Source organism: Rhinoderma darwinii, assembly GCF_050947455.1.
Source record: "Rhinoderma darwinii isolate aRhiDar2 chromosome 2 unlocalized genomic scaffold, aRhiDar2.hap1 SUPER_2_unloc_57, whole genome shotgun sequence".
NCBI lineage: Eukaryota > Metazoa > Chordata > Amphibia > Anura > Rhinodermatidae > Rhinoderma > Rhinoderma darwinii.
In genome coordinates this window covers 258,015-330,103 of record NW_027461726.1, presented here as the reverse complement: position 1 = coordinate 330,103, position 72,089 = coordinate 258,015, and the positions used below count along the sequence as shown (strand labels likewise).

The 72,089-nt window shown below is 46.6% G+C and overlaps 1 protein-coding gene across 1 annotated transcript; it reads right to left on the bottom strand.

The window, feature by feature from the left end:
* Positions 1-35,362: 35,362 nt before the first annotated feature.
* Positions 35,363-49,493, bottom strand: LOC142681473 (oocyte zinc finger protein XlCOF29-like). Its single transcript, XM_075847293.1, has 3 exons — positions 49,279-49,493; positions 36,047-36,201; positions 35,363-35,581 (listed from the first exon to the last, which is right to left on the bottom strand). The coding sequence occupies exons 1-3, from the start codon at positions 49,286-49,288 to the stop codon at positions 35,363-35,365; spliced, it is 384 nt and encodes a 127-aa protein (XP_075703408.1). The 5' UTR covers positions 49,289-49,493.
* Positions 49,494-72,089: the final 22,596 nt, after the last annotated feature.

Sequence of the window (72,089 nt, the reverse complement as noted above, 5' to 3'; positions counted from 1 at the left end):
GATGTCTTTGGCTCCTCACTTTTCCAACATTTCCACACCTATAAACAAAGATAATATTATCATGGTGCCACACACTGTGCCCCTAAATATAATAGCACCAAACACTGCGCCCCTGAATAAAATAGTACAAACACTGAGCCCCTAAATATTATAGCACCATAGACTGCGCCCCTGAATATAATTGTGTCAAACACTGTAGATAGCACCACACACAGCCCCCTGTAAATAGCGCTACACAGTCCTCCCCCTCTGTAAATAGAGTCACGTAGCCCTACCCCTCTTGTATATAGTGCTACACAGCAATCCCCCTTAGATATAGTGATACACAGCACTCCCTTCTATATAGTGCTATACAACAATCCCCCCTTGTATATTGTGCTACACAGCGTCTTCCCCCTTGGACCTGCAGCTCTTATAATTGCTCAGTATAATGTCCCCCATAGCTGCCCCCATGTATAAAAGACTCCTGTCCACAGACTCAATTAATCAGTCTAACCCTTACCTCTACAACATGGGCAAGACCAAAGAGCTTTCTAAGGATGTCAGGGACAAGATCATAGACCTGCACAAGGCTGGAATTGGCTACAAAACCATAAGTAAGACGCTGGGTGAGAAGGAGACAACTGTTGGTGCAATAGTAAGAAAATGGAAGACATACAAAATGACTGTCAATCGACATCGATCTGGGGCTCCATGCAAAATCTCACCTCGTGGGGTATCCTTGATCCTGAGGAAGGTGAGAGCTCAGCCGAAAACTACACGGGGGGAACTTGTTAATGTTCTCAAGGCAGCTGGGACCACATTCACCAAGAAAACCATTGGTAACACATTACCCCGTAATGGATTAAAATCCTGCAGTGCCCGCTTGGTCCCCCTGCTCAAGAAGGCACATGTACAGGCCCGTCTGAAGTTTGCAAATGAACATGTGGATGATTCTGAGAGTGATTGGGAGAAGGTGCTTTGGTCAGATGAGACTAAAATTGAGCTCTTTGGCATTAACTCAACTCGCCGTGTTTGGAGGAAGAGAAATGCTGCCTATGACCCAAAGAACACCATCCCCACTGTCAAGCATGGAGGTGGAAACATTATGTTTCGGGGGTGTTTCTCTGCTAAGGGCACAGGACTACTTCACCACATCAATGGGAGAATGGATGGAGCCATGTACCGTCAAATCCTGAGTGACAACCTCCTTCCCTCCACCAGGACATTAAAAATGACTCGTGGCTGGGTCTTCCAGCACGACATTGCCCTGAAACATACAGCCAAGGCAACAAAGGAGTGGCTCAAAAAGAAGCACATTAAGGTCATGGAGTGGTGGCCTTGCCAGTCTCCAGACCTTAATCCCATCGAAAACTTATGGAGGGAGCTGAAGATCCGAGTTGCCAAGCGTCAGCCTCAAAATTTTAATGATTTACAGATGATCTGCAAAGAGGAGTGGGCCAAAATTCCATCTAACATGTGTGCAAACCTCATCATCAACTACAAATAACGTCTGACTGCTGTGCTTGCCAACAAGGGTTTTGCCACCAAGTATTAAGTCTTGTTTGCCAAAGGGATCAAATACTTATTTCTCTGTGCACAATGCAAATAAATATATATAATTTTGACTATGTGATTTTCTGTTTTTTTTTTAATATAATCTATCTCTCACTTGTAAAATTAACCTATCCTAAAAATTCTAGACTGTTCACTGTTTTACAGTGGGCAAACTTACAAAATCAGCAAGGGATCAAATACTTATTTCCTTCACTGTAGATAATGCAAGATCCACCATTTATAATAGACTGATCCTTCGTGTTTTGTGGAGATCATTTCTCAGCAATCATCTCATTATCATCACAGGCAGGATTAAGGTCTTATTACACGGCCCTGACAAGGACCGTGTAGACGACTGCCGATCAATGAGACAGCTTGTTGATTGGCGCTCATTTGCTCCTGTCACAAGGAGCTATATATGGGACCGACAACTCGTTACTCCGATCACTCGTCCCCATACATTAATATCATGTCGGTAGCACGGCTCAGGGAGATGTGCTACCGACAACGATAATATTTTGGTTTTCAAAAACGATACGATCATCTGCTGATCGCTCCCCTGTTTACACAGGGCAATTATCGGCAACGAGCGTTCTATGAATGACTGTTTGCCTGATAATTGGCCCATGTAAAAGGGCCTTTACACTGACTGGTATCACCTATATATAGATAACACAGGATACACCATTGACAATAGGTGATGGACACCGCTCCCCTCCTTCTGCTCAATGGCGGATTATAATATGAGCGGTTCGGGCGGCCGCCCGGGACCCGAGGCTCCCAGGGGGCCCATCGCCGCCTGAACCTCACACAATCTTAAAAAACTATGCAGCGCTGCTAGCTTCTGCGCTGTCCCGCTTCCAACTGAATCTGTGTCCGCAGGACGCAGATTCAGTTGGGTTGAATGCTGGAGCCTCGCTCCAGCATTCACTCTGCCGTGAGCGGCTCGGTGCAGGCAGGCGTGATGTAGTGACGTCATCGCGCCTGTCTGCACGGAGTCACTCACGTGACAGTGCAGAGGAGGAGAAGCATCCCCCACCGCCGTGGGAACCGGGATAGGTAAGTAATTATGTTATTTTTATTTATTAGGTACGTACAAATGGAGGCATTATAATGTGTCACAGCTATGGGGCATTATACTGTGTAGCAGTTATGGGGACATTATACTGTGTCACAGCTATGGGGCATTATACTGTATAGCAGCTATGGAGGCATTATACTGTGTAGCAGCTATGGGGGCATTATACTGTGTAGCAGCTATGGAGGCATTATACTGTGTCGCAGCTATGGGGGCATTATACTGTGTAGCAGCTATGGAGGCATTATACTGTGTCACAGCTATGGGGGCATTATACTGTGTCACAGCTATGGAGGCATTATACTGTGTAGCAGCTATGGAGGCATTATACTGTATAGCAGCTATGGAGGCATTATACTGTGTCACAGCTATGGGGGCATTATACTGTGTCACAGCTATGGAGGCATTATACTGTGTAGCAGCTATGGAGGCATTATACTGTGTAGCAGCTATGGGGGCATTATGCTGTGTCGCAGCTATGGAGGCATTATACTGTGTCACAGCTATGGAGGCATTATACTGTATAGCAGCTATGGGTGCATTATACTGTGTCGCAGCTATGGAGGCATTATACTGTGTAGCAGCTATGGGGGCATTATACTGTGTAGCAGCTATGGAGGCATTATACTATGTAGCAGCTATGGGGGCATTACTGTGTCACAGCTATGGGTGCATTATACTGTGTCGCAGCTATGGAGGCATTATACTGTGTAGCAGCTATGGAGGCATTATACTGTGTAGCAGCTATGGAGGCATTATACTGTGTAGCAGCTATGGAGGCATTATACTGTGTAGCAGCTATGGAGGCATTATACTATGTAGCAGCTATGGGGGCATTATACTGTGTCACAGCTATGGGTGCATTATACTGTGTAGCAGCTATGGAGGCATTATACTGTATAGCAGCTATGGAGACATTATACTGTGTAGCAGCTATGGGGGCATTATAATGTGTCACAGCTATGGAGGCATTATACTGTATAGCAGCTATGGGGGCATTATACTGTGTCACAGCTATGGAGACATTATACTGTGTAGCAGCTATGGAGGCATTATACTGTGTCACAGCTATGGAGGCATTATACTGTGTAGCAGCTATGGGGGCATTATACTGTGTCACAGCTATGGAGGCAATATACTGTGTAGCAGCTATGGAGGCAATATACTGTGTAGCAGCTATGGGGGCTTTATACTGTGTAGCAGCTATGGAGGCATTATACTGTGTAGCAGCTATGGAGGCATTATACTGTGTAGCAGCTATGGAGGCATTATACTGTGTAGCAGCTATGGAGGCATTATACTGTGTAGCAGCTATGGAGGCATTATACTATGTAGCAGCTATGGGGGCATTATACTGTGTCACAGCTATGGGTGCATTATACTGTGTAGCAGCTATGGAGGCATTATACTGTATAGCAGCTATGGAGACATTATACTGTGTAGCAGCTATGGGGGCATTATAATGTGTCACAGCTATGGAGGCATTATACTGTATAGCAGCTATGGGGGCATTATACTGTGTCACAGCTATGGAGACATTATACTGTGTAGCAGCTATGGAGGCATTATACTGTGTCACAGCTATGGAGGCATTATACTGTGTAGCAGCTATGGGGGCATTATACTGTGTCACAGCTATGGAGGCAATATACTGTGTAGCAGCTATGGAGGCAATATACTGTGTAGCAGCTATGGGGGCTTTATACTGTGTAGCAGCTATGGAGGCATTATACTGTGTAGCAGCTATGGAGGCATTATACTGTGTAGCAGCTATGGAGGCATTATACTGTGTAGCAGCTATGGAGGCATTATACTGTGTCGCAGCTATGGAGACATTATACTGTGTCGCAGCTATGGAGGCATTATACTGTGTAGCAGCTATGGAGGCATTATACTGTGTAGCAGCTATGGGGGCATTTTACTGTGTATCAGCTATGGGGGCATTATACTGTGTCACAGCTATGGGGGCATTATACTGTGTCGCAGCTATGGAGGCATTATACTGTGTAGCAGCTATGGAGGCATTATACTGTGTAGCAGCTATGGGGGCATTATACTGTGTCACAGCTATGGGGGCATTATACTGTGTAGCAGCTATGGAGGCATTATACTGTGTAGCAGCTATGGGGGCATTATACTGTGTAGCAGCTATGGGGGAATTATACTGTGTCACAGCTATGGAGGCATTATACTGTGTCGCAGCTATGGAGGAATTATACTGTGTCGCAGCTATGGGGGCATTATACTGTGTCACAGCTATGGAGGCATTATACTGTGTAGCAGCTATGGAGGCATTATACTGTGTAGCAGCTATGGAGGCATTATACTGTGTCACAGCTATGGAGACATTATACTGTGTCGCAGCTATGGGGGCATTATACTGTGTAGCAGCTATGGGGGCATTATACTGTGTCACAGCTATGGAGGCATTATACTGTGTAGCAGCTATGGGGGCATTATACTGTGTCGCAGCTATGGGGGCATTATACTGTGTAGCAGCTATGGGGGAATTATACTGTGTCACAGCTATGGAGGCATTATACTGTGTCGCAGCTATGGAGGAATTATACTGTGTCGCAGCTATGGGGGCATTATACTGTGTCACAGCTATGGAGGCATTATACTGTGTAGCAGCTATGGAGGCATTATACTGTGTAGCAGCTATGGAGGCATTATACTGTGTCACAGCTATGGAGACATTATACTGTGTCGCAGCTATGGGGGCATTATACTGTGTAGCAGCTATGGGGGCATTATACTGTGTCACAGCTATGGAGGCATTATACTGTGTAGCAGCTATGGGGGCATTATACTGTGTCGCAGCTATGGGGGCATTATACTGTGTAGCAGCTATGGGGGCATTATACTGTGTAGCAGCTATGGGGCATTATACTGTGTAGCAGCTATGGAGGCATTATACTGTGTAGCAGCTATGGAGGCATTATACTGTGTAGCAGCTATGGGGGCATTATACTGTGTAGCAGCTATGGGGGCATTATACTGTGTAGCAGCTATGGAGGCATTATACTGTGTAGCAGCTATGGAGGCATTATACTGTGTAGCAGCTATGGAGGCATTATACTGTGTAGCAGCTATGGAGGCATTATACTGTGTCACAGCTATGGGGGCATTATACTGTGTCACAGCTATGGAGGCATTATACTGTGTCACAGCTATGGGGGCATTATACTGTGTCACAGCTATGGAGGCATTATACTGTGTAGCAGCTATGGGGGCATTATACTGTGTCACAGCTATGGGGACATTATACTGTGTCACAGCTATGGGGACATTATTCTGTGTAGGGTCAGCTAAGGGGAAAATTATACTGTGTAGAGGCAGCTGTGAAGGGCATTATACTGTGGGGGCAGCTATGGTTGGCAATATACTGTGGGGGCAGCTATGGGGGACATTATACTGAGCAATTATAAGAGCTGCAGGTCCAAGGGGGAAGACGCTGTGTAGCACAATATACAAGGGGGGATTGTTGTATAGCACTATATAGAAGGGAGTGCTGTGTATCACTATATCTAAGGGGGATTGCTGTGTAGCACTATATACAAGAGGGGTAGGGCTACGTGACTCTATTTACAGAGGGGGAGGACTGTGTAGCGCTATTTACAGGGGGCTGTGTGTGGTGCTATCTACAGTGTTTGACACAATTATATTCAGGGGCGCAGTCTATGGTGCTATAATATTTAGGGGCTCAGTGTTTGTACTATTTTATTCAGGGGCGCAGTGTTTGGTGCTATTATATTTAGGGGCACAGTGTGTGGCACCATGATAATATTATCTTTGTTTATAGGTGTGGAAATGTTGGAAAAGTGAGGAGCCAAAGACATCTGAGTGGCAAATTCAGCAGAAATGGGTCATGGCCGGGAAAAGTCGTCATGAAGTCTGGACCGGATGGAGAAGAAAAGAGGAAAAAAACTACGTCGTCACCTGTGAGTCACTAGATAATCTGTCATCTCTACTGACATGTTTATTATGGGAAATCCTTGTATTTCACAAAGTCTTTGTGCAGTTCAGGACTGATAGACAAATAAGTGTTACTATTCCCCTTGTCAGGAGAATGTGTCCATACACGGTGCGATACTGTCAGCAATGGTTGGAGACTGTCAGTATGTGGGGACACAGTTTTTTGACAAGGGGAGTAGTAACACCCATTTGTTAATGTCTGGAAAAAAAGGAAGTGTTAACAATAGTTACAGGGCGGTCGGTGGAGAATGGGGGCCCAAGTTTGGATAACATCCCAGGGCCTATTGTCTACTTAATCCGCCACTGGTTCTGCTTCCGATTTTTCAGCTGAAAACATTGTGTGTGAACATACCCTTAGAACGATGAAAGTGAAGTGAATGACTTTTCAGTTGATCGGTTCCCACGCCGTGTATTTCAGACGTTTTTTTTGCACATTTTACGTGCCAAAAACCTCATAAAAAAAACGCTTAATTACACTTGATTTTGCGTGTTTGGGGGGATTTCTGTTTGTGTGTGTGTGTGTGTGTGCGTGTGTGTGCGTGTGTGTGTGTGTGTGTGTGTGTGTGTGTGTGTGTGTGGGGGGAGGTGCTCGCCGCTGATTCTTCAAAACAGCTGATAAGCGGCTATGAAGTATCAGCGGTGCCCGTGCACACTCCGCTCTGCTACACACACACACACACACACAATCACAATGAGGGCAGGGCTTGTCCTGAGTGCACTGTCTCTTGTTATGGACAGAGTTATAGTCACATGAACCCCATCTGTTGAACCGGTAACCTAGGTTCGATCACATGACAGAGGGGGATCATCAAAAACCCTGTGCACCCTCAGCCCGTCCATCCAGCCCTTTGCTGGTTATATCTGCTGGGAAAGCTGGGTGACCACCATTACTCCCTCCTACTGGAGTGTGTTTGGGGATGTGACTAATGAACCTCTCACACTCCAGTAGGAGAGGTAATGGTGGTCACCCAGCTTTCCCAGACCCCTGAACGGTAAATCTCTCTTGTTTTGCTGAGACTGTTTGGGAATGTGACTAATGAACCTCTCAGTCTCAGCACTACAAGGGGGATTTATCGTTAAAGAGTCTGTGAAAGCTGGGAGACCAACATTACCCCTCCTACTGGAGTGTGAGAGGTTCATTAGTCACATCCCCAAACACACTCCAGTAGGAGGGGTAATGGTGGTCACCCAGCTTTCCAAGACCCCTGAACGGTAAATCTCTCTAGTTGTGCTGAGACTGTTTGGGAATGTGACTAATGAACCTCTCAGTCTCAGCACAACAAGAGAGATTTATTGTTCAGGGGTCTGGGAAAGCTGGGTACCACACTAACAGTGGGCATATGTATATATGTATGTGTGTGTATGTATTTGTATTTATGTATGTGTGTGTATGTGTATATATGTATATGTGTGTATGGATGTGTATATATGTATGTGTATATATGTATGTGTGTGTATGTATGTGTATATATGTATGTGTGTGTATGTATGTGTATATATGTATGTATGTGTATATATGTATGTGTGTGTATGTGTATATATGTATGTGTGTGTATGTGTATATATGTATATGTGTGTATGGATGTGTATATATGTATATGTATGTGTGTGTATGTATGTGTGTGTATGTGTGTATATGTATGTGTGTATATGTATATGTATGTGTGTGTATGTATGTGTATGTATGTGTGTGTGTATGTATATATGTGTATATATTTATATATATATAACGCACACACACACACACACACAGAAATAACATGGATAAATATATTTTAAAAAATTACAAAATTGTTTATTTTTCAATTTTTGGGGTGATTTTTCTGCTCATAATAAAAATGTAAAACATGGAATTAATTAAACTAATCTAGAAAATGAAAGCCTCATAAGTCTTGTAAAAATCAAAGTTAAAATAGTTGTGATATTCAAAGCGGTTGCAAAGTTATTATCGTCTAAAGAAGTGCAAATCAGAAATGGAAAATGTGACCTGGACGCAGGGGCATCAATGACCCTTGGTCATGAAAGGGTTAATTATGTACAGAAAATACAATTGACAAAATCTACAATCAATATATATATATATAAAGTATTTTTCGGACTATAAGGCGCAGTTTTTAGCAAGAATAAATCTTGCTAACAAGTCCCTGCGTGTTCTAGTCGGCAGTGCCGGGCCCCCTGACCGCTCCTTACTTAACCCCTTCCCGACCCGTGATGTGCCAGCACATCATCAGGCGGGGAGGGGATGATGTATGGAGCGGGCTCACGCGCTGAGCCTGCCCCATACACTGCAGGTGTCAGCTTCTGACACGCTGCACTACCGGATAGGAACAGAGATGGCGCTGTTTAACTAGTTAAATACTGCGGTCAATAGCGACCGCGGCATTTATATTGGTTTTCCTACGAAGGACATTTATGACATATCCACAGGTGTAATATCTCTAGAACGGGGCCCCATAAGCCCCATTCCATCTTACCCGGCTCCGCGGTCTTCCGGCCACTTCACTTCCTGGTTACATGTTCGAGGTACGCAAACAGCGTAACTCTCTGAGCTACGCAGTTTCCGCAACTCCCATAGAACTGAATAGTAGTTACGGCTACAGAGTAGCACGCTACGCTGCTTCTATAACTGACATTCACTACTATGGGAGTTCCGGAAACAGCGTAGCTCAGCGAGTTACGCTGTTTCCGTAACTCATCCATGTATTGCAGTGTATTGTACCAGCGATCTAATGATCACTGGTTCAAGTCCCCTAGGGGAACTAATAAAATGTGTGTAAAAAAAAAAACATTTCCCATTTTTCCCCAAGAACAATTTAAAATAATAACAAAATTGGTATCGCTGCATCGGTAAAAGTCCGGAACTATTACAACATAGCATTATTTGACTCACACAGTGAACGGTGTAAAAATGTTTTATTTAAAACCCCCGACTGTCTGTATTCTTCTACCATATTACGTTATAAATGGCCGCTCTGTTGTAACGGTTCACTGGGATACGCTTCTTGTGATGTCATCTAGAATGTGGGCAGATTCTATTTCTCTGAGCGTGACGTCCTCTAGAGAATCTGAGCGTGATGTCATGTGAAGGGCGGGGCCTGTGATCTGCATGTGTTCCGTTTGCACATAATGGCCCTCAGGTTGTGACATCATCAAGTTTATAAATTGGGGTCACACATTGACCGCGGTGTCAGTTTCTCTTGCTGGCTCTCATCATGGACGTGTCTCATATGAAGAAGAGGAGGATGGTGATGTTTCCAATGATGAGTGTTGTAGAGAAGATGGAGGTTGGCGGACGCCAATTTCCGGAGGACGTGGAGATGGAGGAGGAGGATGAGAAGATGGAGGTTGGCGGACGCCAATTTCCAGAGGACGTGGAGATGGAGGAGAAGGATGAGAAGATGGAGGCTGGCGGACGCCAGTTTCCAGAGGACGTGGAGATGGAGGATGGGAAGATGGAGGTTGGCGGACGCCAATTTCCAGCTCCTGATGTGGAGATGGACGACCTTTCGGGGGCTACGGTTAACATCAGGGCCTCCAACCCCCGAAAGAGAAAGTGGCCATTTTAGTAACATCTGCCACTTGGGGCCCATTTACCATCAGGGCCCCCAACCCCCGGGAGAGATAGCGGCCATCTTATTTCCATCTGCCGCTCGGGGCCCATTTACCATCTTTAGGTGAGGTAAGTGCCGTCCACTGATGATCTTCTCACCTCACGACTCTTCTACAGCCGCCTGGACACTGAATTTCTGATTTGTTTTGCAGTTGTCACCCCAATATTGTGGTCTTTACCACCTAAACCATCTGAAATTCCCATGAAGACTTCTCCAGTGATGAGCAGACGTGAGATCCGGTAAGTCTGACGTCTTCCGCTCGTCTTCATCTTCTCCTTGTGGTAAAGGTTTTGTGAATTTTTTTGATTATTTGTATTTTTTCCTTTTCTAGGATCCGACTTTGAAAAATATGAAAAAAGTTTTCGGTTTCTTCTGATCCAGGATCGAGCTGTGTAAGGGTGGACTAGCGGCCATATCCACGGGTGAAGAAGGACCCTCCAAAATCTGATGCTAAGCCCAGTGCATGACCGGATTCAGAGAACGCCTTGTAGAGAACTTCTATGTGCAGTCACAGCTCCCTCAGGTGCTGCACTATGTATAATACAGTGTCTGACGTGTTACTGTAATGTAGAACTAAGGAGGAACCCCACCTTAAAGAGTAACAGAAAGGAGAAGACCTTTTCTCTCCTCAGTAGATGTTGACTCGCTCATTGCTGTTACGCTATCTAATCATAGTGGACAGCCTCAAAGCGATGCAAAAGACCTGCAGGAAATTTCTCAAAATCAGCAGGTTTTCTGCATCGCTGTGAAGCGGTCCGCTCTGATTGGACAGTGTCACAGCAAAAAGTGAGGCAACTATGTAACTATGTAACTATGTTATTTACGCAGAGGTTCAAGCTGCAGAGGCGACAAGGCTTCTTTACAGTGAGAACTGTGAATTTATGGAATAGCCTACCGCAGGAGCTGGTCACAGCAGGGACAGTAGATGGCTTTAAAAAAGGGTTAGATAATTTCCTAAAACAAAAAAATATTAGCTCCTATGTGTAGAAATTTTTCCTTCCCTTTTCCCTTCCCTTGGTTGAACTTGATGGACATGTGTCTTTTTTCAGCCGTACTAACTATGTAACTCTGTAACTATGTTATTTACGCTTCATAGTAAACGGCGTAAATTTATAACGTGAAAATTAATGCTGGAATAGCTGCTTATTTTCAATTTTCTCCTAAAATAAAGTTAATAAAAGTTAATCAATATATTATAAGCATCTAAAAATGGTGCAATTACAAAATACAACTCGTCCCGCAAAAAACAAGCCCTTATACGGCGATGTCCACGGAATAAAAAAAAAGTTACGACTCTTGGAATGCGACCGTGAAAAAACAAAAAATAATCCTTGGTGATTAACGTGCAAAATGGCCCGGTCATTAAGGGGTTAAGCAGGACCTGCTGTGTTATTTTTTTGTTGTTTTTTTAACCACATTCCTCCCCTTATACTTGGCGTCCTCCAGATTCCAACGCTGTCTTTTTCTTTTTTGCCCCCCTCCATGTTGTTCCACTACAGCCCTTACTCCGTTTTGCACCTAACATATGCGTGTTGTAATTAAAGGTACAAAGAGGAGACACCATCTCTCCTCAGTAGGCGTTGCCTCACTTTTTGCTGTGACACTGTCCAATCAGAGCGGACCGCTTCACAGCGATGCAGAAAACCTGCTGATTTTGAGAAATTTCCTGCAGGTCTTTTGCATCGCTTTGAGGCTGTCCACTATGATTAGATAGCGTAACAGCAATGAGCGAGTCAACATCTACTGAGGAGAGAAAAGGTCTTCTCCTTTCTGTTACTCTTTAAGGTGGGGTTCCTCCTTAGTTCTACATTACAGTAACACGTCAGACACTGTATTATACATAGTGCAGCACCTGAGGGAGCTGTGACTGCACATAGAAGTTCTCTACAAGGCGTTCTCTGAATCCGGTCATGCACTAGAGTTATATATTCTGCAGATTATTACAACACTGACCTCTCAACAGATCTGCAGAACATTGCTCTGTCCTCTACTGACAGATACAGAGTGATATATTCTGCAGATTATTACACCACTGACCTGTCTACAGATCTGCAGAACATTGCTCTGTCCTCTACTGACAGATACATAGTGATATATTCTGCAGATTATTACACCACTGACCTATCTAGAGATCTGCAGAACATTGCTCTGTCCTCTACTGACAGATATATAGTGATATATTCTGCAGATTATTACACCACTGACCTGTCTACAGATCTGCAGAACATTGCTCTGTCCTCTACTGACAGATACAGAGTGATATATTCTGCAGATTATTACACCACTGACCTCTCTACAGATCTGCAGAACATTGCTCTGTCCTCTCCACCTCCTGAGAGATACATAGTGATATATTCTGCAGATTATTACACCACTGACCTCACTACAGATCTGTAGAACATTGCTCTGTCCTCTACTGACAGATACAGAGTGATATATTCTGCAGAGTATTACACCACTGACCTCTCTACAGATCTGCAGAACATTGCTCTGTCCTCTACTGACAGATACATAGTGATATATTCTGCAGATTATTACACCACTGACCTCTCTACAGATCTGCAGAACATTGCTCCTGTATCACATGACAGATATATGGTGATATATTCTGCAGATTATTACACCACTGACCTCTACAGATCTGCAGAACATTGCTCTGTCCTCTACTGACAGATACAGAGTGATATATTCTGCAGATTATTACACCACTGACCTCTCTACAGATCTGCAGAACATTGCTCCTGTATCACATGACAGATATATGGTGATATATTCTGCAGATTATTACACCACTGACCTCTCTACAGATCTGCAGAACATTGCTCTGTCCTCTACTGACAGATACAGAGTGATATATTCTGCAGATTATTACACCACTGACCTCTCTACAGATCTGCAGAACATTGCCCTGTCCTCTCCACCTCCAGACAGATACAGAGTGATATATTCTGCAGATTATTACACCACTGACCTCTCTACAGATCTGCAGAACATTGCTCTGTCCTCTACTGACAGATACAGAGTGATATATTCTGCAGATTATTACACCACTGACCTCTCTACAGATCTGCAGAACATTGCTCTGTCCTATACTGACAGATACAGAGTGATATATTCTGCAGAGTATTACACCACTGACCTCTCTAGATATCTGCAGAACATTGCTCTGTCCTCTCCACCTCCTGACAGATACATAGTGATATATTCTGCAGATTATTACACCACTGACCTCTCTACAGATCTGCAGAACATTGTTCTGTCCTCTACTGACAGATACATAGTGATATATTCTGCAGATTATTACACCACTGACCTCTCTACAGATCTGCAGAACATTGCTCTGTCCTCTACTGACAGATACAGAGTGATATATTCTGCAGATTATTACACCACTGACCTCTCTACAGATCTGCAGAACATTGCTCCTGTATCACATGACAGATACAGAGTGATATATTCTGCAGATTATTACACCACTGACCTCTCTAGATATCTGCAGAACATTGCTCCTCTACTGACAGATACAGAGTGATATATTCTGCAGATTATTACACCACTGACCTCTCTAGATATCTGCAGAACATTGCTCCTCTTCCTTCTGACAGATACACAGTGATATATTCTGCAGATTATTACACCACTGACCTCTCTACAGATCTGCAGAACATTGCTCTGTCCTCTCCACCTCCTGACAGATACAGAGTGATATATTCTGCAGATTATTACACCACTGACCTCTCTACAGATCTGCAGAACATTGCTCTGTCCTCTCCACCACCTGACAGATACAGAGTGATATATTCTGCAGAGTATTACACCACTGACCTCTCTACAGATCTGCAGAACATTGCTCTGTCCTCTACTGACATATACAGAGTGATATATTCTGCAGATTATTACACCACTGACCTCTCTAGATATCTGCAGAACATTGCTCTGTCCTCTACTGACAGATACAGAGTGATATATTCTGCAGATTTTTACACCACTGACCTCTCTACAGATCTGCAGAACATTGCTCTGTCCTCTCCACCTCCTGACAGATACATAGTGATATATTCTGCAGATTATTACACCACTGACCTCTCTACAGATCTGCAGAACATTGCTCTGTCCTCTCCACCTCCTGACAGATACATAGTGATATATTCTGCAGATTATTACAACACTGACCTCTCTACAGATCTGCAGAACATTGCTCTGTCCTCTACTGACATACATAGTGATATATTCTGCAGATTATTACACCACTGACCTCTCTACAAATCTGCAGAACATTGCTCTGTCCTCTACTGACAGATACAGAGTGATATATTCTGCAGATTATTACACCACTGACCTCTCTACAGATCTGCAGAACATTGCTCTGTCCTCTACTGACAGATACATAGTGATATATTCTGCAGAGTATTACACCACTGACCTCTCTAGAGATCTGCAGAACATTGCTCTGTCCTCTACTGACAGATACATAGTGATATATTCTGCAGATTATTACACCACTGACCTGTCTACAGATCTGCAGAACATTGCTCCTGTATCACATGACAGATATATGGTGATATATTCTGCCGATTATTACACCACTGACCTGTCTACAGATCTGCAGAACATTGCTCCTGTGTCACATGACAGATATATGGTGATATATTCTGCAGATTATTACACCACTGACCTCTACAGATCTGCAGAACATTGCTCCTCTACCTCCTGACAGATACATAGTGATATATTCTGCAGATTATTACACCACTGACCTCTCCAGATCTGCAGAACATTGCTCTGTCCTCTACTGACAGATACATAGTGATATATCCTGCAGATTATTACACCACTGACCTCTCTACAGATCTGCAGAACATTGCTCTGTCCTCTACTGACAGATACAGAGTGATATATTCTGCAGATTATTACACCACTGACCTCTCTACAGATCTGCAGAACATTGCTCTGTCCTCTACTGACAGATACAGTGATATATTCTGCAGATTATTACACCACTGACCTCTCTACAGATCTGCAGAACATTGCTCTGTCCTCTACTGACAGATACATAGTGATATATTCTGCAGATTATTACACCACTGACCTCTCTACAGATCTGCAGAACATTGCTCTGTCCTCTACTGACAGATACATAGTGATATATTCTGCAGATTATTACACCACTGACCTCTCTACAGATCTGCAGAACATTGCTCTGTCCTCTACTGACAGATATATGGTGATATATTCTGCAGATTATTACACCACTGACCTCTATACAGATCTGCAGAACATTGTTCTGTCCTCTACTGACAGATATATGGTGATATATTCTGCAGATTATTACACCACTGACCTCTCTACAGATCTGCAGAACATTGCTCTGTCCTGTACTGACAGATACAGAGTGATATATTCTGCAGATTATTACACCACTGACCTCTCTAGAAATCTGCAGAACATTGCTCTGTCCTGTACTGACAGATACAGAGTGATATATTCTGCAGATTATTACACCACTGACCTCTCTACAGATCTGCAGAACATTGCTCTGTCCTCTACTGACAGATACAGAGTGATATATTCTGCAGATTATTACACCACTGACCTCTCTACAGATCTGCAGAACATTGCTCTGTCCTCTACTGACAGATACATAGTGATATATCCTGCAGATTATTACACCACTGTCCTCTCTACAGATCTGCAGAACATTGCTCTGTCCTCTCCACCTCCTGACAGATACATAGTGATATATTCTGCAGATTATTACACCACTGACCTCTCTACAGATCTGCAGAACATTGCTCTGTCCCCTACTGACAGATACATAGTGATATATTCTGCAGATTATTACACCACTGACCTGTCTACAGATCTGCAGAACATTGCTCTGTCCTCTCCACCTCCTGACAGATAGAGTGATATATTCTGCAGAGTATTACACCACTGACCTCTCTACAGATCTGCAGAACATTGCTCCTCTACTGACAGATACAGAGTGATATATTCTGCAGATTATTACACCACTGACCTCTCTACAGATCTGCAGAACATTGCTCCTGTATCACATGACAGATACATAGTGATATATTCTGCAGATTATTACACCACTGACCTCTCTACAGATCTGCAGAACATTGCTCTGTCCTCTCCACCTCCTGACAGATACATAGTGATATATCCTGCAGATTATTACACCACTGACCTCTCTAGATATCTGCAGAACATTGCTCTGTCCTATCCACCTCCTGACAGATACAGAGTGATATATTCTGCAGAGTATTACACCTATAACCTTCGGACCCCCATAGAACACAGGTTCCCTGGATACATTCCCCAATCTAGAAATGAAAACACTAAAAATGGTAAAAATAAATATGTTTATTATAGAATCTGGTAGAATTTCTGTGCGGTTTTCTGTGGCTCCGGCCCTTTAACATGCGATGATCGGTGAGATAAAGAGGTGACCATGTAAGACAGCTGTCTATAATGCAGGCACCAAGTTGATTTGGAGCGGGTAACTTGTCTGGAGGAGGCTGAACTCTTAATGGTTGGTAGGGGATCAAATACTTATTTCTCTGTGCACAATGCAAATAAATATATATAATTTTGACAATGTGATTTTCTTTTTTTTTTATATAATCTATCTCTCACTGGTAAAATTAACCTAGCCTAAAAATTCTAGACTGTTCATGACTTTGACAGTGGGCAAACTTACAAAATCAGCAAGGGATCAAATACATATTTCCTTCACTATATATATATATATATATATATATATATATATATAGTGTATGTGTATATATAAATATATAGTGTGTGTGTGTGTGTGTGTGTGTGTGTGTGTATATATATATATATATATATTTATATATTACCTGTCAGTGTAATCCTACCTGTGATGATAATGAGATGTATGCTGAGAAGTGATCTCTACAGAACAGGAAGGGTCAGTCTATTATGGATGGTGGATCCTGTGTTATCTAAATATAGATGTTACCTGTCAGTGTAATCTTGCCTGTGGTGATAATGAGATGTATGCTGAGTAGTGATCTCTACAGAACAGGGAGGATCAGTCTATTATGGATGGTGGATCCTGTGATATCTATATATAGATGTAACCTGTCAGTGTAAGGGTATGTTCACAAGATTAACAAAATAAGTCTGAAAATACGGAGCTGTTTATGAGAAAACAACTCCAAAAACGTCCCAAGAAGTGTCCTGTACTTCTTTTGACGAGCCGTCATTTTACGCGCCGTATTTTGACAGCGACGCGTAAAATGACAGCTCGTCTGCACAGAACATCGTAAGACCCATTGCAGGCAATGGGCAGATGTTTACCGAAGTATTGTAACCGTCTTTTCAGGCGTAATTCGAGGCATAAAATGCCTCAATTACGTCTGAAAAGAGGTCATGTGCACATACCCTCATCCTGCCTGTGACGATAATGAGATGAGTGCTGAGAAATGTTCTCTACAGAACAGGGAGGATCAGTCTATTATGAATGGTGGATTCTGTATTATCTATATATAGATGTTACCTGTCAGTGTAATCCTGCCTGTGATGATAATGAGATGACTGCTGAGAAATGATCTCTACAGAACAGGAAGGATCAGTCCATTATGAATGGTGGATTCTGTATTATCTATATATAGATGTTACCTGTCAGTGTAATCCTGCCTGTGATGATAATGAGATGAGTGCTGAGAAATGATCTCTACAGAACAGGAAGGGTCAGTCTATTATGAATGGTGGATTCTTTGTTATCTACATATATAGATGTTACCTGTCAGTGTAATCCTGCCTGTGATGATAATGAGAGGTGTGATGAGAAGTGATCTATACAGAACAGAAAGGGTCAGTCCATTATGAATGGTGGATTCTGTATTATCTATATATAGATGTTACCTGTCAGTGTAATCCTGCCTGTGATGATAATGAGATGACTGCTGAGAAATGATCTCTACAGAACAGGAAGGATCAGTCCATTATGAATGGTGGATTCTGTATTATCTATATATAGATGTTACCTGTCAGTGTAATCCTGCCTGTGATGATAATGAGATGAGTGCTGAGAAATGATCTCTACAGAACAGGAAGGGTCAGTCTATTATGAATGGTGGATTCTTTGTTATCTACATATATAGATGTTACCTGTCAGTGTAATCCTGCCTGTGATGATAATGAGAGGTGTGATGAGAAGTGATCTATACAGAACAGAAAGGGTCAGTCCATTATGAATGGTGGATTCTGTATTATCTATATATAGATGTTACCTGTCAGTGTAATCCTGCCTGTGATGATAATGAGATGACTGCTGAGAAATGATCTCTACAGAACAGGAAGGGTCAGTCTATTATGAATGGTGGATTCTTTGTTATCTACATATATAGGTGTTACCTGTCAGTGTAATCCTGCCTGTGATGATAATGAGATGACTGTTGAGAACTGTAAGGAGCAGTCTACTATGAGACTCATTGGCCAGAGGGAAAACTGCAAGATTAGATAAAGACATAAAAAAAATAATATAAAAAAAACCCACCAAAAAATCATAAAAAATATGTTTAACAGAAACTTGATTTAAACAATAGATCATTTTCTGATGACACATTCTCTTTAAGTGGTTGAACTGAGCTTTCCTAGATCTCGGCCTAGAGTGCAGCTGTTAATCGCAGCCGCTGCCCCCCAAAATCTGATGCTAAGCCTAGTGCATGACCGGATTCAGAGAACGCCTTGTAGAGAACTTCTATGTGCAGTCACAGCTCCCTCAGGTGCTGCACTATGTATAATACAGTGTCTGACGTGTTACTGTAATGTAGAACTAAGGAGGAACCCCACCTTAAAGAGTAACAGAAAGGAGAAGACCTTTTCTCTCCTCAGTAGATGTTGACTCGCTCATTGCTGTTACGCTATCTAATCATAGTGGACAGCCTCAAAGCGATGCAAAAGACCTGCAGGAAATTTCTCAAAATCAGCAGGTTTTCTGCATCGCTGTGAAGCGGTCCGCTCTGATTGGACAGTGTCACAGCAAAAAGTGAGGCAACGCCTACTGAGGAGAGATGGTGTCTCCTCTTTGTACCTTTAATTACAACACGCATATGTTAGGTGCAAAACGGAGTAAGGGCTGTAGTGGAACAACATGGAGGGGGGCAAAAAAGAAAAAGACAGCGTTGGAATCTGGAGGACGCCAAGTATAAGGGGAGGAATGTGGTTAAAAAAACAACAAAAAATAACACAGCAGGTCCTGCTTAACCCCTTAATGACCGGGCCATTTTGCACGTTAATCACCAAGGATTATTTTTTGTTTTTTCACGGTCGCATTCCAAGAGTCGTAACTTTTTTTTTATTCCGTGGACATCGCCGTATAAGGGCTTGTTTTTTGCGGGACGAGTTGTATTTTGTAATTGCACCATTTTTAGATGCTTATAATATATTGATTAACTTTTATTAACTTTATTTTAGGAGAAAATTGAAAATAAGCAGCTATTCCAGCATTAATTTTCACGTTATAAATTTACGCCGTTTACTATGAAGCGTAAATAACATAGTTACATAGTTACATAGTTAGTACGGCTGAAAAAAGACACATGTCCATCAAGTTCAACCAAGGGAAGGGAAAAGGGAAGGAAAAATTTCTACACATAGGAGCTAATATTTTTTTGTTTTAGGAAATTATCTAACCCTTTTTTAAAGCCATCTACTGTCCCTGCTGTGACCAGCTCCTGCGGTAGGCTATTCCATAAATTCACAGTTCTCACTGTAAAGAAGCCTTGTCGCCTCTGCAGCTTGAACCTTTTTTTCTCCAGACGGAGGGAGTGCCCCCTTGTTTTTTGAGGGGGTTTTACAAGGAACAGGATTTCACCATATTTTTTGTATGTGCCATTAATATATTTATATAAGTTAATCATGTCCCCCCTTAGTCTTATTTTTTCAAGGCTAAATAGGTTTAATTCTTTCAATCTTTCCTCATAACTTAAATTCTCCATGCCCCTTATTAGCTTCGTTGCTCTTCTTTGTATTTTTTCCAACTCCAGGGCATCCTTTCTATGAACTGGAGCCCAGAACTGAACTGCATATTCTAGATGAGGCCTCACTAATGCTTTGTCACCTTTATTCTATGGGTCGGCACGATTCTCCATGCCCCTTATTAGCTTCGTTGCTCTTCTTTGTATTTTTTCCAACTCCAGGGCATCCTTTCTATGAACTGGAGCCCAGAACTGAACTGCATATTCTAGATGAGGCCTCACTAATGCTTTGTCACCTTTATTCTATGGGTCGGCACGATAACGGGGATACCAAATATGTAAAGGTTTTATATGTTTTCCTGCATTTGCACAATAAAAACCCTTTTAGAAAAAAATTACTTGTTTTTGCATCGCCGCATTCCAAGAGACGTAATGTTTTTATTTTTCCGTCGATGTGGCCGTATGTGGGCTTGATTTTTGCGGGCCAATGCGTAGTTTTCATTAGTACTATTTTGGGGTACATAGAACTTATAGATTAATTTTTATTTTATTTTTTATGGGGGGAATGGGAGAAAAGAGAGAATTTTGCCGTTGTTTTTTTCAGTTTTTTTGGACGCCGTTCATCCGGCGGTTTAATTAATGTGTTCATTTTATTGGTCAAGTTGTTACGATCGCGGGGATACCATATATGTGTATGTGTGATTTGTTTTGACACTTTTACTGAATAAAACCACTTTTTGGGAAAAAAAGTAGTTTTATTTGATTTTGACTGTAATTATTTTTTTTTTTCAACAAACTTTATTTAACTGATTGACATATTTTTTTTAAGTCCCACCAGGGGACGTCACTATGCGATGTGCCGATCGCATATATAATGCTTTGGTATACTTAGTATACCGAAGCATTATTGCCTGTCAGTGTAAAACTGACAGGCAACCTGTTAGGTCATGCCTCCGGCGTCTTTGTTAGACCCCCGGCTGTCATGGAAACCCGACGGCGACCCGCGATTTGTTTGCGGGGGCGCCGATCGGGTGACAGAGGGAGCTCCCCCCTCTGTCAAACACATTAGATGCCGCTGTCACTATTGACAGCGGCATTTAATGGGTTAAACTGCCGGAATCGGAGCGCGCTTCGATTCCGGCAGTTGCAGCAGGAGCCAGGCTGTGTATAACAGCCGTGCTCCTGCCGCTGATCGCGTGGGTACACTGGCAGTACCCGCGCCATCACAGGACGGATATATCCGTCCTCCTGCGCGAACTAGCAGCTGCTGAGGACGGATATATCCGTCCTTCGGCGTTAAGGAGTTAATAAACCACGGAGTTCACTTTCTAAATTCATTATTACTGACCTCTAGTAACACCTCCTGGAATTTCCTCCTCCACTTCACTCTTACACGGTTGATCGCCCCTCACCCGCTCTTCTTCTTCATCCTCCACTTTAACCCCTTCCCCCTGCTGGCATTCTGGGCCCTAATGTCCAAGCCATTTTTTAGTTTTTTCCATTGTCACATTCGAAGAGCTGTAACTTTTTTATTTTTGCGTCGGCATAGCTGTATAAGGTCTTGTTTTTTGCGGGACGACTTGCAGTTTTTATTGGTACCATTTGAGAGTAGATGCGACTTTTTGATCACTTTTTATCAAATTTTTTTTAAGTCAGGATTAACAGAAAACAGCAATTTTTCCATTGTTTTTTATTTTATTTTTTACGGCGTTCACAGTGCGGGTTAAATAATGTAACAGCTTTATAGTCCGGATTCAGAGAACGCCTTGTAGAGAACTTCTATGTGCAGTCACAGCTCCCTCAGGTGCTGCACTATGTATAATACAGTGTCTGACGTGTTACTGTAATGTAGAACTAAGGAGGAACCCCACCTTAAAGAGTAACAGAAAGGAGAAGACCTTTTCTCTCCTCAGTAGATGTTGACCCGCTCATTGCTGTTACGCTATCTAATCATAGTGGACAGCCTCAAAGCGATGCAAAAGACCTGCAGGAAATTTCTCAAAATCAGCAGGTTTTCTGCATCGCTGTGAAGCGGTCCGCTCTGATTGGACAGTGTCACAGCAAAAAGTGAGGCAACGCCTACTGAGGAGAGATGGTGTCTCCTCTTTGTACCTTTAATTACAACACGCATATGTTAGGTGCAAAACGGAGTAAGGGCTGTAGTGGAACAACATGGAGGGGGGCAAAAAAGAAAAAGACAGCGTTGGAATCTGGAGGACGCCAAGTATAAGGGGAGGAATGTGGTTAAAAAAACAACAAAAAATAACACAGCAGGTCCTGCTTAACCCCTTAATGACCGGGCCATTTTGCACGTTAATCACCAAGGATTATTTTTTGTTTTTTCACGGTCGCATTCCAAGAGTCGTAACTTTTTTTTTATTCCGTGGACATCGCCGTATAAGGGCTTGTTTTTTGCGGGACGAGTTGTATTTTGTAATTGCACCATTTTTAGATGCTTATAATATATTGATTAACTTTTATTAACTTTATTTTAGGAGAAAATTGAAAATAAGCAGCTATTCCAGCATTAATTTTCACGTTATAAATTTACGCCGTTTACTATGAAGCGTAAATAACATGTCACCTTTATTCTATGGGTCGGCACGATAACGGGGATACCAAATATGTAAAGGTTTTATATGTTTTCCTGCATTTGCACAATAAAAACCCTATTAGAAAAAAATTACTTGTTTTTGCATCGCCGCATTCCAAGAGACGTAATGTTTTTATTTTTCCGTCGATGTGGCCGTATGTGGGCTTGATTTTTGCGGGCCAATGCGTAGTTTTCATTAGTACTATTTTGGGGTACATAGAACTTATAGATTAATTTTTATTTTATTTTTTATGGGGGGAATGGGAGAAAAGAGAGAATTTTGCCGTTGTTTTTTTCAGTTTTTTTGGACGCCGTTCATCCGGCGGTTTAATTAATGTGTTCATTTTATTGGTCAAGTTGTTACGATCGCGGGGATACCATATATGTGTATGTGTGATTTGTTTTGACACTTTTACTGAATAAAACCACTTTTTGGGAAAAAAAGTAGTTTTATTTGATTTTGACTGTAATTATTTTTTTTTTTCAACAAACTTTATTTAACTGATTGACATATTTTTTTTAAGTCCCACCAGGGGACGTCACTATGCGATGTGCCGATCGCATATATAATGCTTTGGTATACTTAGTATACCGAAGCATTATTGCCTGTCAGTGTAAAACTGACAGGCAACCTGTTTGGTCATGCCTCCGGCGTCTTTGTTAGACCCCCGGCTGTCATGGAAACCCGACGGCGACCCGCGATTTGTTTGCGGGGGCGCCGATCGGGTGACAGAGGGAGCTCCCCCCTCTGTCAAACACATTAGATGCCGCTGTCACTATTGACAGCGGCATTTAATGGGTTAAACTGCCGGAATCGGAGCGCGCTTCGATTCCGGCAGTTGCAGCAGGAGCCAGGCTGTGTATAACAGCCGTGCTCCTGCCGCTGATCGCGTGGGTACACTGGCAGTACCCGCGCCATCACAGGACGGATATATCCGTCCTCCTGCGCGAACTAGCAGCTGCTGAGGACGGATCACTTTTTATCAAATTTTTTTTAAGTCAGGATTAACAGAAAACAGCAATTTTTCCATTGTTTTTTATTTTATTTTTTACGGCGTTCACAGTGCGGGTTAAATAATGTAACAGCTTTATAGTCGGGGTCGTTACGGACGCGGCGATACCAAATATGTGTAACTTTTTTGCTTTATTGTAGTTTTTTTTAATAGTAAAGCATTTTGTAAGGGGAAAAGCTGGGTTTTTCATTTTTTTTTTTTCACTTTTTTTTTTTATTAACTTTATTAAACTTTTTTTACTTTTTTACTAGTCCCACTAGGGGACTTCCCTATCCTCCGATCGCTATTATAATACACTGCAATACTTTTGTATTGCAGTGTATTACTGCCTGTCCGTTTAAAACGGACAGGCATCTGCTAGGTCATGCCTGCGGCATGATCTAGCAGGCATTCGCTGCAGGCAGACCTGGGGGTCTTTATTAGACCCCCGGCTGCCATAGAAGACACAGACACTCGGCGATTTTATCGCCGGGTGTCAGTGAGATGAGAGGGAGCTCCCTCCCTCTCTCCAAAACCATTCAGATGCGGTGCTCGCTATTGTGCACCGCATCTGAAGGGTTAAACAGGTGAGATCGATACTAATATCGATCTCACCCGGCAGAGCAGGGACGCCCCCAGCCCTCAGCTGCTTCTGGCAGCTGAGAGCAGGGAGATTTCACGGCTCCCTGCTCTGTTTACTTTATTCTACAGCAGCGACGTAGTTTGGCGGCGCTCTAGAATAAAGCCCACTAATGACCGCAGTAAAAAGACGTATCGGCGGTCATTAAGGGGTTAATATCAGTCAGATCTTCCCTCTGATTTCACATATGTAACAATTCAGTACAATACAGCAGAGTGCGCAGAATCTAACACATCAACATAAGAAACCACCAAAATCTATGACCACATCTATGACCGCTGGACCAAAAAGTTCCACACCCCCTATATAGATCTGGTATAGGGCTCAGCTTCATCTACCTGATGATTCTCTGGGACATTGTGATTTTCCTCTGGACAGTCCTGGGAATACAGAGGACTGGGACATCTCTCTGGTGGATTTCTCCTACTGGATCCATCTGTAGGAAACACACAGTGACAGAATACATGACTACTGTATATCTGTCTATATATTACCACACACACTGCTCCCTGTAGATATTACCACACACACTGCTCCCTGTAGATATTACCACACACACTGCTCCCTGTAGAGATTACCACACACACTGCCCCCTGTAGATATTACCACACACACTGCTCCCTGTAGATATTACTACACACTGCTCCCTGTAGATATTACCACACACACTGCTCCCTGTAGATATTACCACACACTGCTCCCTGTAGATATTACCACACACACTGCTCCCTGTAGATATTACCACACACACACTGCTCCCTGTAGATATTACCACACACACTGCTCCCTGTAGATATTACCACACACTGCTCCCTGTAGATATTACCACACACAGCCCACTATAGATATTACCACACACACTGCTCCCTGTAGATATTACCACACACTGCTCCCTGTAGATATTACCACACACAGCCCACTATAGATATTACCACACACACACACTGCTCCCTGTAGATATTACCACACACACTGCTCCCTGTACATATTACCACACACTGCTCCCTGCATATATTACCACACACACTGCTCCCTGTAGATATTACCACACACACTGCTCCCCGTAGATATAAACACACACACTGCTCCCTGCATATATTACCACACACACTGCTCCCTGTAGATATTACCACACACACTGCTCCCTGTATATATTACCACACACACTGCTCCCTGTAGATATTACCACACACACTGCTCCCTGTAGATATTACCACACACACTGCTCCCTGTAGATATTACCACACACGCTGCTCCCTGTAGATATTACCACACACACGCTGCTCCCTGTAGATATTACCACACACACTGCTCCCTGTAGATATTACCACACACGCTGCTCCCTGTAGATAGTACCACACACACACTGCTCCCTGTAGATATTACCACACACACTGCCCCCTGTAGATATTACCAGACACTGCTCCCTGTAGATATTACCACACACACTGCTCCCTGTAGCTATTACCATACACGCTGCTCCCTGTAGATATTACCACACACTGCTCCCTGTAGATATTACTACACACACTGCTCCCTGTAGATATTACCACACACACTGCTCCCTGTAGATATTACCACACACTGCTCCCTGTATATATTACCACACACTGCTCCCTGTAGATATTACCACACACACTGCTCCCTGTATATATTACCACACACACTGCTCCCTGTAGATTTTACCACACACACTGCTCCCTGTAGATATTACCACACACACTGCTCCCTGTAGATATTACCACACACACTGCTCCCTGTAGATATTACCACACACACACTGCTCCCTGTATATATTACCACACACACTGCTCCCTGTAGATATTACCACACACACTGCTCCCTGTAGATATTACCACACACTGCTCCCTGTATATATTACCACACACTGCTCCCTGTAGATATTACCACACACACTGCTCCCTGTATATATTACCACACACACTGCTCCCTGTAGATTTTACCACACACACTGCTCCCTGTAGATATTACCACACACTGCTCCCTGTATATATTACCACACACGCTGCTCCCTGTAGATATTACTACACACACACACACACTGCTCCCTGTAGATATTACCACACACACTGCTCCCTGTAGGGAATGCCACACACTGCTCCCTGTAGATATCTCCACACACAGCCCACTATAGATAGGGCCACACACAGCGCCCCCTGTAGATATTACCACACACACACTGCTCCCTGTAGATATTACCACACACTGCTCCCTGTAGATATTACCACACACACTGCTCCCTGTAGATATTACCACACACACTGCTCCCTGTAGATATTACCACACACACTGCTCCCTGTAGATATTACCACACACACTGCTCCATGTATATATTACCACAGACACTGCTCCCTGTAGATATTACCACACACACTGCTCCCTGTAGATATTACCACACACTGCTCCCTGTAGATATTACCACACACTGCTCCCTGTAGATATTACCACACACTGCTCCCTGTAGATATTACCACACACACCGCTCCCTGTAGATATTATCACACACACTGCTCCCTGTAGATAATACCACACACTGCTCCCTGTAGATATTACCACACACACTGCTCCCTGTACATATTACCACACACTGCTCCCTGTAGATATTACCACACACTGCCCCCTGTGTATAATACCACACACTGCTCCCTGTAGATATTACCACACACACTGCTCCCTGTAGATATTACCACACACACTGCTCCCTGTAGATATTACCACACACACTGCTCCCTGTAGATATTACCACACACTGCTCCCTGTAGATATTACCACACACACTGCTCCCTGTAGATATTACCACACACACTGCTCCCTGTAGATATTACCACACACACTGCTCCCTGTAGATATTACCACACACTGCTCCCTGTAGATATTACCACACACACTGCTCCCTGTAGATATTACCACACACACTGCTCCCTGTAGATATTACCACACACACTGCTCCCTGTAGATATTACCACACACTGCTCCCTGTAGATATTACCACACACACTGCTCCCTGTAGATATTACCACACACACTGCTCCCTGTAGATATTACCACACACACTGCTCCCTGTAGATAGGGCCACACACACTGCTCCCTGTAGATAGGGCCACACACACTGCTCCCTGTAGATATTACCACACACACTGCTCCCTGTAGATATTACCACACACACTGCTCCCTGTAGATATTACCACACACACTGCTCCCTGTAGATATTACCACACACTGCTCCCTGTAGATATTACCACACACACTGCTCCCTGTAGATATTACCACACACACTGCTCCCTGTAGATATTACCACACACACTGCTCCCTGTAGATATTACCACACACTGCTCCCTGTAGATATTACCACACACACTGCTCCCTGTAGATATTACCACACACACTGCTCCCTGTAGATATTACCACACACACTGCTCCCTGTAGATATTACCACACACACTGCTCCCTGTAGATATTACCACACACACTGCTCCCTGTAGATATTACCACACACACTGCTCCCTGTAGATATTACCACACACACTGCTCCCTGTAGATAGGGCCACACACACTGCTCCCTGTAGATATTACCACACACACTGCTCCCTGTAGCTATTACCATACACGCTGCTCCCTGTAGATATTACCACACACTGCTCCCTGTAGATATTACTACACACACTGCTCCCTGTAGATATTACCACACACACTGCTCCCTGTAGATATTACCACACACTGCTCCCTGTATATATTACCACACACTGCTCCCTGTAGATATTACCACACACACTGCTCCCTGTATATATTACCACACACACTGCTCCCTGTAGATTTTACCACACACACTGCTCCCTGTAGATATTACCACACACTGCTCCCTGTATATATTACCACACACGCTGCTCCCTGTAGATATTACTACACACACACACACACACTGCTCCCTGTAGATATTACCACACACACTGCTCCCTGTAGGGAATGCCACACACTGCTCCCTGTAGATATCTCCACACACAGCCCACTATAGATAGGGCCACACACAGCGCCCCCTGTAGATATTACCACACACACACACTGCTCCCTGTAGATATTACCACACACTGCTCCCTGTAGATATTACTACAGACTGCTCCCTGTAGATTTTACCACACACACTGCTCCCTGTAGATATTACCACACACACTGCTCCCTGTAGATATTACCACACACACTGCTCCCTGTAGATATTACCACACACACACTGCTCCCTGTATATATTACCACACACACTGCTCCCTGTAGATATTACCACACACACTGCTCCCTGTAGATATTACCACACACTGCTCCCTGTATATATTACCACACACTGCTCCCTGTAGATATTACCACACACACTGCTCCCTGTATATATTACCACACACACTGCTCCCTGTAGATTTTACCACACACACTGCTCCCTGTAGATATTACCACACACTGCTCCCTGTATATATTACCACACACGCTGCTCCCTGTAGATATTACTACACACACACACACACACTGCTCCCTGTAGATATTACCACACACACTGCTCCCTGTAGGGAATGCCACACACTGCTCCCTGTAGATATCTCCACACACAGCCCACTATAGATAGGGCCACACACAGCGCCCCCTGTAGATATTACCACACACACACTGCTCCCTGTAGATATTACCACACACTGCTCCCTGTAGATATTACCACACACACTGCTCCCTGTAGATATTACCACACACACTGCTCCCTGTAGATATTACCACACACACTGCTCCCTGTAGATATTACCACACACACTGCTCCATGTATATATTACCACAGACACTGCTCCCTGTAGATATTACCACACACACTGCTCCCTGTAGATATTACCACACACTGCTCCCTGTAGATATTACCACACACTGCTCCCTGTAGATATTACCACACACTGCTCCCTGTAGATATTACCACACACACCGCTCCCTGTAGATATTATCACACACACTGCTCCCTGTAGATAATACCACACACTGCTCCCTGTAGATATTACCACACACACTGCTCCCTGTACATATTACCACACACTGCTCCCTGTAGATATTACCACACACTGCCCCCTGTGTATAATACCACACACTGCTCCCTGTAGATATTACCACACACACTGCTCCCTGTAGATATTACCACACACACTGCTCCCTGTAGATATTACCACACACACTGCTCCCTGTAGATATTACCACACACTGCTCCCTGTAGATATTACCACACACACTGCTCCCTGTAGATATTACCACACACACTGCTCCCTGTAGATATTACCACACACACTGCTCCCTGTAGATATTACCACACACTGCTCCCTGTAGATATTACCACACACACTGCTCCCTGTAGATATTACCACACACACTGCTCCCTGTAGATATTACCACACACACTGCTCCCTGTAGATATTACCACACACTGCTCCCTGTAGATATTACCACACACACTGCTCCCTGTAGATATTACCACACACACTGCTCCCTGTAGATATTACCACACACACTGCTCCCTGTAGATAGGGCCACACACACTGCTCCCTGTAGATAGGGCCACACACACTGCTCCCTGTAGATATTACCACACACACTGCTCCCTGTAGATATTACCACACACACTGCTCCCTGTAGATATTACCACACACACTGCTCCCTGTAGATATTACCACACACTGCTCCCTGTAGATATTACCACACACACTGCTCCCTGTAGATATTACCACACACACTGCTCCCTGTAGATATTACCACACACACTGCTCCCTGTAGATATTACCACACACTGCTCCCTGTAGATATTACCACACACACTGCTCCCTGTAGATATTACCACACACACTGCTCCCTGTAGATATTACCACACACACTGCTCCCTGTAGATATTACCACACACACTGCTCCCTGTAGATATTACCACACACACTGCTCCCTGTAGATATTACCACACACACTGCTCCCTGTAGATATTACCACACACACTGCTCCCTGTAGATAGGGCCACACACACTGCTCCCTGTAGATATTACCACACACTGCTCCCTGTAGATATTACCACACACTGCTCCCTGTAGATATTACCACACACACTGCTCCCTGTAGATATTACCACACACTGCTCCCTGTAGATATTACCACACACACTGCTCCCTGTAGATATTACCACACACACTGCTCCCTGTAGATATTACCACACACACTGCTCCCTGTAGATATTACCACACACACTGCTCCCTGTATATATTACAACACGCTGCTCCCTGTAGATATTACTACACACACACACACACACTGCTCCCTGTAGATATTACTACACACTGCTCCCTGTAGATATTACCACACACTGCTCCCTGTAGATAGTACTACACACCCTGTAGATATTACCACACACTGCTCCATGTAGATATTACCATACACGCTGCTCCCTGTAGATATTACCACACACACTGCTCCCTGTAGATATTACCACACACACTGCTCCCTGTAGATATTACCACACACACTGCTCCCTGTAGATATTACCACACACTGCTCCCTGTAGATATTAACACACACACTGCTCCCTGTAGATATTACCACACACACTGCTCCCTGTAGATATTACCACACACACTGCTCCCTGTAGATAATACTACACACACTGCTCCCTGTAGATATTACCACACACTGCTCCCTGTAGATAGGGCCACACACACTGCTCCCTGTAGATATTACCACACACTGCTCCCTGTAGATATTACCACACACTGCTCCCTGTAGATATTACCACACACACTGCTCCCTGTAGATATTACCACACACTGCTCCCTGTAGATATTACCACACACACTGCTCCCTGTAGATATTACCACACACACTGCTCCCTGTAGATATTACCACACACACTGCTCCCTGTAGATATTACCACACACACTGCTCCCTGTATATATTACAACACGCTGCTCCCTGTAGATATTACTACACACACACACACACTGCTCCCTGTAGATATTACTACACACTGCTCCCTGTAGATATTACCACACACTGCTCCCTGTAGATAGTACTACACACCCTGTAGATATTACCACACACTGCTCCATGTAGATATTACCATACACGCTGCTCCCTGTAGATATTACCACACACACTGCTCCCTGTAGATATTACCACACACACTGCTCCCTGTAGATATTACCACACACACTGCTCCCTGTAGATATTACCACACACTGCTCCCTGTAGATATTAACACACACACTGCTCCCTGTAGATATTACCACACACACTGCTCCCTGTAGATATTACCACACACACTGCTCCCTGTAGATAATACTACACACACTGCTCCCTGTAGATATTACCACACACTGCTCCCTGTAGATAGTACTACACACCCTGTAGATATTACCACACACTGCTCCATGTAGATATTACCATACACGCTGCTCCCTGTAGATATTACCACACACACTGCTCCCTGTAGATATTACCACACACACTGCTCCCTGTAGATATTACCACACACACTGCTCCCTGTAGATATTACCACACACTGCTCCCTGTAGATATTACCACACACACTGCTCCCTGTAGATAATACCACACACACTGCTCCCTGTAGATATTACCACACACACTGCTCCCTGTAGATATTACCACACACACTGCTCCCTGTAGATATTACCACACACACTGCTCCCTGTAGATATTACCACACACTTCTCCCTGTAGATATTACCACACACTGCCCCCTGTGTATAATACCACTCACTGCTCCCTGTAGATATTACCACACACACTGCTCCCTGTAGATATTACCACACACACTGCTCCCTGTAGATATTACCACACACACTGCTCCCTGTAGATAGGGCCACACACACTGCTCCCTGTAGATATTACCACACACACTGCTCCCTGTAGATATTACTACACACTGCTCCCTGTATATATTACCACACACACTGCTCCCTGTAGATATTACCACACACACTGCTCCCTGTAGATATTACCACACACACTGCTCCCTGTAGATATTACCACACACACACTGCTCCCTGTATATATTACCACACACACTGCTCCCTGTAGATATTACCACACACACTGCTCCCTGTAGATATTACCACACACTGCTCCCTGTAGATATTACCACACACTGCTCCCTGTATATATTACCACACACTGCTCCCTGTAGATATTACCACACACACTGCTCCCTGTATATATTACCACACACACTGCTCCCTGTAGATATTACCACACACACTGCTCCCTGTAGATATTACCACACACTGCTCCCTGTGTATGTTACCACACACGCTGCTCCCTGTAGATATTACTACACACACACACACACTGCTCCCTGTAGATATTACCACACACACTGCTCCCTGTAGGGAATGCCACACACTGCTCCCTGTAGATATCTCCACACACAGCCCACTATAGATAGGGCCACACACAGCGCCCCCTGTAGATATTACCACACACACACTGCTCCCTGTAGATATTACCACACACTGCTCCCTGTAGATATTACCACACACACTGCTCCCTGTAGATATTACCACACACACTGCTCCCTGTAGATATTACCACACACACTGCTCCATGTATATATTACCACAGACACTGCTCCCTGTAGATATTACCACACACACTGCTCCCTGTAGATATTACCACACACTGCTCCCTGTAGATATTACCACACACTGCTCCCTGTAGATATTACCACACACAGTGCTCCCTGTAGATATTACCACACACAGTGCTCCCTGTAGATATTACCACACAGTGCTCCCTGTAGATATTACCACACACTGCTCCCTGTAGATATTACCACACACACTGTAGATATTACCACACACTGCTCCCTGTAAGTATTACCACACACTGCTCCCTGTAGATATTACCACACACACACACACTGCTCCCTGTAGATATTACCACACACACACTGAGATATTACCACACACTGCTCCCTGTAGATATTACCACACACTGCTCCATGTAGATATTATCACACACACTGCTCCCTGTAGATATTACCACACACTGCTCCCTGTAGGGAGTGCCACACACTGCCCCCCTGTAGATAGGGCCACACACTGCCCCCCTGTAGATAGGGCCACACACTGCCCCCCTGTAGATAGGGCCACACACAGCCCCCCTGTAGATAGGGCCACACACAGCCCCCCTGTAGATAGGGCCACACACAGCCCCCCTGTAGATAGGGCCACACACAGCCCCCCTGTAGATAGGGCCACACACAGCCCACCTGTACATAGCGCCACACACATCCCCCTGTAGATAGCGCCACACTCAGTGCCCCTTGTAGATGGCGCTCAACACTGCCCCTGTAGATAGCACCACAAACAGCCCAACTGTAGATAGCGCCACACACAGCCCCCCTGTATAGGGCCACATACAGCCCCCCTGTAGATAGGGCCACACACAGCCCCCCTGTAGATAGGGCCACACACATCGCACCTGTAGATAGGGCCACACACAGCCCCCTGTAGATAGCACCACACTCAGTGCCCCTTGTAGATGCCGCTCCAGACTGCCCCCTGCAGATAGCGCCACACACAGCCCCCTGTAGATAGCGCCACACACAGCCCCCTGTAGATCGCGCCACAAACAGCCCTACTGTGGATCGCGCCACACACAGCCCCCCTGTAGATAGCACCATACCCCCTTGTAGAAAGCACCATACCCCCTTGTAGATTGCGCCACACACAGCCCTCCTGTAGCTTGCGCCACACACAGCCCTCCAGTAGATTGCTCCACACACAGCCCCCTGTAGATAGCGCCACACACATCACCTTGTGGATAATGCCACACACATCCCCTTGTAGATAACGCCACACCCCCCTTGTACATAGTGCCACAAAGGGACGGCCAGAACGGTGTGCCATTGCACTGGGTGCATCACTCCAGCAGGTGGAAGGGGGCGCTGCGCTGGCTACCTTTCCCCTGCTTGTTTCAGAAGCGCCCGGGCCCGGCGACTCAGCATCCGCCTTTCCGCCCGTAGCAGCCATAGCGGCTACATCGGGCATGAGGACGCCCATGCTGCCAGTCGGGATGGGCCCCCCATGGCCGGCGGCACCGCTAGCAGCTGCTACAGCTGTAGCAACGCCACATTCAATAGTGTCTGCATCATTAGTACACAGGTACTATTGAATACTATAGCAAAGCAGGAAGGTATCTCCCTACTCTGCTATCTGCTAGCGCCACTGTGTGGCTGGGGATTCCGCTCCTGGATGGAGCGCTTGATGTCTCTGTCCATATATGGACAGTGACAACTCCTGAAGCGGAATCCCCGTCCACAGCGTTGCCGATGCGGTGACCGGGGATTCCACTTCAGTAGAGGCCCTTGACGTCACTGACCATAAGTAGACAGAGTCATCAAGCGCTCCGTCCAGGAGCGGAATCTCCGGCCACAGGGGGATTCCGCTCTTTCAGGGAGCTACAGTAGCGCTATGTACAGGAAGGGGGGGGGTTCTATCATCTACAAGGGGGCTCTGTGGCACTATCTACAATGGGGCTGTGTGGCACTATCTACAGGGGAATCTGTGAGTGGTGGGCTGATGGTCATTTAAGTGAGAGTGGCGGGCTGATGGTCATTTTACTGTGAGTGGGGGGCTAATGGTCATTTTACTGGGAGTGGGGGGCTGATGGTCTTCAAGTGGTTTTCACCTCTGACCTCCAATTAAAGTTAATAGGAGGCAGAAAATACCTGTGGCGTTGGCTTGGAGCTTTTTTTGCCTACGTCTTTTCCGTTAGCTTCAACGGCTTAAAAAATCACGCAAAAAAAACAAAACCCTCAAACAACGCTGTCAATTTAAAATCTGCCTTCAAATTCCTGAAGGAATTTTGAGGAAGATATTTTCTACCTTACAAAAAACGCTGTGTGAACATCCTGACACCTTATAGGAACCTGACATACACAATGATACAGTCATTACCCAAACACCTCCAGTGCTGTTACTGTAGAATTTCCCAGCAGTGTCACCTCTCCAGTCAGCAGCTCAGTCATCTTGTAGATCAGTTCTAAGATCTTCTTCTCATGTATCCGGGAGTGAGGGGGAGGCTCTGTGATGGGACTACTGCTCCATCCTCCTGACTCATGGATGATGGGAGTCGTACAGTCACACGATGTCTTCTTCACTATTGTGTACTCCTGTGTATGGAGAGAGACACTTAGAGAACTGAACACAGTATTCCCCCCTCAGTAGAAAGAGGGAGATTGTGACCCCGCTGTATAGACCTCTAGTGACCCCACATCTGTAATACTGGAGACCTCACCTACAAAAAGACATTGAGAAAATAGAACGAGGCCAAAACTAAAAAGGATATAATATTGGGGGACTAGATGGACCATGTGCTCTCCTCCTGCCGTCATCTTCTATGTTTCTATATAGATGTCATCCTGATCCTCCTGGTTCCTGGTCATTCTCATTGCTCTACAACATTACTATTGCTGCATTGGTGACATGACACATCACTGACCATATTGGTGGCTGATCTTCAGCTTCTTGACGTCACTTGGAAGGTCTGGACGCTGTTATACAGGACACTGGATTCTTCCTATTATGTATTGTCCCTTCCCTATGTGGGACTTGTTCTATAATATAGAAAAGTTTACCTCTCCGCTCAACAGGTAGATGATCTCCAAGGTGAAGTCTAATATTCTTCTGCTCATCTCATTCCTGTCCTTGTCCATCCTTGGTGGGTCATTCAGGAGAAGATACGTTGTGGAGCAGAAGATGAGAAAACTGGAGGATCTAGTACTGCAGACGTCTTTATGAAGAAAGGAGAAGATGGAGATCATACAGGGGACAACATCATGTGTGACATATAGAACCTCACTTATTGATCATTGAGAGAAACATCTTCTCCTTGTTAGGCGGTTCTTGTAACTCCTATAGAAGTGAATGGAGAGACACAATCTGCTCAGGTCCTCCTGCTATATAATCTGCTGCCAACAGATCAGACTGGTGGTCAATGTGACAGATGCCCTTTATGAATGAATACACCCCTAATATAAGTTTTTACAGATATTAGAAGTTACCTCAGAGATCCTGGATCTTAAGAGACATCTAAAATTCTTAATTATTATAGTATTCCCCTTTTCCTTGTAGATTATTTTACCGGATAGTAACTTTATTCACATCTGAAAGACAGATACTAACCATGGTTAATGGGAACCGGCGGTCAAGTGTGCATGTGCGGAAGGTCCGGCCAGTCCTGCGAGCATGTGCGGAAGGTCCCGCCAGTCCTGCGAGCATGTGCGGAAGGTCCGGCCAGTCCTGCGAGCATGTGCGGAAGGTCCCGCCAGTCCTGCGAGCATGTGCGGAAGGTCCCGCCAGTCCTGCGAGCATGTGCGGAGTTTACCAACTAAAGATTTACTATTGCTCCCTTATGGGTCTCAGTGTTCTGAATCCCTTACTCTTCTCCATCTAAAATTTTGGTCAAATTTACCTCTGGTCTTGATGTTACCTCCCTGCTATCTAGAGTGTCTAACAGTTATCTCCTCTTTCACCTCCCACTTCCTTAAGATTAACATGGAGAAAACGGAATCATCTTTTCCCCACTTCACTCAACCCCCTTACCAGAACTATCAAATCACAGTTAATGGCTCCACACATTTCCCAGTCTCACAGGTCCGCTGCATTGGGATAATCCTTAATTTCAAATAGCACAGCCAAGCGCTTACCACTTCTTGCTGTCTCCACCTCAAAAACTCTCTTGAAGTCAGTCTTTCCTCGAACAGACAAACATGCTAGTATATATGCCCTCATCATCTACTGTCTAGACTACTCCAACATCCTTCTCTGTGGCTTCCCATCTAACACCATTGCACCCCTCCTACCAATTCTCAACTCAGCTGCAAGGGTAAATCTACCACTCCCCTCATTCCACCTCTGCGGTCACTGGCCACCCATTGCCTACTAAATTAAGTTATACATATTAAAAAGGACATGCAAGGCTGTCAACAAACCATCCCCTCCATACATCTCTGCCCTAATCTCCTGATACCTCCCCACACATAATCTCCGGTCCTCACAAGACCTTCTTTGTTCTCATTTTATCTGTTCCTCACATCATCGTCTAGAAGATTTCTCCCGTGCATCCCCCATACTCTGGAACTCTTTAACCCAACACATCAGATCTCTCCCACCATCCAAACCTTCACTAGTAACCTGAACACCCCCTCTTCAGAAAAGCTTACACCCTAAAATAACCGGCTGCCACTACTCCACCGGATGACCAGCTTCTACCCTCAACTACTGTCTCCTCTTGTAGTGTCTATGCGGGCAGGGTCTCTCTCCTATAGTAGAGTGCAGTCTACGCAGGCAGAGTCTCTCCTCTTGTAGAGTGCAGTCTATGTGGGCAGGGTCTCTCCTTCTCTTGTAGAGTGCAGTCTACGCGGGCAGGGTCTCTCTGCTATTGTAGAGTACAGTCTACGCGGGCAGGGTCTCTCCTTCTCTTGTAGAGTGCAGTCTACGTGGGCAGGGTCTCTCCTTCTCTTGTAGAGTGAAGTCTACGCGAGCAGGGTCTCACTTCTTGTAGAGTGCAGTCTATGTGGGCAGTGTCTCCTCTTGTTGAGTGCAGTCTACGCGGGCAGGGTCTCTCCTTCTCTTGTAGAGTGTAGTCTATGTGGGCAGGGTCTCCTCTTGTTGAGTGCAGTCTACGCGGGCAGGGTCTCTCCTTCTCTTGTAGAGTGCAGTCTACACAGGCAGGGTCTCTCCTTCTCTTGTCGAGTGCAGTCTACACGGAAAGGGTCTCTCCTCTTGTAGAGTGTAGTCTATGTGGGCAGGGTCTCCCGTCTCTTGTAGAGTGCAGTCTACGCGGGCAGGGTCTCTCCTCTTGTAGAGTGCAGTCTATGTGGGCAGGGTCTCTCCTTCTCTTGTAGAGTGTAGTCTACATGGGCAGGGTCTCTCGTCTCTTGTAGAGTGCAGTCTACGCGGGCAGGGTCTCTCCTCTTGTAGAGTGCAGTCTATGTGGGCAGTGTCTCTCCTTCTCTTGTAGAGTGTAGTCTATGTGGGCAGGTCTCTCCTTCTCTTGTAGAGTGCAGTCTATGTGGGCAGTGTCTCCTCTTGTTGAGTGCAGTCTACGCGGGCAGGGTCTCTCCTTCTCTTGTAGAGTGTAGTCTACGTGGGCAGGGTCTCTCCTTCTCTTGTAGAGTGCAGTCTATGTGGGCAGGGTCTCTCCTTCTCTTGTAGAGTGCAGTTTACGCGGGCAGGGTCTCTCCTTCTCTTGTAGAGTGCAGTCTACGCGGGCAGGGTCTCTCCTCTTGTAGAGTGCAGTCTATGTGGGCAAGGTCTCTCCTTCTCTTGTAGAGTGTAGTCTATGTGGGCAGGGTCTCTCCTTCTCTTGTAGAGTGTAGTCTACGCGGGCAGGGTCTCTCCTTCTCTTGTGGAGTGCAGTCTACGCGGGCAGGGTCTCTCCTCTTGTATAGTGCAGTCTATGTGGGCAGGGTCTCTCCTTCTCTTGTAGGGTGTAGTCTATGTGGGCAGGGTCTCTCCTTCTCTTGTAGAGTGCAGTTTACGCGGCAGGGTCTCTCCTTCTCTGGTAGAGTGCAGTCTACGCGGCAGGGTCTCTCCTTCTCTGGTAGAGTGCAGTCTATGTGGGCAGGGTCTCTTCTTCTCTTGTAGAGTGCAGTCTACGCGGGCAAGGTCTCTCTCCTATTGTAGAGTACAGTCTACGCGGGCAGGGTCTCTCCTTCTCTTGTAGAGTGCAGTCTATGTGGGCAGGGTCTCTCCTTCTCTTGTAGAGTGCAGTCTACGTGGGCAGGGTCTCTCCTTCTCTTGTAGAGTGCAGTCTATCTGGGCAGGGTCTCTCCTTCTCTTGTAGAGTGCAGGCTACGCGGGCAGGGTCTCTCCTTCTCTTGTAGAGTGCAGTCTACACGGGCAGGGTCTCTCCTTCTCTTGTAGAGTGCAGTCTATGTGGGCAGGGTCTCTCCTTCTCTTGTAGAGTGCAGGCTACGCGGGCAGGGTCTCTCCTTCTCTTGTAGAGTGCAGTCTACACGGGCAGGGTCTCTCCTTCTCTTGTAGAGTGCAGTCTATGTGGGCAGGGTCTCTCCTTCTCTTGTAGAGTGCAGTATACGCGGGTAGGGTCTCTCCTTCTCTTGTAGAGTGCAGTCTATGTGGGCAGGGTCTCTCCTTCTCTTGTAGAGTGCAGGCTACGTGGGCAGGGTCTCTCCTTCTCTTGTAGAGTGCAGTCTATGCGGGCAGGGTCTCTCCTTCTCTTGTAGAGTGCAGTATACGCGGGTAGGGTCTCTCCTTCTCTTGTAGAGTGCAGTCTATGTGGGCAGGGTCTCTCCTTCTCTTGTAGAGTGCAGGCTACGCGGGCAGGGTCTCTCCTTCTCTTGTAGAGTGCAGTCTACACGGGCAGGGTCTCTCCTTCTCTTGTAGAGTGCAGTCTACACGGGCAGGGTCTCTCCTTCTCTTGTAGAGTGCAGTCTACGAGGGCAGGTTCTCTCTCCCTCTGGACCAGTCTGTCATTCATTAATGTTTGTCTCTTCTTATGTACTTAACCCCTTGGACACGCAGCCAATTCAAATTTTTCCTCCCTCCTTCCAAAAGCCAGAACTTTTTTGTTTTTCCGTTGGCATAGCCGTATGAGAACATGTCTTGTGCTGGACGTGAAGTAATTTTAAAAGGGGTTTTCCACGATCGGACAACGGATGACCTCCACTGGATAGGCCATCAGTATATGATGGTGGGGGTCCGACACCCGCACCGATCAGCTGCTCCTGCTGCCGGATGTTTTGAACGGTATGCAGTAGTTGGAGCCGAAAGCAAATGGCTCCGACCACTGCACAGCGGACGTTCTGCAGAACTAAAGGCTCTGCTCCTATTCACTTTAACACTGCAGCACGACCGCTCTATTCCGTGACCGGAGCATCTGCTTTCAGCATGGACGTCTGGTGAACGGAGGCAGCTGGAGCAGATGATCGGTGCAGAGTCCGGGTGTCGGACCCCCACAGATCATATACCGATGACCTATCTGGTGAAGGTCATCAGTTGTCCGATCGTGGAAAACCCCTTTAATGTCCCCTATAATGTGCTGGGAAAGAGGAAACAATTGTGGGCTGGAATAGCGGAAAACGCAGTGAATCCTATTGTACTTTGGGTTTCGCTTTTGCGGCGTTCACCATGCGGTAGAAATGACTTGTTACCTTTATTCTTCAACACAATTACGACGACACCAAATTTATATATTTATCTTCTACAAGGAAAGAAAAATTTGTTCAAAAAAGAAAAAACTGTTTTGCGTTGCCATTTTGTGAGATAGAACGTTTTATATTTCCGGTGATTGCGCGGTGTGGGGGGGGTTTATATTTCCGGTGACAGCGCGGTGTGAGGGGGTTTATATTTCCGGTGATTGCACGGTGTGAGGGGTTTTATATTCCCGGTAATTGCGCGGTGTGAGGGGGTTTTATATTCCCGGTGATTGTGCGGTGTGAGGGGGTTATATTTCCGGTGATTGCGCGTGTGAGGGGTTTTATATTCCCGGTGATTGCGCGGTGTGAGGGGGTTTTATATTCCCGGTGATTGCGCAGTGTGAGGGGTTTATATTTCCGGTGATTGCGCGTTGTGAGGAGGTTTATATTTCCGGTGATTGCGCGGGTGAGGGGGTTTATATTTCCGGTGATTGCGCGGTGTGAGGGGTTTATATTTCCGGTGACTGCGCGGTGTGAGGGGTTTTATATTTCCGGTGAGTGCGCGGTGTGGGGGGGTTTATATTTCCGGTAAGTGCGTGGTGTGAGGGGTTTATATTTCCGGTGACTACGCGGTGTGAGGGGTTTTATATTTACGGTGATTGCGCGGTGTGAGGGGGTTTATATTTCCGGTGACTGCGCGGTGTGAGGGGTTTTATATTTCCGGTGATTGCGCGGTGTGAGGGGTTTTATATTTCCGGTGATTGCGCGGTGTGGGGGGTTTTATATTTCCGGTGATTGCGCGGTGTGAGAGGTTTTATATTTCCGGTGATTGCGTGGTGTGAGGGGGGTTTATATTTCCGGTGATTGCGCGGTGTGGGGAGTTTTATATTTCCGTGATTGCGCGGTGTGAAGGGTTTTATATTTCCGGTGATTGCGCGGTGTGAGGGGTTTATATTTCCGGTGATTGCGCGGTGTGAGGGGTTTATATTTCCGGTGATTGTGCGGTGTGAGGGGTTTTATATTTCCGGTGATTGCGCGGTGTGAGGGGTTTTATATTTCCGGTGATTGCGCAGTGTGAAGGGGTTTTATATTTCCGGTGATTGCGCGGTGTGAGGGGTTTATATTTCCTGTGATTGCGCGGTGTGGGGGGGGGTTTTATATTTCCGGTGATTGCGCGGTGTGAGGGGTTTATATTTCCGGTGATTGCGCGGTGTGGGGGGTTTTATATTTCCGGTGATTGCGCGGTGTGACGGGTTTATATTTCCGGTGATTGGGCGGTGTGGGGGGTTTATATTTCCGGTGATTGCGCGGTGTGGGGGGTTTTATATTTCCGGTGATTGGGCGGTGTGGGGGGTTTATATTTCCGGTGATTGCGCGGTGTGGGGGGGGGGGTTTATATTTCCGGTGATTGCGCGGTGTGGGGGGTTTTATATTTCCGGTGATTGCGCGGTGTGAGGGGTTTTATATTTCCGGTGATTGCGCGGTGTGAGGTTTATATTTCCGGTGATTGCGCGGTGTGAGGGGTTTATATTTCCGGTGATTGCGCGGTGTGAGGGGTTTATATTTCCGGTGATTGCGCGGTGTGAGGGGGTTTATATTTCCTGTGATTGCACGGTGTGGGGGGGTTTATATTTCCGGTGATTGCGCGGTGTGAGGGGTTTTATATTTCCGGTGATTGCGCGGTGTGAGGGGGTTTATATTTCCGGTGATTGCGCGGTGTCGGGGGTTTATATTTCCGGTGATTGCGCGGTGTGAGGGGGTTTATATTTCTGGTGACTGCGCGGTGTGAGGGGTTTTATATTTCCGATGATTGCGCGGTGTGGGGGGTTTTATATTTCCGGTGATTGCGCGGTGTGAGGGGTTTATATTTCCGGTGATTGCGCGGTGTGAGGTGTTTTATATTTCCGGTGATTGCGCGGTGTGAGGGGGTTTTATATTTCCGGTGATTGCGCGGTGTGAGGGGTTTTATATTTCCGGTGATTGCGCGGTGTGAGGTGTTTTATATTTCCGGTGATTGCGCGGTGTGAGGGGGTTTTATATTTCCGGTGATTGCGGGGTGTGAGGGTTTTATATTTCCGGTGATTGCGCGATGTGAGGGGTTTTATATTTCCGGTGATTGCGCGGTGTGTGGGGGGGGGTTTATATTTCCGGTGATTGCGCGGTGTGAGGGGTTTATATTTCCGGTGATTGCGCGGTGTGGGGGGTTTTATATTTCCGGTGATTGCGCGGTGTGAGGGGTTTATATTTCTGGTGATTGGGCGGTGTGGGGGGTTTATATTTCCGGTGATTGTGCGGTGTGGGGGGTTTTATATTTCCGGTGATTGCGCGGTGTGGGGTGTTTTATATTTCCGGTGATTGCGCGGTGTGAGGGGGTTTTATATTTCCGGTGATTGCGCGGTGTGAGGGGTTTTATATTTCCGGTGATTGCGCGGTGTGAGGGGGTTTTATATTTCCGGTGATTGCGCGGTGTGAGGGGGTTTATATTTCCGGTGATTGCGCGGTGTGAGGGTTTTATATTTCCGGTGATTGCGCGATGTGAGGGGTTTTATATTCCCGGTAATTGCGCGGTGTGAGGGGGTTTTATATTCCCGGTGATTGTGCGGTGTGAGGGGGTTATATTTCCGGTGATTGCGCGTGTGAGGGGTTTTATATTCCCGGTGATTGCGCGGTGTGAGGGGGTTTTATATTCCCGGTGATTGCGCGGTGTGAGGGGTTTATATTTCCGGTGATTGCGCGTTGTGAGGAGGTTTATATTTCCGGTGATTGCGCGGGTGAGGGGGTTTATATTTCCGGTGATTGCGCGGTGTGAGGGGTTTATATTTCCGGTGACTGCGCGGTGTGAGGGGTTTTATATTTCCGGTGAGTGCGCGGTGTGGGGGGGTTTATATTTCCGGTAAGTGCGTGGTGTGAGGGGGTTTATATTTCCGGTGACTACGCGGTGTGAGGGGTTTTATATTTACGGTGATTGAGCGGTGTGAGGGGGTTTATATTTCCGGTGACTGCGCGGTGTGAGGGGTTTTATATTTCCGGTGATTGCACGGTGTGAGGGGTTTTATATTTCCGGTGATTGCGCGGTGTGGGGGGTTTTATATTTCCGGTGATTGCGCGGTGTGAGAGGTTTTATATTTCCGGTGATTGCGTGGTGTGAGGGGGGTTTATATTTCCGGTGATTGCGCGGTGTGGGGAGTTTTATATTTCCGGTGATTGCGCGGTGTGAAGGGTTTTATATTTCCGGTGATTGCGCGGTGTGAGGGGTTTATATTTCCGGTGATTGCGCGGTGTGAGGGGTTTATATTTCCGGTGATTGCGCGGTGTGAGGGGTTTTATATTTCCGGTGATTGCGCGGTGTGAGGGGTTTTATATTTCCGGTGATTGCGCGGTGTGAAGGGGTTTTATATTTCCGGTGATTGCGCGGTGTGAGGGGTTTATATTTCCTGTGATTGCGCGGTGTGGGGGGGGTTTTATATTTCCGGTGATTGCGCGGTGTGAGGGGTTTATATTTCCGGTGATTGCGCGGTGTGGGGGGTTTTATATTTCCGGTGATTGCGCGGTGTGAGGGGTTTATATTTCCGGTGATTGGGCGGTGTGGGGGGTTTATATTTCCGGTGATTGCGCGGTGTGGGGTGTTTTATATTTCCGGTGATTGCGCGGTGTGGGGGGTTTTATATTTCCGGTGATTGCGCGGTGTGAGGGGTTTTATATTTCCGGTGATTGCGCGGTGTGAGGGGTTTATATTTCCGGTGATTGCGCGGTGTGAGGGGTTTATATTTCCGGTGATTGTGCGGTGTGGGGGGGGGGGGTTTATATTTCCGGTGATTGCGCGGTGTGAGGGGTTTTATATTTCCGGTGATTGCGCGGTGTGAGGTTTATATTTCCGGTGATTGCGCGGTGTGAGGGGTTTATATTTCCGGTGATTGCGCGGTGTGAGGGGTTTATATTTCCGGTGATTGCGCGGTGTGAGGGGGTTTATATTTCCGGTGATTGCACGGTGTGGGGGGGTTTATATTTCCGGTGATTGCGCAGTGTGAGGGGTTTTATATTTCCGGTGATTGCGCGGTGTGAGGGGGTTTATATTTCCGGTGATTGCGCGGTGTCGGGGGTTTATATTTCCGGTGATTGCGCGGTGTGAGGGGGTTTATATTTCTGGTGACTGCGCGGTGTGAGGGGTTTTATATTTCCGATGATTGCGCGGTGTGGGGGGTTTTATATTTCCGGTGATTGCGCGGTGTGAGGGGTTTATATTTCCGGTGATTGCGCGGTGTGAGGTGTTTTATATTTCCGGTGATTGCGCGGTGTGAGTGGGTTTTATATTTCCGGTGATTGCGCGGTGTGAGGGGTTTTATATTTCCGGTGATTGCGCGGTGTGAGGTGTTTTATATTTCCGGTGATTGCGCGGAGTGAGGGGGTTTTATATTTCCGGTGATTGCGCGGTGTGAGGGGGTTTATATTTCCGGTGATTGCGGGGTGTGAGGGTTTTATATTTCCGGTGATTGCGCGATGTGAGGGGTTTTATATTCCCGGTGATTGCGCGGTGTGTGGGGGGGGGTTTATATTTCCGGTGATTGCGCGGTGTGAGGGGTTTATATTTCCGGTGATTGCGCGGTGTGGGGGGTTTTATATTTCCGGTGATTGCCCGGTGTGAGGGGTTTATATTTCTGGTGATTGGGCGGTGTGGGGGGTTTATATTTCCGGTGATTGTGCGGTGTGGGGGGTTTTATATTTCCGGTGATTGCGCGGTGTGGGGTGTTTTATATTTCCGGTGATTGCGCGGTGTGAGGGGGTTTTATATTTCCGGTGATTGCGCGGTGTGAGGGGGTTTTATATTTCCGGTGATTGCGCGGTGTGAGGGGGTTTATATTTCCGGTGATTGCGCGGTATGAGGGTTTTATATTTCCGGTGATTGCGCGATGTGAGGGGTTTTATATTTCCGGTGATTGCGCGGTGTGTGGGGGGGGGGTTTATATTTCCGGTGATTGCGCGGTGTGAGGGGTATTATATTTCCGGTGATTGCGCGGTGTGAGGGGTTTATATTTCCGGTGATTGCGCGGTGTGTGGGGTTTTATATTTCCGGTGATTGCGCAGTGTGAGGGGTTTTATATTTCCGGTGATTGCGCGGTGTGAGGGGTTTTATATTTCCGGTGATTGCGCGGTGTGTGGGGGGGGGGTTTATATTTCGGGTGATTGCGCGGTGTGAGGGGTTTTATATTTCCGGTGATTGCGCGGTGTGAGGGGTTTATATTTCCGGTGATTGCACGGTGTGAGGGGTTTTATATATTCGGTGATTGCGCGGTGTGAGGGGTTTATATCTCCGGTGATTGCGCGGTGTGAGGGGTTTATATTTCCGGTGATTGCGCGGTGTGAGGGGTTTATATTTCCGGTGATTGCGCGGTGTGTGGGGGGGGGGGTTATATTTCCGGTGATTGCGCGGTGTGAGGGGGTTTATATTTCCGGTGATTGCACGGTGTGGGGGTTTTATATTTCCGGTGAGTGTGCGGTGTGAGGGGTTTTATATTTCCGGTGATTGCGCGGTGTGAGGGGGTTTATATTTCCGGTGATTGCGCGGTGTGAGGAGTTTATATTTCCGGTCATTGCGCGGTGTGAGGGGTTTTATATTTCCGGTGATTGCGTGGTGTGAGGGGTTTATATTTCCGGTGATTGCGCGGTGTGAGGGGGTTTATATTTCCGGTGATTGCGCGGTGTGAGGGGTTTTATATTTCCGGTGATTGCGCGGTGTGGGCGGTTTTATATTTCCGGTGATTGCGCGGTGTGAGGGGTTTTATATTTCCGGTGATTGCGCGGTGTGAGGGGTTTATATTTCCGGTGATTGCGCGGTGTGAGGGGGTTTATATTTCCGGTGACTGCGCGGTGTGAGGGGTTTTATATTTCCGGTGATTGCGCGGTGTGAGGGGGTTTATATTTCCGGTGATTGCGCGGTGTGAGGGGTTTATATTTCTGGTGATTGCGCGGTGTGAGCGGGGTTTATATTTCCGTGATTGCGCGGTGTGAGGGGTTTATATTTCTGGTGATTGCGCGGTGTGAGCGGGGTTTATATTTCCGGTGATTGCGCGGTGTGAGGGGGTTTATATTTCCGGTGATTGCGCGGTGTGAGGGGGTTTATATTTCCGGTGATTGCGCGGTGTGAGGGGTTTTATATTTCCGATGATTGCGCGGTGTGAGGGGTTTATATTTCCGGTGATTGCGCGGTGTGAGGGGTTTTATATTTCCGGTGATTGCGCGGTGTGAGGGGGTTTATATTTCCGATGATTGCGCGGTGTGGGGGGTTTTATATTTCCGGTGATTGCGCGGTGTGAGGAGTTTTATATTTCCGGTGATTGCGCGGTGTGAGGGGGTTTATATTTCCGGTGATTGCGCGGTGTGAGGGGTTTATATTTCCGGTGATTGCGCGGTGTGAGGGGTTTATATTTACGGTGATTGCGCGGTGTGAGGGGTTTATATTTCCGGTGATTGCGCGGTGTGAGGGGTTTTATATTTCCGGTGATTGCGCGGTGTGTGGGGGTTTTCTATTTCCGGTGATTGCGCGGTGTGAGGGGTTTTCTATTTCCGGTGATTGCGCGGTGTGAGGGGTTTTCTATTTCCGGTGATTGCGCGGTGTGAGGGGTTTATATTTCCTGTGATTGCGCGGTGTGAGGGGTTTTATATTTCCGGTGATTGCTCGGTGTGTGGGGGGGTTATATTTCCGGTGATTGCGCGGTGTGAGGGGTTTATATTTCCGGTGATTGCGCGTTGTGAGGGGTTTATATTTCGGGTGATTGCGCGGTGTGAGGGGTTTTATATTTCCGGTGATTGCGCAGTGTGAGGGGTTTATATTTCCGGTGATTGCGCACTGTGGGGGGTTTATATTTCCGGTGATTGCGCGGTGTGAGGGGTTTTATATTTCCGGTGATTGCGCGGTGTGAGGGGTTTTATATTTCCGGTGATTGCGCGGTGTGAGGGGTTTATATTTCCGGTGATTGCGCGGTGTGAGGGGTTTATATTTCCGGTGATTGCGCGATGTGAGGGGGTTTATATTTCCGGTGATTGCGCGGTGTGAGGGGTTTATATTTCCGGTGATTGCGCGGTGTGGGGGGTTTATATTTCCGGTGATTGCGCGGTGTGAGGGGGTTTATATTTCCGGTGATTGCGCGGTGTGAGGGGGTTTATATTTCCGGTGATTGCGCGGTGTTGAGGGGTTTATATTTCCGGTGATTGCACGGTGTGGGGGGGGTTTATATTTCCGGTGATTGCGCGGTGTGGGGGGTTTATATTTCCGGTGATTGCGCGGTGTGAGGGGGTTTATATTTCCGGTGATTGCGCGGTGTGAGGGGGTTTATATTTCCGGTGATTGCGCGGTGTGAGGGGTTTATATTTCCGGTGATTGCGGGGTGTGAGGGGGTTTATATTTCCGGTGATTGCGCGGTGTGAGGGGTTTTATATTTCCGGTGATTTCGCGGTGTGAGGGGTTTATATTTCCGGTGATTGCGCGGGGTGAGGGGGGTTTATATAACCGGTCGGCATCGCGCAGTTTCTTCGGAGGACAGAGGAAGCCGCGATCTCTAACTGATCAGATGCCGCGGTCACTATTAATTACGGTATCTGAGGGGTTAAGCGGCCGGGATTGCGCTGTCTCCGATCTTGGCGGTTGCAGGCGGTTGTCAGTAGTCGTGTACGGTGCAGGCTCCGCTCCTTCTAGTGTGACGGCGCACGTACAGCATAATACTATAGATCGGATGTCACCAAGGGGTTAAACCCTCCTGTATTTCATATTTACAGCGCTAATAATAAATAATAATAATTACCAACACTGTGCCAGACAAAAACGCACCAAAACCGGACAGAAATGACCTCATGTAACCTTACTACTGCATCATGGGAAACCTCCTGACTGATAACAGAGAGAACACTAAACAACAGCGGTGACCGGAAGTCATGTAGACCCGACCAGCGCTGCTCTCTACCTCATAGACGGCAACAGCTGAAGGACCAGTAATGACGTCACCACCATGTGACCGGGACAAGAGAGGCGGAGCTTATAACTGGAGAGGAGGCATAGCCCCACCCCTCATGTGACGTAATCATGAACGCTTCTCAACATAGTACAGGAGACCGACCACTCACAGAGCTCCGCCCCACATGTCACGTGATCAGCTTCACAGGTCTTTCCTCCACCACTTTTCTCAAATGATAAGCTCCACCCCTCCCGTCCCAGTCACGTGGTGTTGATGTCATCACAGGTCCTTTTACTTCAACACATTATATTTTGCACAGTTTAGCACCGATCACTCCTTCATCGCTCATATGATGCTCAGGACCTCTCATGTCACTTGATCATCACACATGTCCTTCATACATCGCTCAAACGTCTAAACCCCCCCCCCCCTGATGCCGCGGTCACGTGACCTTGATATCCCAGGTCCTTCCACCTCCGCCTCTCTCCACTAATAAGCTCCGCCTTTTCCTGTCACTTGGTGGTGACGTCATCACAGGTCCTTCAGCTGTTACGTGATGAGGTAAAGAGCAGCGCTGGTCGGGTGTTCTCTCTGTTGTCAATCATTGAGTGACCCCGCCCACTGGACTCCTAGCCCAGATTTAACCCCTCCAGTGCCGGCCTCTTTGGGGTATTTCTGGTCTTTGTAGTGGTCGGATGTTTTGTGGGACGAGTCGTGTTTTGTAATGACATAATATTCGGGACATACAACTTATTCACTGACCTTTATACATTTCTTGTTCATGTCGTTCACCGTGCGGTTTAAGGGAATGTTCACACGTAGCGAATACGACCCACAACACGCAAGGAAATCACCCCGAATATTCACCCCAAATGGTGGACGTATAATCCTCCAGAATATCTACTACAGAAATACAACAAGGCCGATCCCCACCTCTCCGAGCGTTACCATAGCAACACGTCCCTGCTCTTCCGGCTGTGTCCAGGTGACCCCTATAATGACATGTGACCTCTCCAGCCTGTGATTGGCTGCAAGGGTCACATGACGCCTTCTTTTTTATATATGTGTAACCTGCAGCGTTGCTGTGAACACGCGGTGGAGCCGCAGAGGATTCTGGGAACAATGGCGTTTGTTGCAGAACTTGACTTTCCATTGCACTTAATGTGGAAATTCTGCAACAAATGCGCAGCGAATCCGCGGTATAAATGCGATATCCTGCGTGTCTATAATCCGCACCGCAGGTTAACCCCTTAATCACCAGGACGGGTTTAGTTGTTCCCTCAGATCTATTTCTTGGTTATTTTTCTGCCGGTCCCGCGGTGCGAGGATTAGATTCTGCGGGACGATACCAAATTTCTATGTTTTTTTTCATGATGTGCGATATTTACATAGAAATAACTTTTTGTTAGAAAACAATGTTATTTAGTGTCGCCATATTCTCATAGTTGCCAACAGTCCTGAATTTGCCGGGACTGTCCCAAATTTACAGAGACAGTCCCGGCAAATAACTGTCCCGGCCATTTTCAATTGTATTTGCATCCTCAGGACGCAGGTACTACTGAATACTGTGGCGGAGCAGGAAACTCTCCGCGCCCTGCTCTGCCATTCACTCCTCCGGGAGCGGAATACCCGGCCAGAGCGTCGGCAACCCTCTGACTGGGGATTCTACACTTAGCCTGGGCTCAGTCACTTACACATTAACGTTACTGAAGTGTTTAGACAGTGAATAGACATTCATTTAGTCAGTGCATAGTGACACTGCGTTGTTCACGATCTGCTGTCTTATACTGACACATTAACGTTACTGAAGTGTTTAGACAGTGAATAGACATTCCTTCCAGCCAGGACGCGATGTCTATTCACAATCCCGACACTTCATTAACGTTTACAGCAGAGCAAAGCGTAATCTCCCTGTAACCGGTCATTTACAGCGAGATCTCGCGAGATTACACTTGGCTCTGCTGTAAGTACCACAGAAACGTGATTGTGAATAGACATGGCGTCCTGGCTGGAGTTTCCTGCTCCGCCACAGTATTCAGTAGTACCTGCGTCCTGAGGATGCAAATGTGGTAATATCTACAGGGAGCAGTGTGTGTGGCCCTATCTACAGGGAGCAGTATGTGTGGTAATATCTACAGGGAGCAGTGTGTGTGGTAATATCTACAGGGAGCAGTGTGTGGTAATATCTACAGGGAGCAGTGTGTGGTAATATGTACAGGGAGCAGTGTGTGGTAATATGTACAGGGAGCAGTGTGTGGTAATATGTACAGGGAGCAGTGTGTGGTAATATCTACAGGGAGCAGTGTGTGTGTGTGGTAATATCTACAGGGAGCAGTGTGGTAATATTTACAGGGAGCAGTGTGTGTGGTAATATCTACAGGGAGCAGTGTGTGTGGTAATATGTACAGGGAGCAGTGTGTGTAGTAATATCTACAGGGAGCAGTGTGTGTGTGGTAATATCTACAGGGAGCAGTGTGTGGTAATATCTACAGGGAGCAGTGTGTGTGTGGTAATATATACAGGGAGCAGTGTGTGGTAATATCTACAGGGAGCAGTGTGTGTGGTAATATCTACAGGGAGCAGTGTGTGTGTGGTAATATATACAGGGAGCAGTGTGTGGTAATATCTACAGGGAGCAGTGTGTGTGGTAATATATACAGGGAGCAGTGTGTGGTAATATCTACAGGGAGCAGTGTGTGGTAATATGTACAGGGAGCAGTGTGCTGAACCGTAAGTCCTAGACGCTCGCTCTTGGCTGCATTCGATTCAGCTCGTGGCAGCCAGTCTAAAAAAAACTATCTTGGACTTCTCTGCATGTTTCCCAGGCGAGCAATTGGCAGCATGTCCAGAACCATGTTTCTGAGGCTAATTCCTTAACCGTAAGTCCTAGACGCTCGATCTTGGCGGCATTCGTCTCAGCGCCTGGCAATTAGTATAGGAGCACTGTGTTTGACTTCTCTGGATGTTTCCCAGGCGAGTTATTGACAAGTAAATCCTAGACGCTCGATCTTGGTTATTTTCGCTTTCGCGGCTGGCAGTAAAAGAACCATGTTTCTGTGAATAACTCCTGAACCGTAAGTCCTAGACGCTCGCTCTTGGCTGCATTCGATTCAGCTCGTGGCAGCCAGTCTAAAAAACACTATCTTGGACTTCTCTGCATGTTTCCCAGGCGAGCAATTGGCAGCATGTTCAGAACCATGTTTCTGTGAATAACTCCTGAACCGTAAGTCCTAGACGCTCGCTCTTGGCTGCATTCGATTCAGCTCGTGGCAGCCAGTCTAAAAAACACTATCTTGGACTTCTCTGCATGTTTCCCAGGCGAGCAATTGGCAGCATGTTCAGAACCATGTTTCTGTGAATAACTCCTGAACCGTAAGTCCTAGACGCTCGCTCTTGGCTGCATTCGATTCAGCTCGTGGCAGCCAGTCTAAAAAACACTATCTTGGACTTCTCTGCATGTTTCCCAGGCGATCAATTGGCAGCATGTTCAGAACCATGTTTCTGTGAATAACTCCTGAACCGTAAGTCCTAGACGCTCGCTCTTGGCTGCATTCGATTCAGCTCGTGGCAGCCAGTCTAAAAAACACTATCTTGGACTTCTCTGCATGTTTCCCAGGCGAGCAATTGGCAGCATGTTCAGAACCATGTTTCTGTGAATAACTCCTGAACCGTAAGTCCTAGACGCTCGCTCTTGGCTGCATTCGATTCAGCTCGTGGCAGCCAGTCTAAAAAACACTATCTTGGACTTCTCTGCATGTTTCCCAGGCGAGCAATTGGCAGCATGTTCAGAACCATGTTTCTGTGAATAACTCCTGAACCGTAAGTCCTAGACGCTCGCTCTTGGCTGCATTCGATTCAGCTCGTGGCAGCCAGTCTAAAAAACACTATCTTGGACTTCTCTGCATGTTTCCCAGGCGAGCAATTGGCAGCATGTTCAGAACCATGTTTCTGTGAATAACTCCTGAACCGTAAGTCACAGACGCTCGCTCTTGGCTGCATTCGATTCAGCTCGTGGCAGCCAGTCTAAAAAACACTATCTTGGACTTCTCTGCATGTTCCTAAGGGAAATGTTTCTAAAGCTAATTCTTGAACCGTAAGTCCTAGACGCTCGATCTTGGCGGCATTCGTCTCAGCGCCTGGCAATTAGTATAGGAGCACTGTGTTTGACTTCTCTGGATGTTTCCCAGGCGAGTTATTGACAAGTAAATCCTAGACGCTCGATCTTGGTTATTTTCGCTTTCGCGGCTGGCAGTAAAAGAACCATGTTTCTGTGAATAACTCCTGAACCGTAAGTCCTAGACGCTCGCTCTTGGCTGCATTCGATTCAGCTCGTGGCAGCCAGTCTAAAAAACACTATCTTGGACTTCTCTGCATGTTTCCCAGGCGAGCAATTGGCAGCATGTTCAGAACCATGTTTCTGTGAATAACTCCTGAACCGTAAGTCACAGACGCTCGCTCTTGGCTGCATTCGATTCAGCTCGTGGCAGCCAGTCTAAAAAACACTATCTTGGACTTCTCTGCATGTTTCCCAGGCGAGCAATTGGCAGCATGTTCAGAACCATGTTTCTGTGAATAACTCCTGAACCGTAAGTCCTAGACGCTCGCTCTTGGCTGCATTCGATTCAGCTCGTGGCAGCCAGTCTAAAAAACACTATCTTGGACTTCTCTGCATGTTTCCCAGGCGAGCAATTGGCAGCATGTTCAGAACCATGTTTCTGAGGCTAATTCCTTAACCGTAAGTCCTAGACGCTCGATCTTGGCGGCATTCGTCTCAGCGCCTGGCAATTAGTATAGGAGCACTGTGTTTGACTTCTCTGGATGTTTCCCAGGCGAGTTATTGACAAGTAAATCCTAGACGCTCGATCTTGGTTATTTTCGCTTTCGCGGCTGGCAGTAAAAGAACCATGTTTCTGTGAACAACTCCTGAACCGTAAGTCCTAGACGCTCGCTCTTGGCTGCATTCGATTCAGCTCGTGGCAGCCAGTCTAAAAAACACTATCTTGGACTTCTCTGCATGTTTCCCAGGCGAGCAATTGGCAGCATGTTCAGAACCATGTTTCTGTGAATAACTCCTGAACCGTAAGTCACAGACGCTCGCTCTTGGCTGCATTCGATTCAGCTCGTGGCAGCCAGTCTAAAAAACACTATCTTGGACTTCTCTGCATGTTTCCCAGGCGAGCAATTGGCAGCATGTTCAGAACCATGTTTCTGTGAATAACTCCTGAACCGTAAGTCCTAGACGCTCGCTCTTGGCTGCATTCGATTCAGCTCGTGGCAGCCAGTCTAAAAAACACTATCTTGGACTTCTCTGCATGTTTCCCAGGCGAACAATTGGCAGCATGTTCAGAACCATGTTTCTGAGGCTAATTCCTTAACCGTAAGTCCTAGACGCTCGATCTTGGCGGCATTCGTCTCAGCGCCTGGCAATTAGTATAGGAGCACTGTGTTTGACTTCTCTGGATGTTTCCCAGGCGAGTTATTGACAAGTAAAACCTAGACGCTCGATCTTGGTTATTTTCGCTTTCGCGGCTGGCAGTAAAAGAACCATGTTTCTGTGAATAACTCCTGAACCGTAAGTCCTAGACGCTCGCTCTTGGCTGCATTCGATTCAGCTCGTGGCAGCCAGTCTAAAAAACACTATCTTGGACTTCTCTGCATGTTTCCCAGGCGAGCAATTGGCAGCATGTTCAGAACCATGTTTCTGTGAATAACTCCTGAACCGTAAGTCCTAGACGCTCGCTCTTGGCTGCATTCGATTCAGCTCGTGGCAGCCAGTCTAAAAAAACACTATCTTGGACTTCTCTGCATGTTTCCCAGGCGAGCAATTGGCAGCATGTTCAGAACCATGTTTCTGTGAATAACTCCTGAACCGTAAGTCCTAGACGCTCGCTCTTGGCTGCATTCGATTCAGCTCGTGGCAGCCAGTCTAAAAAACACTATCTTGGACTTCTCTGCATGTTTCCCAGGCGAGCAATTGGCAGCATGTTCAGAACCATGTTTCTGTGAATAACTCCTGAACCGTAAGTCACAGACGCTCGCTCTTGGCTGCATTCGATTCAGCTCGTGGCAGCCAGTCTAAAAAACACTATCTTGGACTTCTCTGCATGTTCCTAAGGGAAATGTTTCTAAAGCTAATTCTTGAACCGTAAGTCCTAGACGCTCGATCTTGGCGGCATTCGTCTCAGCGCCTGGCAATTAGTATAGGAGCACTGTGTTTGACTTCTCTGGATGTTTCCCAGGCGAGTTATTGACAAGTAAATCCTAGACGCTCGATCTTGGTTATTTTCGCTTTCGCGGCTGGCAGTAAAAGAACCATGTTTCTGTGAATAACTCCTGAACCGTAAGTCCTAGACGCTCGCTCTTGGCTGCATTCGATTCAGCTCGTGGCAGCCAGTCTAAAAAAACACTATCTTGGACTTCTCTGCATGTTTCCCAGGCGAGCAATTGGCAGCATGTTCAGAACCATGTTTCTGTGAATAACTCCTGAACCGTAAGTCCTAGACGCTCGCTCTTGGCTGCATTCGATTCAGCTCGTGGCAGCCAGTCTAAAAAACACTATCTTGGACTTCTCTGCATGTTTCCCAGGCGAGCAATTGGCAGCATGTTCAGAACCATGTTTCTGAGGCTAATTCCTTAACCGTAAGTCCTAGACGCTCGATCTTGGCGGCATTCGTCTCAGCGCCTGGCAATTAGTATAGGAGCACTGTGTTTGACTTCTCTGGATGTTTCCCAGGCGAGTTATTGACAAGTAAATCCTAGACGCTCGATCTTGGTTATTTTCGCTTTCGCGGCTGGCAGTAAAAGAACCATGTTTCTGTGAATAACTCCTGAACCGTAAGTCCTAGACGCTCGCTCTTGGCTGCATTCGATTCAGCTCGTGGCAGCCAGTCTAAAAAACACTATCTTGGACTTCTCTGCATGTTTCCCAGTCGAGCAATTGGCAGCATGTTCAGAACCATGTTTCTGTGAATAACTCCTGAACCGTAAGTCACAGACGCTCGCTCTTGGCTGCATTCGATTCAGCTCGTGGCAGCCAGTCTAAAAAACACTATCTTGGACTTCTCTGCATGTTTCCCAGGCGAGCAATTGGCAGCATGTTCAGAACCATGTTTCTGTGAATAACTCCTGAACCGTAAGTCCTAGACGCTCGCTCTTGGCTGCATTCGATTCAGCTCGTGGCAGCCAGTCTAAAAAACACTATCTTGGACTTCTCTGCATGTTTCCCAGGCGAGCAATTGGCAGCATGTTCAGAACCATGTTTCTGTGAATAACTCCTGAACCGTAAGTCCTAGACACTCGCTCTTGGCTGCATTCGATTCAGCTCGTGGCAGCCAGTCTAAAAAACACTATCTTGGACTTCTCTGCATGTTTCCCAGGCGAGCAATTGGCAGCATGTTCAGAACCATGTTTCTGTGAATAACTCCTGAACCGTAAGTCCTAGACGCTCGCTCTTGGCTGCATTCGATTCAGCTCGTGGCAGCCAGTCTAAAAAACACTATCTTGGACTTCTCTGCATGTTTCCCAGGCGAGCAATTGGCAGCATGTTCAGAACCATGTTTCTGTGAATAACTCCTGAACCGTAAGTCCTAGACGCTCGCTCTTGGCTGCATTCGATTCAGCTCGTGGCAGCCAGTCTAAAAAACACTATCTTGGACTTCTCTGCATGTTTCCCAGGCGAGCAATTGGCAGCATGTTCAGAACCATGTTTCTGTGAATAACTCCTGAACCGTAAGTCCTAGACGCTCGCTCTTGGCTGCATTCGATTCAGCTCGTGGCAGCCAGTCTAAAAAACACTATCTTGGACTTCTCTGCATGTTTCCCAGGCGAGCAATTGGCAGCATGTTCAGAACCATGTTTCTGAGGCTAATTCCTTAACCGTAAGTCCTAGACGCTCGATCTTGGCGGCATTCGTCTCAGCGCCTGGCAATTAGTATAGGAGCACTGTGTTTGACTTCTCTGGATGTTTCCCAGGCGAGTTATTGACAAGTAAATCCTAGACGCTCGATCTTGGTTATTTTCGCTTTCGTGGCTGGCAGTAAAAGAACCATGTTTCTGTGAATAACTCCTGAACCGTAAGTCCTAGACGCTCGCTCTTGGCTGCATTCGATTCAGCTCGTGGCAGCCAGTCTAAAAAACACTATCTTGGACTTCTCTGCATGTTTCCCAGTCGAGCAATTGGCAGCATGTTCAGAACCATGTTTCTGTGAATAACTCCTGAACCGTAAGTCACAGACGCTCGCTCTTGGCTGCATTCGATTCAGCTCGTGGCAGCCAGTCTAAAAAACACTATCTTGGACTTCTCTGCATGTTTCCCAGGCGAGCAATTGGCAGCATGTTCAGAACCATGTTTCTGTGAATAACTCCTGAACCGTAAGTCCTAGACGCTCGCTCTTGGCTGCATTCGATTCAGCTCGTGGCAGCCAGTCTAAAAAACACTATCTTGGACTTCTCTGCATGTTTCCCAGGCGAGCAATTGGCAGCATGTTCAGAACCATGTTTCTGAGGCTAATTCCTTAACCGTAAGTCCTAGACGCTCGATCTTGGCGGCATTCGTCTCAGCGCCTGGCAATTATTATAGGAGCACTGTGTTTGACTTCTCTGGATGTTTCCCAGGCGAGTTATTGACAAGTAAATCCTAGACGCTCGATCTTGGTTATTTTCGCTTTCGCGGCTGGCAGTAAAAGAACCATGTTTCTGTGAATAACTCCTGAACCGTAAGTCCTAGACGCTCGCTCTTGGCTGCATTCGATTCAGCTCGTGGCAGCCAGTCTAAAAAACACTATCTTGGACTTCTCTGCATGTTTCCCAGGCGAGCAATTGGCAGCATGTTCAGAACCATGTTTCTGTGAATAACTCCTGAACCGTAAGTCCTAGACGCTCGCTCTTGGCTGCATTCGATTCAGCTCGTGGCAGCCAGTCTAAAAAACACTATCTTGGACTTCTCTGCATGTTTCCCAGGCGAGCAATTGGCAGCATGTTCAGAACCATGTTTCTGTGAATAACTCCTGAACCGTAAGTCCTAGACGCTCGCTCTTGGCTGCATTCGATTCAGCTCGTGGCAGCCAGTCTAAAAAACACTATCTTGGACTTCTCTGCATGTTTCCCAGGCGAGCAATTGGCAGCATGTTCAGAACCATGTTTCTGAGGCTAATTCCTTAACCGTAAGTCCTAGACGCTCGATCTTGGCGGCATTCGTCTCAGCGCCTGGCAATTAGTATAGGAGCACTGTGTTTGACTTCTCTGGATGTTTCCCAGGCGAGTTATTGACAAGTAAATCCTAGACGCTCGATCTTGGTTATTTTCGCTTTCGCGGCTGGCAGTAAAAGAACCATGTTTCTGTGAATAACTCCTGAACCGTAAGTCCTAGACGCTCGCTCTTGGCTGCATTCGATTCAGCTCGTGGCAGCCAGTCTAAAAAACACTATCTTGGACTTCTCTGCATGTTTCCCAGTCGAGCAATTGGCAGCATGTTCAGAACCATGTTTCTGTGAATAACTCCTGAACCGTAAGTCACAGACGCTCGCTCTTGGCTGCATTCGATTCAGCTCGTGGCAGCCAGTCTAAAAAACACTATCTTGGACTTCTCTGCATGTTTCCCAGGCGAGCAATTGGCAGCATGTTCAGAACCATGTTTCTGTGAATAACTCCTGAACCGTAAGTCCTAGACGCTCGCTCTTGGCTGCATTCGATTCAGCTCGTGGCAGCCAGTCTAAAAAACACTATCTTGGACTTCTCTGCATGTTTCCCAGGCGAGCAATTGGCAGCATGTTCAGAACCATGTTTCTGTGAATAACTCCTGAACCGTAAGTCCTAGACACTCGCTCTTGGCTGCATTCGATTCAGCTCGTGGCAGCCAGTCTAAAAAACACTATCTTGGACTTCTCTGCATGTTTCCCAGGCGAGCAATTGGCAGCATGTTCAGAACCATGTTTCTGTGAATAACTCCTGAACCGTAAGTCCTAGACGCTCGCTCTTGGCTGCATTCGATTCAGCTCGTGGCAGCCAGTCTAAAAAACACTATCTTGGACTTCTCTGCATGTTTCCCAGGCGAGCAATTGGCAGCATGTTCAGAACCATGTTTCTGTGAATAACTCCTGAACCGTAAGTCCTAGACGCTCGCTCTTGGCTGCATTCGATTCAGCTCGTGGCAGCCAGTCTAAAAAACACTATCTTGGACTTCTCTGCATGTTTCCCAGGCGAGCAATTGGCAGCATGTTCAGAACCATGTTTCTGTGAATAACTCCTGAACCGTAAGTCCTAGACGCTCGCTCTTGGCTGCATTCGATTCAGCTCGTGGCAGCCAGTCTAAAAAACACTATCTTGGACTTCTCTGCATGTTTCCCAGGCGAGCAATTGGCAGCATGTTCAGAACCATGTTTCTGAGGCTAATTCCTTAACCGTAAGTCCTAGACGCTCGATCTTGGCGGCATTCGTCTCAGCGCCTGGCAATTAGTATAGGAGCACTGTGTTTGACTTCTCTGGATGTTTCCCAGGCGAGTTATTGACAAGTAAATCCTAGACGCTCGATCTTGGTTATTTTCGCTTTCGCGGCTGGCAGTAAAAGAACCATGTTTCTGTGAATAACTCCTGAACCGTAAGTCCTAGACGCTCGCTCTTGGCTGCATTCGATTCAGCTCGTGGCAGCCAGTCTAAAAAACACTATCTTGGACTTCTCTGCATGTTTCCCAGTCGAGCAATTGGCAGCATGTTCAGAACCATGTTTCTGTGAATAACTCCTGAACCGTAAGTCACAGACGCTCGCTCTTGGCTGCATTCGATTCAGCTCGTGGCAGCCAGTCTAAAAAACACTATCTTGGACTTCTCTGCATGTTTCCCAGGCGAGCAATTGGCAGCATGTTCAGAACCATGTTTCTGTGAATAACTCCTGAACCGTAAGTCCTAGACGCTCGCTCTTGGCTGCATTCGATTCAGCTCGTGGCAGCCAGTCTAAAAAACACTATCTTGGACTTCTCTGCATGTTTCCCAGGCGAGCAATTGGCAGCATGTTCAGAACCATGTTTCTGAGGCTAATTCCTTAACCGTAAGTCCTAGACGCTCGATCTTGGCGGCATTCGTCTCAGCGCCTGGCAATTATTATAGGAGCACTGTGTTTGACTTCTCTGGATGTTTCCCAGGCGAGTTATTGACAAGTAAATCCTAGACGCTCGATCTTGGTTATTTTCGCTTTCGCGGCTGGCAGTAAAAGAACCATGTTTCTGTGAATAACTCCTGAACCGTAAGTCCTAGACGCTCGCTCTTGGCTGCATTCGATTCAGCTCGTGGCAGCCAGTCTAAAAAACACTATCTGGGACTTCTCTGCATGTTTCCCAGGCGAGCAATTGGCAGCATGTTCAGAACCATGTTTCTGTGAATAACTCCTGAACCGTAAGTCCTAGACGCTCGCTCTTGGCTGCATTCGATTCAGCTCGTGGCAGCCAGTCTAAAAAACACTATCTTGGACTTCTCTGCATGTTTCCCAGGCGAGCAATTGGCAGCATGTTCAGAACCATGTTTCTGTGAATAACTCCTGAACCGTAAGTCCTAGACGCTCGCTCTTGGCTGCATTCGATTCAGCTCGTGGCAGCCAGTCTAAAAAACACTATCTTGGACTTCTCTGCATGTTTCCCAGGCGAGCAATTGGCAGCATGTTCAGAACCATGTTTCTGAGGCTAATTCCTTAACCGTAAGTCCTAGACGCTCGATCTTGGCGGCATTCGTCTCAGCGCCTGGCAATTAGTATAGGAGCACTGTGTTTGACTTCTCTGGATGTTTCCCAGGCGAGTTATTGACAAGTAAATCCTAGACGCTCGATCTTGGTTATTTTCGCTTTCGCGGCTGGCAGTAAAAGAACCATGTTTCTGTGAATAACTCCTGAACCGTAAGTCCTAGACGCTCGCTCTTGGCTGCATTCGATTCAGCTCGTGGCAGCCAGTCTAAAAAACACTATCTTGGACTTCTCTGCATGTTTCCCAGTCGAGCAATTGGCAGCATGTTCAGAACCATGTTTCTGTGAATAACTCCTGAACCGTAAGTCACAGACGCTCGCTCTTGGCTGCATTCGATTCAGCTCGTGGCAGCCAGTCTAAAAAACACTATCTTGGACTTCTCTGCATGTTTCCCAGGCGAGCAATTGGCAGCATGTTCAGAACCATGTTTCTGTGAATAACTCCTGAACCGTAAGTCCTAGACGCTCGCTCTTGGCTGCATTCGATTCAGCTCGTGGCAGCCAGTCTAAAAAACACTATCTTGGACTTCTCTGCATGTTTCCCAGGCGAGCAATTGGCAGCATGTTCAGAACCATGTTTCTGTGAATAACTCCTGAACCGTAAGTCCTAGACGCTCGCTCTTGGCTGCATTCGATTCAGCTCGTGGCAGCCAGTCTAAAAAACACTATCTTGGACTTCTCTGCATGTTTCCCAGGCGAGCAATTGGCAGCATGTTCAGAACCATGTTTCTGTGAATAACTCCTGAACCGTAAGTCCTAGACGCTCGCTCTTGGCTGCATTCGATTCAGCTCGTGGCAGCCAGTCTAAAAAACCACTATCTTGGACTTCTCTGCATGTTTCCCAGGCGAGCAATTGGCAGCATGTTCAGAACCATGTTTCTGTGAATAACTCCTGAACCGTAAGTCCTAGACGCTCGCTCTTGGCTGCATTCGATTCAGCTCGTGGCAGCCAGTCTAAAAAACACTATCTTGGACTTCTCTGCATGTTTCCCAGGCGAGCAATTGGCAGCATGTTCAGAACCATGTTTCTGTGAATAACTCCTGAACCGTAAGTCCTAGACGCTCGCTCTTGGCTGCATTCGATTCAGCTCGTGGCAGCCAGTCTAAAAAACACTATCTTGGACTTCTCTGCATGTTTCCCAGGCGAGCAATTGGCAGCATGTTCAGAACCATGTTTCTGAGGCTAATTCCTTAACCGTAAGTCCTAGACGCTCGATCTTGGCGGCATTCGTCTCAGCGCCTGGCAATTAGTATAGGAGCACTGTGTTTGACTTCTCTGGATGTTTCCCAGGCGAGTTATTGACAAGTAAATCCTAGACGCTCGATCTTGGTTATTTTCGCTTTCGCGGCTGGCAGTAAAAGAACCATGTTTCTGTGAATAACTCCTGAACCGTAAGTCCTAGACGCTCGCTCTTGGCTGCATTCGATTCAGCTCGTGGCAGCCAGTCTAAAAAACACTATCTTGGACTTCTCTGCATGTTTCCCAGTCGAGCAATTGGCAGCATGTTCAGAACCATGTTTCTGTGAATAACTCCTGAACCGTAAGTCACAGACGCTCGCTCTTGGCTGCATTCGATTCAGCTCGTGGCAGCCAGTCTAAAAAACACTATCTTGGACTTCTCTGCATGTTTCCCAGGCGAGCAATTGGCAGCATGTTCAGAACCATGTTTCTGTGAATAACTCCTGAACCGTAAGTCCTAGACGCTCGCTCTTGGCTGCATTCGATTCAGCTCGTGGCAGCCAGTCTAAAAAACACTATCTTGGACTTCTCTGCATGTTTCCCAGGCGAGCAATTGGCAGCATGTTCAGAACCATGTTTCTGAGGCTAATTCCTTAACCGTAAGTCCTAGACGCTCGATCTTGGCGGCATTCGTCTCAGCGCCTGGCAATTAGTATAGGAGCACTGTGTTTGACTTCTCTGGATGTTTCCCAGGCGAGTTATTGACAAGTAAATCCTAGACGCTCGATCTTGGTTATTTTCGCTTTCGCGGCTGGCAGTAAAAGAACCATGTTTCTGTGAATAACTCCTGAACCGTAAGTCCTAGACGCTCGCTCTTGGCTGCATTCAATTCAGCTCGTGGCAGCCAGTCTAAAAAACACTATCTTGGACTTCTCTGCATGTTTCCCAGGCGAGCAATTGGCAGCATGTTCAGAACCATGTTTCTGTGAATAACTCCTGAACCGTAAGTCCTAGACGCTCGCTCTTGGCTGCATTCGATTCAGCTCGTGGCAGCCAGTCTAAAAAACACTATCTTGGACTTCTCTGCATGTTTCCCAGGCGAGCAATTGGCAGCATGTTCAGAACCATGTTTCTGTGAATAACTCCTGAACCGTAAGTCCTAGACGCTCGCTCTTGGCTGCATTCGATTCAGCTCGTGGCAGCCAGTCTAAAAAACACTATCTTGGACTTCTCTGCATGTTTCCCAGGCGAGCAATTGGCAGCATGTTCAGAACCATGTTTCTGTGAATAACTCCTGAACCGTAAGTCCTAGACGCTCGCTCTTGGCTGCATTCGATTCAGCTCGTGGCAGCCAGTCTAAAAAACACTATCTTGGACTTCTCTGCATGTTTCCCAGGCGAGCAATTGGCAGCATGTTCAGAACCATGTTTCTGTGAATAACTCCTGAACCGTAAGTCCTAGACGCTCGCTCTTGGCTGCATTCGATTCAGCTCGTGGCAGCCAGTCTAAAAAACACTATCTTGGACTTCCCTGCATGTTTCCCAGGCGAGCAATTGGCAGCATGTTCAGAACCATGTTTCTGTGAATAACTCCTGAACCGTAAGTCCTAGACGCTCGCTCTTGGCTGCATTCGATTCAGCTCGTGGCAGCCAGTCTAAAAAACACTATCTTGGACTTCTCTGCATGTTTCCCAGGCGAGCAATTGGCAGCATGTTCAGAACCATGTTTCTGTGAATAACTCCTGAACCGTAAGTCCTAGACGCTCGCTCTTGGCTGCATTCGATTCAGCTCGTGGCAGCCAGTCTAAAAAACACTATCTTGGACTTCTCTGCATGTTTCCCAGGCGAGCAATTGGCAGCATGTTCAGAACCATGTTTCTGAGGCTAATTCCTTAACCGTAAGTCCTAGACGCTCGATCTTGGCGGCATTCGTCTCAGCGCCTGGCAATTAGTATAGGAGCACTGTGTTTGACTTCTCTGGATGTTTCCCAGGCGAGTTATTGACAAGTAAATCCTAGACGCTCGATCTTGGTTATTTTCGCTTTCGCGGCTGGCAGTAAAAGAACCATGTTTCTGTGAATAACTCCTGAACCGTAAGTCCTAGACGCTCGCTCTTGGCTGCATTCGATTCAGCTCGTGGCAGCCAGTCTAAAAAACACTATCTTGGACTTCTCTGCATGTTTCCCAGGCGAGCAATTGGCAGCATGTTCAGAACCATGTTTCTGTGAATAACTCCTGAACCGTAAGTCCTAGACGCTCGCTCTTGGCTGCATTCGATTCAGCTCGTGGCAGCCAGTCTAAAAAACACTATCTTGGACTTCTCTGCATGTTTCCCAGGCGAGCAATTGGCAGCATGTTCAGAACCATGTTTCTGTGAATAACTCCTGAACCGTAAGTCCTAGACGCTCGCTCTTGGCTGCATTCGATTCAGCTCGTGGCAGCCAGTCTAAAAAACACTATCTTGGACTTCTCTGCATGTTTCCCAGGCGAGCAATTGGCAGCATGTTCAGAACCATGTTTCTGTGAATAACTCCTGAACCGTAAGTCCTAGACGCTCGCTCTTGGCTGCATTCGATTCAGCTCGTGGCAGCCAGTCTAAAAAACACTATCTTGGACTTCTCTGCATGTTTCCCAGGCGAGCAATTGGCAGCATGTTCAGAACCATGTTTCTGTGAATAACTCCTGAACCGTAAGTCCTAGACGCTCGCTCTTGGCTGCATTCGATTCAGCTCGTGGCAGCCAGTCTAAAAAACACTATCTTGGACTTCTCTGCATGTTTCCCAGGCGAGCAATTGGCAGCATGTTCAGAACCATGTTTCTGAGGCTAATTCCTTAACCGTAAGTCCTAGACGCTCGATCTTGGCGGCATTCGTCTCAGCGCCTGGCAATTAGTATAGGAGCACTGTGTTTGACTTCTCTGGATGTTTCCCAGGCGAGTTATTGACAAGTAAAACCTAGACGCTCGATCTTGGTTATTTTCGCTTTCGCGGCTGGCAGTAAAAGAACCATGTTTCTGTGAATAACTCCTGAACCGTAAGTCCTAGACGCTCGCTCTTGGCTGCATTCGATTCAGCTCGTGGCAGCCTGTCTAAAAAACACTATCTTGGACTTCTCTGCATGTTTCCCAGGCGAGCAATTGGCAGCATGTTCAGAACCATGTTTCTGTGAATAACTCCTGAACCGTAAGTCCTAGACGCTCGCTCTTGGCTGCATTCGATTCAGCTCGTGGCAGCCAGTCTAAAAAACACTATCTTGGACTTCTCTGCATGTTTCCCAGGCGAGCAATTGGCAGCATGTTCAGAACCATGTTTCTGAGGCTAATTCCTTAACCGTAAGTCCTAGACGCTCGATCTTGGCGGCATTCGTCTCAGCGCCTGGCAATTAGTATAGGAGCACTGTGTTTGACTTCTCTGGATGTTTCCCAGGCGAGTTATTGACAAGTAAATCCTAGACGCTCGATCTTGGTTATTTTCGCTTTCGCGGCTGGCAGTAAAAGAACCATGTTTCTGTGAATAACTCCTGAACCGTAAGTCCTAGACGCTCGCTCTTGGCTGCATTCGATTCAGCTCGTGGCAGCCAGTCTAAAAAACACTATCTTGGACTTCTCTGCATGTTTCCCAGTCGAGCAATTGGCAGCATGTTCAGAACCATGTTTCTGTGAATAACTCCTGAACCGTAAGTCACAGACGCTCGCTCTTGGCTGCATTCGATTCAGCTCGTGGCAGCCAGTCTAAAAAACACTATCTTGGACTTCTCTGCATGTTTCCCAGGCGAGCAATTGGCAGCATGTTCAGAACCATGTTTCTGTGAATAACTCCTGAACCGTAAGTCCTAGACGCTCGCTCTTGGCTGCATTCGATTCAGCTCGTGGCAGCCAGTCTAAAAAACACTATCTTGGACTTCTCTGCATGTTTCCCAGGCGAGCAATTGGCAGCATGTTCAGAACCATGTTTCTGAGGCTAATTCCTTAACCGTAAGTCCTAGACGCTCGATCTTGGCGGCATTCGTCTCAGCGCCTGGCAATTAGTATAGGAGCACTGTGTTTGACTTCTCTGGATGTTTCCCAGGCGAGTTATTGACAAGTAAATCCTAGACGCTCGATCTTGGTTATTTTCGCTTTCGCGGCTGGCAGTAAAAGAACCATGTTTCTGTGAATAACTCCTGAACCGTAAGTCCTAGACGCTCGCTCTTGGCTGCATTCGATTCAGCTCGTGGCAGCCAGTCTAAAAAACACTATCTTGGACTTCTCTGCATGTTTCCCAGGCGAGCAATTGGCAGCATGTTCAGAACCATGTTTCTGTGAATAACTCCTGAACCGTAAGTCCTAGACGCTCGCTCTTGGCTGCATTCGATTCAGCTCGTGGCAGCCAGTCTAAAAAACACTATCTTGGACTTCTCTGCATGTTTCCCAGGCGAGCAATTGGCAGCATGTTCAGAACCATGTTTCTGTGAATAACTCCTGAACCGTAAGTCCTAGACGCTCGCTCTTGGCTGCATTCGATTCAGCTCGTGGCAGCCAGTCTAAAAAACACTATCTTGGACTTCTCTGCATGTTTCCCAGGCGAGCAATTGGCAGCATGTTCAGAACCATGTTTCTGAGGCTAATTCCTTAACCGTAAGTCCTAGACGCTCGATCTTGGCGGCATTCGTCTCAGCGCCTGGCAATTAGTATAGGAGCACTGTGTTTGACTTCTCTGGATGTTTCCCAGGCGAGTTATTGACAAGTAAATCCTAGACGCTCGATCTTGGTTATTTTCGCTTTCGCGGCTGGCAGTAAAAGAACCATGTTTCTGTGAATAACTCCTGAACCGTAAGTCCTAGACGCTCGCTCTTGGCTGCATTCGATTCAGCTCGTGGCAGCCAGTCTAAAAAACACTATCTTGGACTTCTCTGCATGTTTCCCAGTCGAGCAATTGGCAGCATGTTCAGAACCATGTTTCTGTGAATAACTCCTGAACCGTAAGTCACAGACGCTCGCTCTTGGCTGCATTCGATTCAGCTCGTGGCAGCCAGTCTAAAAAACACTATCTTGGACTTCTCTGCATGTTTCCCAGGCGAGCAATTGGCAGCATGTTCAGAACCATGTTTCTGTGAATAACTCCTGAACCGTAAGTCCTAGACGCTCGCTCTTGGCTGCATTCGATTCAGCTCGTGGCAGCCAGTCTAAAAAACACTATCTTGGACTTCTCTGCATGTTTCCCAGGCGAGCAATTGGCAGCATGTTCAGAACCATGTTTCTGAGGCTAATTCCTTAACCGTAAGTCCTAGACGCTCGATCTTGGCGGCATTCGTCTCAGCGCCTGGCAATTAGTATAGGAGCACTGTGTTTGACTTCTCTGGATGTTTCCCAGGCGAGTTATTGACAAGTAAATCCTAGACGCTCGATCTTGGTTATTTTCGCTTTCGCGGCTGGCAGTAAAAGAACCATGTGTCTGTGAATAACTCCTGAACCGTAAGTCCTAGACGCTCGCTCTTGGCTGCATTCGATTCAGCTCGTGGCAGCCAGTCTAAAAAACACTCTCTTGGACTTCTCTGCATGTTTCCCAGGCGAGCAATTGGCAGCATGTTCAGAACCATGTTTCTGTGAATAACTCCTGAACCGTAAGTCCTAGACGCTCGCTCTTGGCTGCATTCGATTCAGCTCGTGGCAGCCAGTCTAAAAAACACTATCTTGGACTTCTCTGCATGTTTCCCAGGCGAGCAATTGGCAGCATGTTCAGAACCATGTTTCTGTGAATAACTCCTGAACCGTAAGTCCTAGACGCTCGCTCTTGGCTGCATTCGATTCAGCTCGTGGCAGCCAGTCTAAAAAACACTATCTTGGACTTCTCTGCATGTTTCCCAGGCGAGCAATTGGCAGCATGTTCAGAACCATGTTTCTGTGAATAACTCCTGAACCGTAAGTCCTAGACGCTCGCTCTTGGCTGCATTCGATTCAGCTCGTGGCAGCCAGTCTAAAAAACACTATCTTGGACTTCTCTGCATGTTTCCCAGGCGAGCAATTGGCAGCATGTTCAGAACCATGTTTCTGTGAATAACTCCTGAACCGTAAGTCCTAGACGCTCGCTCTTGGCTGCATTCGATTCAGCTCGTGGCAGCCAGTCTAAAAAACACTATCTTGGACTTCTCTGCATGTTTCCCAGGCGAGCAATTGGCAGCATGTTCAGAACCATGTTTCTGAGGCTAATTCCTTAACCGTAAGTCCTAGACGCTCGATCTTGGCGGCATTCGTCTCAGCGCCTGGCAATTAGTATAGGAGCACTGTGTTTGACTTCTCTGGATGTTTCCCAGGCGAGTTATTGACAAGTAAATCCTAGACGCTCGATCTTGGTTATTTTCGCTTTCGCGGCTGGCAGTAAAAGAACCATGTTTCTGTGAATAACTCCTGAACCGTAAGTCCTAGACGCTCGCTCTTGGCTGCATTCGATTCAGCTCGTGGCAGCCAGTCTAAAAAACACTATCTTGGACTTCTCTGCATGTTTCCCAGGCGAGCAATTGGCAGCATGTTCAGAACCATGTTTCTGTGAATAACTCCTGAACCGTAAGTCCTAGACGCTCGCTCTTGGCTGCATTCGATTCAGCTCGTGGCAGCCAGTCTAAAAAACACTATCTTGGACTTCTCTGCATGTTTCCCAGGCGAGCAATTGGCAGCATGTTCAGAACCATGTTTCTGAGGCTAATTCCTTAACCGTAAGTCCTAGACGCTCGATCTTGGCGGCATTCGTCTCAGCGCCTGGCAATTAGTATAGGAGCACTGTGTTTGACTTCTCTGGATGTTTCCCAGGCGAGTTATTGACAAGTAAATCCTAGACGCTCGATCTTGGTTATTTTCGCTTTCGCGGCTGGCAGTAAAAGAACCATGTTTCTGTGAATAACTCCTGGACCGTAAGTCCTAGACGCTCGCTCTTGGCTGCATTCGATTCAGCTCGTGGCAGCCAGTCTAAAAAACACTATCTTGGACTTCTCTGCATGTTTCCCAGGCGAGCAATTGGCAGCATGTTCAGAACCATGTTTCTGTGAATAACTCCTGAACCGTAAGTCCTAGACGCTCGCTCTTGGCTGCATTCGATTCAGCTCGTGGCAGCCAGTCTAAAAAACACTATCTTGGACTTCTCTGCATGTTTCCCAGGCGAGCAATTGGCAGCATGTTCAGAACCATGTTTCTGTGAATAACTCCTGAACCGTAAGTCCTAGACGCTCGCTCTTGGCTGCATTCGATTCAGCTCGTGGCAGCCAGTCTAAAAAACACTATCTTGGACTTCTCTGCATGTTTCCCAGGCGAGCAATTGGCAGCATGTTCAGAACCATGTTTCTGTGAATAACTCCTGAACCGTAAGTCCTAGACGCTCGCTCTTGGCTGCATTCGATTCAGCTCGTGGCAGCCAGTCTAAAAAACACTATCTTGGACTTCTCTGCATGTTTCCCAGGCGAGCAATTGGCAGCATGTTCAGAACCATGTTTCTGTGAATAACTCCTGAACCGTAAGTCCTAGACGCTCGCTCTTGGCTGCATTCGATTCAGCTCGTGGCAGCCAGTCTAAAAAACACTATCTTGGACTTCTCTGCATGTTTCCCAGGCGAGCAATTGGCAGCATGTTCAGAACCATGTTTCTGAGGCTAATTCCTTAACCGTAAGTCCTAGACGCTCGATCTTGGCGGCATTCGTCTCAGCGCCTGGCAATTAGTATAGGAGCACTGTGTTTGACTTCTCTGGATGTTTCCCAGGCGAGTTATTGACAAGTAAATCCTAGACGCTCGATCTTGGTTATTTTCGCTTTCGCGGCTGGCAGTAAAAGAACCATGTTTCTGTGAATAACTCCTGAACCGTAAGTCCTAGACGCTCGCTCTTGGCTGCATTCGATTCAGCTCGTGGCAGCCAGTCTAAAAAACACTATCTTGGACTTCTCTGCATGTTTCCCAGTCGAGCAATTGGCAGCATGTTCAGAACCATGTTTCTGTGAATAACTCCTGAACCGTAAGTCACAGACGCTCGCTCTTGGCTGCATTCGATTCAGCTCGTGGCAGCCAGTCTAAAAAACACTATCTTGGACTTCTCTGCATGTTTCCCAGGCGAGCAATTGGCAGCATGTTCAGAACCATGTTTCTGTGAATAACTCCTGAACCGTAAGTCCTAGACGCTCGCTCTTGGCTGCATTCGATTCAGCTCGTGGCAGCCAGTCTAAAAAACACTATCTTGGACTTCTCTGCATGTTTCCCAGGCGAGCAATTGGCAGCATGTTCAGAACCATGTTTCTGAGGCTAATTCCTTAACCGTAAGTCCTAGACGCTCGATCTTGGCGGCATTCGTCTCAGCGCCTGGCAATTAGTATAGGAGCACTGTGTTTGACTTCTCTGGATGTTTCCCAGGCGAGTTATTGACAAGTAAATCCTAGACGCTCGATCTCGGTTATTTTCGCTTTCGCGGCTGGCAGTAAAAGAACCATGTTTCTGTGAATAACTCCTGAACCGTAAGTCCTAGACGCTCGCTCTTGGCTGCATTCGATTCAGCTCGTGGCAGCCAGTCTAAAAAACACTATCTTGGACTTCTCTGCATGTTTCCCAGGCGAGCAATTGGCAGCATGTTCAGAACCATGTTTCTGTGAATAACTCCTGAACCGTAAGTCCTAGACGCTCGCTCTTGGCTGCATTCGATTCAGCTCGTGGCAGCCAGTCTAAAAAACACTATCTTGGACTTCTCTGCATGTTTCCCAGGCGAGCAATTGGCAGCATGTTCAGAACCATGTTTCTGTGAATAACTCCTGAACCGTAAGTCCTAGACGCTCGCTCTTGGCTGCATTCGATTCAGCTCGTGGCAGCCAGTCTAAAAAACACTATCTTGGACTTCTCTGCATGTTTCCCAGGCGAGCAATTGGCAGCATGTTCAGAACCATGTTTCTGTGAATAACTCCTGAACCGTAAGTCCTAGACGCTCGCTCTTGGCTGCATTCGATTCAGCTCGTGGCAGCCAGTCTAAAAAACACTATCTTGGACTTCTCTGCATGTTTCCCAGGCGAGCAATTGGCAGCATGTTCAGAACCATGTTTCTGAGGCTAATTCCTTAACCGTAAGTCCTAGACGCTCGATCTTGGCGGCATTCGTCTCAGCGCCTGGCAATTAGTATAGGAGCACTGTGTTTGACTTCTCTGGATGTTTCCCAGGCGAGTTATTGACAAGTAAATCCTAGACGCTCGATCTTGGTTATTTTCGCTTTCGCGGCTGGCAGTAAAAGAACCATGTTTCTGTGAATAACTCCTGAACCGTAAGTCCTAGACGCTCGCTCTTGGCTGCATTCGATTCAGCTCGTGGCAGCCAGTCTAAAAAACACTATCTTGGACTTCTCTGCATGTTTCCCAGTCGAGCAATTGGCAGCATGTTCAGAACCATGTTTCTGTGAATAACTCCTGAACCGTAAGTCACAGACGCTCGCTCTTGGCTGCATTCGATTCAGCTCGTGGCAGCCAGTCTAAAAAACACTATCTTGGACTTCTCTGCATGTTTCCCAGGCGAGCAATTGGCAGCATGTTCAGAACCATGTTTCTGTGAATAACTCCTGAACCGTAAGTCCTAGACGCTCGCTCTTGGCTGCATTCGATTCAGCTCGTGGCAGCCAGTCTAAAAAACACTATCTTGGACTTCTCTGCATGTTTCCCAGGCGAGCAATTGGCAGCATGTTCAGAACCATGTTTCTGAGGCTAATTCCTTAACCGTAAGTCCTAGACGCTCGATCTTGGCGGCATTCGTCTCAGCGCCTGGCAATTAGTATAGGAGCACTGTGCTTGACTTCTCTGGATGTTTCCCAGGCGAGTTATTGACAAGTAAATCCTAGACGCTCGATCTCGGTTATTTTCGCTTTCGCGGCTGGCAGTAAAAGAACCATGTTTCTGTGAATAACTCCTGAACCGTAAGTCCTAGACGCTCGCTCTTGGCTGCATTCGATTCAGCTCGTGGCAGCCAGTCTAAAAAACACTATCTTGGACTTCTCTGCATGTTTCCCAGGCGAGCAATTGGCAGCATGTTCAGAACCATGTTTCTGTGAATAACTCCTGAACCGTAAGTCCTAGACGCTCGCTCTTGGCTGCATTCGATTCAGCTCGTGGCAGCCAGTCTAAAAAACACTATCTTGGACTTCTCTGCATGTTTCCCAGGCGAGCAATTGGCAGCATGTTCAGAACCATGTTTCTGTGAATAACTCCTGAACCGTAAGTTCTAGACGCTCGCTCTTGGCTGCATTCGATTCAGCTCGTGGCAGCCAGTCTAAAAAACACTATCTTGGACTTCTCTGCATGTTTCCCAGGCGAGCAATTGGCAGCATGTTCAGAACCATGTTTCTGTGAATAACTCCTGAACCGTAAGTCCTAGACGCTCGCTCTTGGCTGCATTCGATTCAGCTCGTGGCAGCCAGTCTAAAAAACACTATCTTGGACTTCTCTGCATGTTTCCCAGGCGAGCAATTGGCAGCATGTTCAGAACCATGTTTCTGTGAATAACTCCTGAACCGTAAGTCCTAGACGCTCGCTCTTGGCTGCATTCGATTCAGCTCGTGGCAGCCAGTCTAAAAAACACTATCTTGGACTGCTCTGCATGTTTCCCAGGCGAGCAATTGGCAGCATGTTCAGAACCATGTTTCTGTGAATAACTCCTGAACCGTAAGTCCTAGACGCTCGCTCTTG

Excerpts from the sequence above, each read along its gene's own strand:
- LOC142681473 (XM_075847293.1), bottom strand. Across the intron at positions 35,582-36,046 it reads TCTACCTGTTGAGCGGAGAG|GAGTACACAATAGTGAAGAA; the intron begins GTAAACTTTTCT and ends CTCCATACACAG.